The sequence below is a fragment of the Rhipicephalus sanguineus genome, chromosome 8 (assembly GCF_013339695.2).
Source record: "Rhipicephalus sanguineus isolate Rsan-2018 chromosome 8, BIME_Rsan_1.4, whole genome shotgun sequence".
Classification (NCBI taxonomy): domain Eukaryota; kingdom Metazoa; phylum Arthropoda; class Arachnida; order Ixodida; family Ixodidae; genus Rhipicephalus; species Rhipicephalus sanguineus.
The window spans coordinates 32,978,543-33,050,631 of NC_051183.1; the positions used below are offsets into that span (position 1 = coordinate 32,978,543).

Here is a 72,089-nt window from a genome sequence, read left to right on the forward strand (position 1 = left end):
AAGGCAGATTGGTGCCGTCAAACCTGGAGAACGACAATTGCAGGACGGGATTTTTGCCCACGGTGGTCTTGACGTAAACTGTGGCAACGAATTTGATCTTTCTGCCTAGTTTTGCGTTACTGATGGTAACATTCACGATCTGTACGCTGGCGTTCTTGACACCTAAAAAAGCAGGATGAGAACGTCCCAGTGACACTGTGTGAACACTGAGAAGAGACGTTCTACACATCAGGTACATGACGACTCAACCGGCATTCATATTCATAACGGTACTCAGCGCAAAACACTGGACAAGGGACAAGACAACGAATACACATCACTCGCCTCTTGTCTCTCTTGTACCTTGCGTATTGTTTTGCGCTCACTGCCATTTGAAATTATCTATTCAAACTGGCCGAAATTTACATAATATCAAGAGTTTATTAGGTTAAAATTTTGAGGAAATATTGCGCGCTTATGCACTTATTTCGCAAATTGCCGTTGTATAATCTGCGTAAGTGGCCCCGAAAAAAGAAAATCTATTGCCTCAGAAATTACAGTGCACGCATAAACTGAGGGCAAAGGACTGTCACGGTAATCGAAAATACAATGCTAAACTGCAGAGCGCAAATTAGGTACGGCACATGGAAGAACGCACACAGCTCCAATGTCCCGTACTGAATTTGCACTCTGCAATTTAGCATTGTGAACCAATGAACCCATCAACAAGTTCTCTTACAAAAACATAATGCCCCATATTCTGGACGTAATGTTGCGCTGACGTGTTCAAAAACCAGGGCCTGTATTTGAAGAAGGTGTTATGCTAAAGCTACCTGTAAGAACAAATTCTACTTAATTCTGATGTTGGACGAAAGTGGTCTGCCAATGGCATTGATCAGTTACGAAATCGAACCTTTGGAAACTAGGCCCGAAGAACTGTTTTAGCAAAAGGTGAACTCGTTCTTGCAAGTGAGCATCACATAAATAATGGAAAGGCACTAAAGTTTATAGAACAGTAATTTACATAGATATATCCAATCAAGGAGAAAGCTGGTTCACCTTGAGCAAGTCGTTTCTCCAACTGCTTACTTGCAAGAAGCTTTCTGTTTTTCTGTTGCACGACTTTACTAATAGACGGCGAATAATAAAATTGCAGGCTCGGCTCTATTTTGTTGAGTAACTTCTAAATTACACGATATCAGATGTACGTCCTCGCAGCATTCTCAGCAGAGATTTTAGTCATAATGAATCACTCATAACGAGAACATCAAGTACCTCTTGTACAAACTGAGCGTACAGTGAACTGAGTTTGCGGATAAACACGCGAAGCGTGTTTAACGATGATTGAAGCGCTGTGATCACTGATTAGTCTTCTTGAGTCAGCTAGTCTGTCAAGGCCTCAGAGTTCAATTTGGCCGTTGTGCACTTTGGAACAAGCGTATGACCGGCGTTGTAAGCCATTCTGAAGGCATCAACTATCCAAATGCTCATAATCAAACTTTCACAAGAAGAGGTAAAAGCCGAATTGCAGACTGAAGTCCTTAAAGACGAAATGTCTGCTTTCAGAGTGTGAAAAGGTCTTACCTGAGCACTGCGCCAAACGAGGGTTTTGCGTGCTGCTTGCGGCCGCGATGTGGATAATAACCAGAAGGCCAACGCAACTTGTCAGGGCATGCATCTCGACTACCTCGTGGATCTACCCGAACCGCTAGGACAGTGAAAACCGCTGTGTATTTTAAAGGACTGAATTCCGGATGCTCAGAGCGTTCAATCACGTCATAATTCACCCTTTTCCGAGCGATCATGATTGTTTATGACGACGTTTATCCTGTATAGCCATAACTAGAAACATCGCCTACGATGAAGACTTCGCGACGTTGACCTGATAGAAACAAAGCAAAAAAAAATCAATAACCAGACCTTCAGTGTACCTTTCAACTTGGAGATGGAAATGCTGCTCACAAGACAGTGGTAGTATTTTTGCAAAACGCCCATTCTAGGGTCCTTTTAGTTTTCGTGAACCCGACGGTGATTTATAGTACGCGCTTTTTCGTTAAGTTTGCTTTTCCTTGCTCCTCATTTCTCGACGCATACGTGTCGTTGATCTCGTCAGGAATACATAAATTGAGAGCGGAGCAGTATTCTGTTTTGCGATCACATAATAAGTGAATTATTACGGAGCTTAAAACGCTACGCGGGAAGTAAATGTTTCTTTGCTCTATTTTACATGATATTGCTGGAACTGAGAGAAATACAAGTCTGCGTTGCGGAAAAAGTGGTGATATATCGATCAATGAAACCGGAAAACCCTTCCGCAGGACGAGGCTTACTGTAATAATCTTGACTTTTGATACACGTGCTTGAATTCCTCCAGGATGCCGTTTTGAGTCAACTAAAAGCCCGTTACTGCCCAGTGGCCATTCAGAATTTACAAAATGGCAAACTCTGCAATTCGCAATGCCCATAGACTGTCGCGCCACCGAGCGGAATCGAGGAGCGTCCTCTCGAGGAGGGTTAGTAGACGACAAAATGGCGGCACTATGCAGTCGCTCCCTTGTTCGGCTGTGCTAGGCTCAGTGTTAACGCGTTGGTAAGAAAGGAACACTACGACTTTGCATGTTCCCTGCGTCAGTGAACAAACCGGGCCCTCCGTGACACGAGAAATCTGATTCGTTCTTGCGAAAAGCGAAGTTTTCGTGAAAATACGTGGCAACTCGCGCTTTCAATGCTAGCCCACACTGTACACATACTATCAGCTTCGCGAGGCTTACTGCAGCCACGTAGGTAAGTTAAATGTTATCGTCTGACATATTCAGTTGAAGCTCATCCTGTTTTACTTGTATATATAATTGGTCAGTGTTTCTTGTAGTGCATGAGTCCCATAACACTGTACGCGGGAGGGAGGTCGCGCGGGCTCGCGATGTGCTCATGTATAAGTGAGCGATCTCAAGTTGGCGATACATTAAAATAGGGCCTCTATCCTTTGTCAGCAAAGCGCTGTTAGGAATCGTGCGAGCGATGTTTCAATCATTCGAGGACGCGTCTGCTCGACGCCTTTCGTGGAGCGAACGCTTTCCATCCACGCCGTCCTTCGCCAGTGTGTTGGTGGTGTTGGGTTTCATAGCCACCGCTGCGCCGCTTGTTTTTGTACGTTTGTTGATAGGTGGCAGCACACTGCAAGCGATTTGCTTGTTGACCTGTTAGAGCAAAACGTTCTCCGCGCCCAGACGTCTCTCTAATTGTAAACGTGGTCACGCGGAGTGGTCGAAGTCGTTGGGCGGAGGAAATTCTTCAGATTGCTTTCAGCAGTGATGTTGAAAGAAACCATCTTGACGACGAGGATTTTTCACTGGACGTAGAAGACTGTGAAAGCACCGAGAGATAGCGACGATGAACCACCAGCTGCTAACTCACGACGAGCGAGTTGCACTTCACGTCCCCTCGTGCGTTATTGCTCTTTCACGCTCGTAACTCGTAAGTCACTTTGGTTGTATTTAATGTGTAATATCCTTGAGCGAGATCAAAATAAAAGCATAGTTCCTCTTGTGCATTGCATGTATCACAATTATTGTGGATATTATGGAGCGCCGCATGCCGCCAACACGCTCGAGCTCGACCAGCGAAGCGAAATGGTTAGAGCGATGGAGCGTGCAGTCACGGCCACAATTCACGCCTCTCGGCGAACTTCTTCGACGTTGCGAAAAGCACACGTGTGCATTCTTTTCGATATTCATGTTTCGATCGTGCTGATCGAACCTGCAACATGCGAGTGAAGTACACACGGCTAGAGTCTCAGCATGGCTGTGACACAAGCGCTACTGAATGGCATGTTAAATGCTTGTGTTCCGTTGAAGACGTAACTCCGCGTTTCCGACTGCGCAAGTAATGACGAAGGAGTATTATCGCAGAACACTTTTATGTTTGCAAGCCATCATCACGCGCAGCAGCGATGGCGCTACTCGCTGGCGGCCTACTACTGCGGCAAATCCGTCAGGCAGGCTCGGTACGTACTACCTCGGAGTGCCGTTCAGCTCATACGTCAATTCTAGTTCATACAGGTTTATGTAGCACGCACAGGATTTCGCAAAGCATCGTTATGCACGGTAACGGAGCTGAAATATAACCTTTCACTTCGCAGCAAATAATTAGGTGGCGAGTACTTAGCACTTTCCATGGTTTGGGAAAGTATTTTAGTCCATTTCAGCGCAGCTCATAACTTCATCCGGTGAAAGTGGCATGGTCCGTACGTCAGCACGTCCTATCTGTTCCTATGCTAACAATCGGGTTGACCCTCCTCCTGGCGCCATCTTGAAAAGCACGGCGCGCCACCTATAGTTCGTGGGCATTGCCAATACCACATCACTGGCATTTTCCAGAAAATCTTCTGTTATTGCCGTTTCTGGGCGGCTGCCATATATCCCGCTCAATGCTTATGAGCTCCGTTACGGCAAGTGCGAAACAGCAAACTATAGTAATCTTTACAATACTGAAAGGTGCTATTTTGTCTCACGGGCCACAAGACCTAGTTTTGGGAATATAAGCATAGGTGCACGACACAGAGCTCTAACACCGTATACGGTACGAAGAACTTTATTTAAAGATCCGGAGAAGTGCCACCCCTTAGGCTAGGTCTAACTGTCTAACACCGTATGCGACGAGAAAATAGGTAGTTTATAACTGTTGTAACTATGGTGACTCTACTTAGTGCATAGAGAAATAAATAAAGCGAGAGATTGGAAGCGACGGGTACAAAAGTTTATTTAATGCGCTTGTGGTACAGTCTACTACCACAGCTACTCGCCTCGCTAATCAGAGGAGTGAAACTGCTACTCGCTATTTTTTACTCACTTGAAATCTCGGCAAAGACGAATAGCCTTTTGTCTCAAGGTATGATTTCATCTGGCCTCTTGAAGGTAATAATCTTAGCTATGCGACTCCCGAGCATCTCTTCCTCATACGTAAAATTGTACTTTTGCTGGGTATCCACTGTGCACAACAAAATTCACCCCGTAACTTCAGTGTAACTTCGGGACATAGAATTTGAAATTTTACGCTTTTAATTTCTAACGATACAGCGCTACATACATGCCACTTCCATACACAATCATTGAGTGTATATGGTTTTAGGGGCGTAGCTCCTCTTAGTCTAACCTTGTCACGTCTCCGTTGTCCGGCGTATCTCCCGGCAGCCGGCAGTAAACGGCAGTATCTGTCCGGTGGTGGTGGTGTGCGGCGTGACCACCCTTACTGCGCATGCGCATACCCTATCCACACACCTCCTCTCCACTCCCCCTCACCATTCCCCATGTCCTCTACCCCCTCCCCTTTCCCTCTCCCCTACCCCTCCCCTCAACCCCTCCCCCTCTCCCATACCCCTCTCCACTTCCCCCTCCCCTTCCCCTCTCCCATAACCAGTCTTAAAAACGGAGGGGGCGTGCACACATGAAGGCTCCCTAAAGACGATGCGCTGCGACAGTACGTGATATGTATCACCCTCTCCTCTCCTCCGCTTCCCCCTCTTTCTCCTCGCTGATCAACAAACTTCAGTTGTGCTCATTACATCGGTGTTCTTATTATCCTATGAGCAGAGGAGGTATAGCTTTGAGGGAATAGCACGGTCTACTTCTAATGCGATGGTAATTACATGGACACTCGGAGTCCGTTTTTGCCGTCGCCGTCATGTTCCGTAAAAAGTCCGATTAGACAACATTGCCCCGGGACTGGTGGCGCTAGGATTTATTACGGATGGCACCCACGACAAGCGAGTACGTTCGTAGGCGCAGGGAGAGAGGCAACTTATGCGTTAACAGCGAAACTGTTCTTGGTTGAACCTTTCATGTCTGGGATCCGTGGTAACGCTTGTGAGCATTATAAACGGATATGCGTCACAGGCATTGGGTAACTCTCACTACTCACCACTGGACCACTAAAAATGAAGGCAACAGTTAGCCCAAAAAACCAGCATCTGCCACAGAAATCTGTGCGGACTGTCAGAAAACTATCGTCCTCATAAACGCCTATGTGCCACAGAAATTCGGTGAATCCCACTACACACAACTTCAACTAAAAAGGAAGAAGACAATAGTTAGTCCAACAAATGGCGTGCGCGTTGCCACAGTCACACCACTGTCGCGTGAAACTTTGTACCTATAAAAGGTGGTGGCTATACTACCACCTCAAAGTTTAAAAAGGGTGTTTACAAAGAGCAGTGACACAGTATACCGGAGGCCCCGCCACGGTGGTCTAGTAGTTATGGCACTCGACTGCTGACCCGAAGGTCGCAGGATCGAATCCCGGCCGCGGAGGCTGCATTTTCGATGGAGGCGAAAATGTTTGAGGCCCGTGTACTTAGATTTAGGTGCACGTTAAAGAACCCCAGGTGGTCGAAATTTCCGGAGCCTTCCACTACGGCGTCTCTCATAATCATATCGTGGTTTTGGGACGTTAAACCCCACGTATTATTATTACAGTATATCGGGATATCTTAAGCGAAGGCTTCTTTGCAAAGCTGTGTAAAGAGTGGTATGATCAAGATGCAATAAAACTATACTACCACCTCAAAGCTTAACGAGGAGTGTTTAATAAAAAGCACTGATACAACATATCTGAAAGACTTGCGGATCACAGAAATGCGTTAGGCTGACGAATGGAACACCACCTGCTTCGCTGTTTGATCGGTGTCCGCGAAGCTAAGATGGTTTAATTCTTTTATTGCGATAGCAATTATGTGGACACTCCCGACGGGTTTTTGCCGTCCGCCGTCGCCTTCATGTCCCGTATGAAGTCTAAATTGAGAACAACCCCCGCGCATTGTATGTTGCACAGCGGGTAGAAGCGCGCGAGCGGGGGCGACGAACGCGGCTGAAGCAGCGATCAAACGAACCGGCCCTCTTTGTCGCGCTGAGGGCGCATGCGAAAGCATCACCGCGCTCGGGAGGCCTGCCGTCGAAGCAGAGAGGAAGCGCCCCGCCCGTCTTGAACGCGCATGAAAAGACGTGAGGGGGGGGGGGGTCACTCGAGCAGAAACATTGAACTTTGATTCTATGGGGCGCGGTCGCGATCGCTGGCGCGCGCTATCTCGGCAGCCATCAACGGGCGCCTCGTATACCCTTTTTCCGTGCTGCGCTCTCAGCGTAAAGCCACTGTGCGGAAAGAGGATTTCTCCCTGGAGCGGCCGTATTCTCTGACAACGGCGTTTTGTAGAGTTACGCGAGATCGGATCCAAATGAGTTTGCTGCCAGCCTCACTTCGTATAACATTACAATTTGTTGCTACCGCATTCATTACTTCGCCCTTGCGGTGAAACTACGACATTTTTACTATGTTTGGTCTTATCAGAGGGGGGGGGGGGCGTACAAGGGGTGTTAGGGGAACATTACTGGGGGAGGTGATCTGGCACCATCCTGTTTGCCGTGCGTCCTATGGTTTATGTGCGAGTGAAAGCACGAGAGCGCTGCCGCTGGTCGCGGCTCAAGCATAGATGAAACGCGTGGGCCGTCCCCGTCGCGTGAAGGCGCATGAAGGGATGCCGGCGTGCGGGGGGGGGGGGGAGGGGGGGAGGGGTATAGCTGACTTTGTAGAGATGCGATGTAGCAGGGAAACTTCTGGCCTGGTTAGTCTTTTCGTCACACAGCGATGATGAGGGGGCAGCCATAAAGAGTAGAAATTGCTGCTAACACCTTGTCTTGGAAGACGTCGAAGGCCTTTAGGAGCCATATTTTTTACCTAAGTTTTAAGGCACACCGAGCAATTCTGTCAGCGGCCTGATTACCCACCAATGCCACGGAAGACATAGGAACGTTACATTAAGCGACATACTTTGTACTTTTCTGAAAACATCTAGAGATCTCTGTGTGCTTTTTCCAAAAGAAACACTTGCTGGAACAGCTGCTGGGCGGGTTTACTGTCCGACAGTGCTACAACTTGTTCCATTCCACAGGACTCCTAAGTGAACATCGTTGTCTACTAGAAAATATGTAAATCTTGCGGGAAAGAATTCGTAGTCGACACCTAAAATAGTGATACTCATCCTGGAGAGCTTCTTGCCAGAATAGTACTAGAAGCGAGATGTCACGTGATATAAAATCGTGGAAGCATCGCCATCAGAACGCCTGCGGCACGGTGCACAAACAGCATGCGCTTTAGTGCAGTTTATTGAACCAGAAACATCTGGCAATTGGTGAAAAACGTTACTACAGCTTTTATGACGGAGGTTAGGTTTGCAAAAGCAACAATTTGAGTACATCTGCAGAATGTAGCGTTTCTATAAGCACCAGGATGATTGCGCGCACGTGGCTCGGAAGCTTGCATGTGTGTGCTGTTTTTCGTCACCGTCGAGGGACATCATTTGAAGGTACTTCGACATAAAGATTTCCACTTGGTGAACTGTCGGGAAGGTCTATTTTTTGCGCGTATTTATATTTATTTTTTATTTAGTAGTACTGTCAATCTAATCAGAGATCTTTACAGGAGTGGGTTTAAAGAGTCTACAGAGTATACAATAGTTATATAGAGTCTACACAAGAATACAATAGAGTGCACACAAGTATACAATAATTGTTAGATAGGGTTACAAAATAATGCTAAGCAATCCTAATTAAGCTATGGTATTATGTAGTGTAAGATAGGTAACGCATGATCGCTTTGTCTTTGTTACATATGAACGCTGCAAAACATTATAAAAAGATAATAGAAAATGCAAGCACATGAAATATAAATTTGACAACAAACTTCCGCCATGTTTCATCCGAAATTTGAAATATACAGGCCAGAGGGACAATGTTAAACACAATAGTGGTAGCGTCGCTAATGCGTTGCTGACAGCACGGTTTGGCCAGCAAGTTCAACAAATATGTTAACAGTGGGCTGCGCGACCACCGTCTAGGCTAAAGCTTTCCGCTCCCGAACAGCCCACGGAAAGAACGAAAAAATAAACGTATTGTTGGCGCAAAAGTATTCTTGGAGTGTAAGGTTATGCTTACTACGGGTTTCTCTGGAAGTGTCAAAGGAAATGTAGCTGTTTGAACCCACTTCAATTTCGTTATGCAATATGAGGTACAAAAATTTGAGTCGGGACAGCTCCGCATGACTGTCTGGAGTGTGAAGGCCGATCTCCGACAGCATCTGCGTAGGAAGTTGAAGCGCCTATATGTCTTACAGATAAAACGCGCGGCTTTGCGCAGGACAGCCTCAATAGTAGCTACGTGATTTTCGGCAGACTGGAACCATGCCACACTCGCATATTCTAAGATAGGGCGTATACTCGTCACATAGGCCAAAAGCTTGGCTTCCCTTGTAGAGTTTCGCAAGATCCGCTTTAAAAACATTACCTTCGCATTGCTTTGCTTGTGACGTGTTCTACATGTGCCGACCATCCTAAATGTGACGATATGACGACGCCCAAGTACTTGTACTGAGTGACAGTATTAAACGCTGATGCTATCATAGCCGTACTCAAAAGTAAGTTTGGATTTATTTCTTTTTTAGTTACTGTCATTGGAACTGTTTTATCGAAACTGATGGCCATTTGCCAGATCTCACACCATTCTGCTAATAAAGCAAAATCCTTGTTAAGACTAATTTGATATTGCTGGCTTTGTACTTCTCTATGCATGACTAAATAATCTGCAAATAACCTAATCTTGGGTTGAAGGTGACAAGTTATATCATTTATGAACAAAAAGAACAGTACAGAGGCCAAAACGAAACCATGTGCGTATATTATGTAAACTTAAGAAAGGCTGTCGCTATAGTCTGTTTGATATCACCCGTGAAGAGCAGCCGAATATTACCATCACATGGTCCGAGCGATTAAAACACTAACAGACGAGGCTTATGTATGACTGGTTGTAGTGAAAATTGCGTCACTGTATTTTGCAAAAAGATACCTCACATGTGAGCAGCAGCGGAACGGGAGAACGGTACCTACTACATCAGATATCAACAAGTTAGACGACCAGCCCCTGTCAGAGGAAAGAATCGCCATCATCCAGACATAAAGGGGCGCTGCAGTACTTTTCCAAGTAATCGTCTAATTGCTTCATTAAGAGAGCTTATTGTCTCACGAATCGACTGCAGCAACAATTCTTAGAATCATTCAAGTACGAGAGCGCATTTACAGGGATTTGTCGCACGCTTTAAGCGCTTTCTCTCTCTTTTCGTACCAGCGAGCGCGCTGAAAGCTACGCAGGGAGGGGGATGAGAAGGGCGGCCAGAAGATGTGTCGTTGCATTTCCTTGCGTTTTTTGTTCGAACGCGTGGTTTTCAGTGTGATCGCGAACGCGCGCGCTGGAACGTGGCGGCATCACGCGGCAGCCACGGTAACTACGCAGCTCGCATGCTGACATCAGCCAACGGCCGTAGACTTGGGCATAAGGCGCAGTGATTGGGTATATAGCATCATTTGTAGAGTGAAGAGGGAATGATTTCGAGCTGACTTTGAGAATTCATTGCAAATTCCAGGCCGCGTGCTGTGCTATAATGTTTGGTTCGTATCTTTTCAGGAGCCTCGACTACCGATCGGCAGCGTTTTCTGACCATGCTGAAAAAGTGTTGCAGGGTCCCTTTAACGTCGCAGAAGTAGGCTGTACAAGCGCTACTGGACTTTCTGGGATCTACTGGCCTGTCTGAACGACTCTGAGTCAAACGTTCTCGTTTATGTGTATGTGGTCGTGTATTTTTCCTATTTATTTTTATATATACCTCTCTCTTTCCAATCGCGATTTCCCCACTCCACAAGAGTAGCATAAAAGATGCTAGCATCTGGTCACCCCCCCCCCCCCCGCTTTACTCTTCTCTTTTTCCATCTCTCCCTCAAGACAGTTCTTTGAATCATCTAATCTATTGGCTATAGTGCATTAAACTTGTGGATAAGGTACTACTGTCTGTATTTTCCGTCTCTCGGGGACCGGACGTTTGAATGAAGCATATAAAGTGTGAGACCATCCACATCAAAGTTCTGCTCCACGACTTTCGCTAAATTATTCGCTTTGATTTGATTCTTCGATTAAACGGACATCGTGCGGACACGGCAAATAATTTGTGTCAGTGTCTGCTTTTGTGTCACTCTTTCTTTCTCTGTGCTCGCTTTCCAGTAAGCTTCGACCATTTTTACACTCGAAGAAAGCCACTAAAACGTGGAAATAGAGAAAAAAAATGGTTGGTTGATCCCTCCGTCATAGGAATCGGTATAACACGAAAGTGAAAAGTGTCGTCACAGAAGTAGTTTATTGTTTATAGTGCATTGGTATATGAGAGCTTGTACAACGTCTACTGTTATTTGGCGGATATAGCATCGCTTGATGTGGACGCATCGCACTTGAGTTGACGCCTAGTGGCACGTCTCCGTACCGACGACAAACGCCCATGATCATGATTTAACCCTTGCGGTAGCTGAAGTTCTTAACATATACGTGGACTCCGCATATGGTGAATCCCGCGCAAAAAAAATGGCATCAACAAGCTCATAATAAACACTAATGCTCGATATGCCCTCCTTCAAAGCGTCGTGAAATGCGAAGAAAAACGCTACGCGCGTCGTGTCTTCCCTCTAGCGTGGCCGTTACTTCTCACAGGGCGAGCAGGGAGCGCGGTGCGACAGCCAGGCGAGCGTCGGAGAGCTATCTGTCGATATGGATGGATGCTATGAGCGAGGCTTGCGCTAAAACCGCCACCTCACAGTGTGTTAAAGCACTGACGAAATTAAACTTGTATTGGAAACGCGCCGAATGGGATGGCCGTTGCAACGGTGTGTTTTTTTTTTCTTTTTGTTTTTTTCAAGCCTGGTGGCACAGATGTCACCGCCCCGTTATAAAGGGGACGCTCATAACATCCATCCATCCAAGGTCCCTCTGAGAGGCAAGTGTGAAAGATAAAAGGCGCGTTCACGTCGCCTCCGCAATGTGTTTGGCGGTAGCTCAGTGGGCTAAACGCCCGCCAGCCGACGTCGCGGAACGAGAGGTCATGGGTTCGATTCCCGTCAACGGAACTATTTCTTATAAGTTTTTTTCTTTGCAATCTGATGGCATTCATTTTGCTGACGTACTTCCGTGACGGAAATACGTCATGAAAGTCCTGGTGGACCCCGGCATAAAGCACTTTCGTGTTAAAAAAAAATCACGCGAAGCTTGCACTAAGCTGCGCAAAGCTTGAAACAGCCAGAATGGACGATTCTGAAGACTAATCTGGTTGCTTCTAGGTTGTTTCTAGGCTTTAGCTATAGGTGATGCAGGTTCTCCCTAGGTTTCTTCCAAGTAGTAGCTAGGCATTAGCTAGGTGATGCTAGGTTGTTTCTACGGTGATTCTCAGCGCTGAGAGGTTCGAGTTAAACAACAGACAGTCACAGACACGACGTGGATGTCCAAACTCCAGAGACAGAACCTCGCGCCGAGACCAAGCGTTCGCACTTCTCACAGATCTACGGGCACGTCATTGGCGTAGGCCTTCCATCGCTTCGGGGTCTTTTCGCAGCCGCCGTTGCCTTTCCCGTTACCTAGTATTCTCTCGTTGTACGTGATTGGGGTCTTCGGCTCGCCGCCGTCGCTTCGCAACCATTCGTTGTTGGGCTAACTGTTGTCTTTATTTTTAGTGGACCTGTGGTGAGTCGGAGAATTCACCCAATTTCCATGGCACATACCCGTTTGTGATGATTATAGTTTTGTGGTTCGTCGGGCAAAGAGCGATTTGCTAAACAGCTTCTGTGTTAAAACAAACTGTTGTACCAGTTTGTGTCACTACATAGACGCCACTTGGCTTGCGCTGTCTGAATATATATTTACACACTCTTCCCTAGGTACCACAAGGATCGTGAAGAGCAACCACTATACGAAAGTTTGCTGCGTTTAGCGGCCCCATTTTCTGTCAGCTTGAAATTATTACAGAAAAAGTTATAAGTTCTTTACGAGCCCATGTCGATATACTTATGTTTTTGGACTTTTGATATTACTTTTGAAACGTCTGTCTGAAGATGGCGATGAATATTAAAGGAGTCCTGACACAAAAATTTTCGCCCCGCGCTTTTTTGCTGCAATGTGTTGCTGGGGGCCTGTTAGTCATAACACGGCACATCGTTTGCTGCAGCGCGCGACAGATAATTAATGACAAGCTCCTCATTACCGACACAGCCTCAGTTTCGGTTTAACAGAGCTCCAAAAACGGCAAGCCGCCGTGTGCAACTATCACCACCTAGCGAGTGAAACGCTCGGTCACGTGAGCACGCAGAACAATGACGCATTTCCGCGCGGTCTGTCGTCGTCGGGCTCATCGTCGTCTGATGGCGACAATTTTCTTGTGGCGGGGATCGAAGAAATTTTCGACGTGGCGAATCACTTCGTGTTTGACCCGCTGGCGAGGAGCGATTCGTCGGGAAGCGCGTCAAAACAGAAATGGCGGCTACGACGTCATCGTAACTTGTACCGGCTGCAACGGTTACGTAGGGGAAGTAGGGGGGTCACCTCGGGTCACCTCCGAGGGTGTCAATGCACTAGGTGCGGCCTATAATGCTGGATCGCGCTCGCGAACTTCAAAATTCATATAAAATACCTTCCAAGCATTATTCGCTGCCGATATTTTGCAGATGGTACACGCACGTACACGGGAATCGATCCAGCAGGCTATCTCTGCCGCGAAAGTTTGTGTCAGTACCCCTTTAAGTGAGCATCAGCGCAGTGTGAGCCCCTATTAATAGGTGAACAACAACAATGACAACTCACAGAAGTGATCATTTCGCTGAGTGATCAGGCATTAATTTGTGATCAATGGCGACTTCACTCGTGCGAGTTGGTGCAATTTCACTCGCACGAGTGAAGTTGCCAGACTCCGGAGGAGACACCGCTACGAGAAATATACAAGGCAGATAAACTAATTGCATGCGTAGTTTATTTGCATGCGAATACTGCTAACGCTGAACAGAGATATTAAGTGAGTAAATATTCAAAGCCGTATCACGACATTTTATTACTGCGGATAAGTCTTCTCTAGTCGAGAGCAATAGTGATTGGAAATGACGCACACTCCAGAATTTGGTCCTCGTCTACCAACTTGACGGTGACAACGAGGTGGCCATCCTGAAAAAGAGCAAGACTTCATGAAAACTCTTGAAGCGACCGAGCTAATTCTTGACTTAGGTGTATTGTAGTGGGACTCGCACGTCGGCGTTCGTGCGCCTTGGTGTATTCCTTGGGTTAAGTTTGCATTTCGCGCTGCTGCCGAAGGGGATCTCAGAGGCCACGTGTAAGGAAGTGCGTGGTTGAGATCTGCTCCAGCAGGTGCCGCAACGATCCAATCTACTCACAAAAAAGAAGTCTGGTCTTTCAATTAACTCCTTCAATTAATTTTCGTTAATTATCCTGACAGATAATTGGACCTTAAATAAGCTTGTGGTCCAATATCATATGCACCCAATACAACTATTTAATTGGAACAGAGCTTAGTTACCAAATACACTCGTCGTCAATCTGTAGTCAGTACAACTGAAGAAGTCCGGAGCAGCTCCGCCCAGATGACGGAAGCGCGGCAACCGATCGCCTCCGCGAAACAAGAAACAGTCCCGCTCATGCACTCGTCAATGTTCTCCGAAGGCGGGGTAACCGTCCGTCCGGATCATGACGTCATCCTGGCGTGTGAGCCCATTGGTGCAGGTTTGCGTGCGTCCGCCTTTGAGGAAGAAATGCCGCGGACTTCTAAAGTTGTATCCGACTATAGTTATAACATACTCATGGGAATGGACACCATGCACTTACTGCAACGTTATGGTAATGTTTATGTGAATTAAGGGGCCCCATGTCACTCACACCAGTTTATAGCCGTTAACCACGGCGCCGTCCCGTCTTAAGCGCTGTTTAGTTCTTCATCTACTAAGCACGAACCAGCCAAATCAAGCACACTGCACATCTAACGTTAATTACAGAATTGTGTGCAGTTATGGTGCATATGCACGCAGGAATAGATGCGCGGGAACGATGGTAAAATATTAGCTTTGAAATGCACTTACTCCTACACACGACCTTGCCTCAGGGCTGTCAGGAAGCTTGAACGCGATGTGGGCAGTGTACAAGCCAGGTTCGACCGGGCATTGATTGCCCCACTCTGAGGTTAGAATCTTTTCTGCCAGAGTATCGCCACCGCATGTTTTGAGTTGCCTGGACAGATGCAAACACAGAAAAGGAGGTATTAAACAATCAGGTAACTGAGCCAAGCAACACGAAACGAACCACCGTGGTACCTTAAGTCAGGTGTCGCGCTGCTAAGATCAAGGGAGTGGTTTCGATGCCACGGCACGGGAGCCACATTTTTGCAATTGCAAAAAAAAAGCACTTGTACTTAGATTTAGGGGCACGTTAAAAAACCCAGGTGGTCAAAAGAAAGCCTCAGAACAAGCGCTGCCAAGTGTTTTCAGTGACGTTCGCTATGTTTCACTTAAGAAACACGGCAGCCTCCCCCCCACCTCTTTCGTGACTGAAGCAAGGAGCTAGCTGACACTGGTGCCTCAGTTATGTCTAAAGAAGGGACCGAATTGGTGTCGACACGTCTGGTTTTACTATCGTAAATAAAGTTCATGCTTTACTTCAAATAATTATGTTGGTGGCGTTTACTTGCGAACTTATTGCCTTTGGTCCAACATGACAGCTTTATATGAAGTGTTCACGTTTAGGCTCACTTTGGTATGGCACTGTAGACGCATGGAAGTGGCGTCCCGCTCGAAGTGGCGACTGATATCTCGGCCACGGGCTCGAGTGTTGTTGTTTTGTAGACGCGAGATTTGACGTCGATTCTCACCAGGTGTCCCAGTCTGGCATTTTTTATAGTGACTTCCTCTGCCTGGACAATCGAGTTGTCCGTCACTACGAGAAGAATGAAAGAAGCACGATTGGTGTGGTTTGTGAACATTAGTGCGAAAAATTATGTAGCACAAACGATCAACGATCTATAAACGCATGCTCTGTCGCACCAACGAACGGGGCAACTGATAATCAACTGATATATATATATATATATATATATATATATATATATATATATATATATATATATATATATATCCTACGCAGACTTCACATACATAGAATCACACGTTATGCTTATGAGATCTTATGTTAACCGATTCCAGCGTTTTGTGGAAGCATGTCTTTGAAGAAGCTTCTAACAAGCCATGATACCCTGACATAGTTGCGTAGAGCAGCTACAGCTGCTCTACGTAGCTTAGAATTCTCAAGTTCTACGTAGCTTGTAGCTTCGAATATGTAGCCACACTTTTTCTGCATGATAGGAGTAACTAGTTCACAAAGCCTGAGAAAATCAATAACATTATGACTGATTTCGCATATAACAAAATTATTCCAGCATCTTGTCAGGAGACATGCGAAATGGCATAAATATATTTAGAAGCATAAGCTGTGGAGCAGCGCATGCGGAATGGCTGGACATTCCAGAGTGTGGAAAGTGTGGAGCATCTGAAGGTAAGAAGAAGAAAAAAAAAAGTAAGGCAAATGTGTAAACGTGCCTGTGAGGTCTTCTTGCCATAACAAAGACGCACACAAGGCAAGAACGAGAGAGACAGAAACGTGACAGCAATGACGGAATTAAAGTGTGTAACAGAAAGCGCTAGCCGGGCTAAGAAAAAGTTCTGACAAACACATACCATCGCACTTAGAGTTGGTCTCTGGATAAAGCTTGCTGCTACGGTCAAGAAGGCTAGATGAACAAGACACACGAAGACAGCCATTGTTGATGCGCTGCGGGAGAACGCTAAAGCGTTTGCGCGTGACGCGGTTCACAGCTTTATACAGAAAGATAACATATATACCAAGGTTGGTGAACGAGAAACTAGTTCAAAGACCTTACACCATCTGTTTAACAAAGTTCCGACAGCAATCGTCGGTTTCCTAGCAGTATTCACTTTTACTGGGCGTTTCTGCCCTGATGATAAGTGTATGTTGTGCACAATAAATTGCAACGGCGTTCAACAAACGTTGAACAGTGCAGACAACTGGAGCGTTATTTGTGTATAGGAGTGACAGTCATGCAGCTGTGACAGGAAACTGTCTGTCACAGGCTAGACGTCGCCTTTTCGTACTTGTGAAACCTTTTTGCTCGGCTCCAGCTGTGACGGCGAAATGTTTGCCAAGAACGCCGTTAGCTTCAATCATACGGAAGTACAGAGGTATACTAGTCTTTATTACTTCCTGCACATCGGTTTATTTATCCGCTACCTTAATGCCGATTTATTTATGCTTTCCGGGTATACGTGTTGATATTTTAAATAAATGTTTGATCAAGTATCGGACGAACGGTAAAATTGTTATTATGCGTCCAGTTCGGCATATCTATGTGAATGTTTAATAATAATATAGCCGTAGCTTTGTCGAAGATGGTTTCTTTGCTGTATCATCCTGAACGGAGAGGTTTTGGACAACACACAAATGGATTCCGGGTGCGTTTAAAAGAAGGTTCGGCCGCTGTCCAGCGATAAGTCAAGCGTAATTGACAGTGGACCAAGAGACATCAGTCACAAGATGGCGACAAACGCTTCCCATTTACAAACTCTAGCAGGCAGCGTTGCTACCATCGATGGCGATAGCACAAACGTCGAGACGCGCGCGCTTCGCGACAACCTCGCCGAAGATTCAAGTGTGCAATATTTGTGTGAACCTTTGCAAATTGTGAAGGTTGTGCAGATCTGTACGCTAATTCGTACGATGCAAAATATGTTTTACTGGGAGTCATTTGCGATTGCCGATATAATTGTTCGCATCAAATGGTATTCGAGACGTTAAAACAGATGCTATATCTCGTAAAATATCGCTCACTTTGCTGCGAATAACGAGTCATTCGTTGAAACACCGTAAATTGAAGCTCTCGTATTTTTCACACCACATTTAGGAGGATAACGAGAGCAACAGAAGAAGAGAAAATTCTCAAGAGCAGCAGATGAAGCTTGGTGAAGCCATGCATGATAAATCGTGCAGGACGAAAATTCTGGACATTAGCTTCTCAAGTCTCGCGATCATCTTAGTGACGAATGAAACGAGACTTCTTGTGTGCAATGAGATATTTGATTCAGCAAGTGTGTTTATGGAATTTGTTTTCCACTGACCTCGAAAGCGAGTTGCACTATATGCGCTGGAACATACGTTTGCAGGTTAATCACTGGAATCTGTAATTTACCTAGCTGTATTACTTACGCGGTACACATTGTGCTCAATAATGGAACACATGCAGAAGATATGTCCCGAGGAAGGTACATATAAACACTCGCGGCAAAAAGCGAGTGATATCCTAGAAGAGCGCTAATCGCACCGGAACCTTTTAACTTCCAATCGATGTTCAGTTGGCAAGACCATGTGCGAATTATTGCAATATACCAAATTGGCTCTGCGGAAGCCCTCAAGGTGGCGGAAGGCTTGAGAAAGGGGAATTTACAACCACCCGTTTGTAGCTCGAAGGCACAAGGAAGTGCATACGGATTTGTCAATTTCTGTTTCTTATTGTAAGTAAAATTGACACCCAGGCAAATAAGTTGAGACGGAAACAGTCATGCAAGAAAAAATTTGATTGGACGATTTGTTCCCTATAGAAAGGAGCTTGTGTAAGTTTCTGGACGACAATATTTGTCGAAATTTCCAGAAAGCTACCTCGGGAGAACTCCCAAGTAATACTTAATAAAAAGAAGCTACATAGGAAAGTGCATATTCAGTGCAATGTTGCAAACAGGACATGTTCTGCAAAACACATTGAAATGTTAAAACTATTGTCTGCTTCAGAGCTAAATGCCGGCGAAGCCGTTGAAATAAGCACAGGCTACAACTGTTGCGTTGCGAATGATGCCTTCAGTTGAGGTTGGGCAAGGACACGCAGCTGAAAATGTAGCCTTCATCCTTGATCTTGAGTGTTGCTACAAGGTGGCCGTCTTGAAAAAAGAAAGTGTGTATGGGACTTAATTTTTTGTGCTCTATTTACACTTTTTGCACTCTATTTACACTATTGCACTTTTTAATGAAATGAACTAATAGTAAATAAAATGGGCCCGAAAATCAGATAAAGAATTCTAATGATTTCTTGCACGGGTATCTTCGGAACAATATACTGTCTCTGGTGACACTTTGATGAGCGAAAATAACCACTCGCTAGAAACACTTGGTACCCTAGGAGCATTTGGAAACGCAGCCAACACAGCCATCATGACACGCTGTGCGTATTCATTTTATAAAACACAGCATGCGGAAGCCATAAAATTTTGCTTTTCAGCTGCGCTCTCAAGTACGACGTTTACACAATCGATCATGAGCTTCCGTTTCAGGATTTATCACTTGTGCGAGCAATGGTCGCCTCTCCCAGTGCCATACCCCACGATAATGTACAGAGGCTAAGCCGGGCCAACATGATTTCATACGCTATACTTCATGCTCACGGCAAGTTTATCATCTATGTTAAAACGATAGAAAACATTGTGTTCCACAAATTTCAGGCACAAAGTTATAAGTAGACCTAAAGGATTTCTCGAAAAGAAAGCTAAGCAATTCAGGAAAAACTTTCCATTTGTATTGCTTCTTGGTACTAATGAGTGCATAACATTTTTTTTTTTTGCTTTCATGAAACCCTAGTGTGCATTTCGGGCTTCCACATGTCATTATCAGTGAGTGCTTGGACTGGTTCATTCGTCCTCACTCTGCAATATACTAGCCCCCTGATTAGTGCAGATAGAGGTACGATGATTTTATAAAAACGTTGGTCATGGGTTTGAATCCTGGGCAAAGAGTAACCATCTCTTTAACTTTCCATATACTTTCTGAGCAGATCCCTTGAATTTCTTGTCGCTCCACGAAACAAATCCATGAGTAAAAACTTTCCTCTTTCACAAGATTAGCACGTTTAGTTTAAGAAACTTAGGTTAAACTATATTAAGAGCGATATACATGCAGTAACAGCCATTATAACCTCTGCCGGAGAAAGAACTGGCGCACAAGGATATTTGTTCTGCATATGCACCGTTTAGTATGGGGAACGCTTTACGACATACGTTCCACTTACTCAGCAAAGCCTAGGTGGAACCGCCATTAACATCGCACTAAATTCAACTCACTCCAGCGCATGTCCTAGCTGTTATTCCGTCGGGCGCACACACGGAAAGGCTGGCATTGTATACTCCGGGCTTCAACGGGCAGCGGCTATTCCAAGCAGCGCTGAGCTGCTTCTCCTCCGCCGTATATACGGCCATTGCAAAGATTCAGTTGCCTGCAACAAATCGTTCCGGTAGGTGAGGACAAAGCATGACTTGGTGCAACGTTCTTTCTAAGGCACTAGCAGGCACTTGACAGTAATATTTATGAATTGTGAAGCTGTTTCCATTAGGATATTCGCCAAATGCAAAAATGGGCACGTAGAAATTTTTACAAAGCCGGTAGTTACAACCGTTCCTCGTAGTGAGCCTGTTACCACTCTACACTGAAACGCAAAGTTGTTTTGTGCACGTTGGTCTTACAGTATAAGGGAAAAGACTGACGACCTACAAGCTGCAGGAATTCGTGGTGGCACTCCATGAAACTTCGATTATTTTACTTTTAACGTCATTGAGGGCATGTTTACATAAATAGCACCACTCTTTTATGTTCATTCTGCATGCTTGGGCAAGTTGATTCATACTTAGAAATGACAAAATAGCGCAATAAGATGGAGAAGGACGCACTGAATCGCTCCAGGAATGATTTCGACATGAAACAGTGATTCAAATGATCATCTAGATATCAGCAGGTTTTCGCTACAGCCGTGAACGCAAATGACTAGGTGTTGTCACTTACATTGACAAGTCTTCGGGTATTGCGCGCAAACATCCCCACACTGTTTTAATGCGCTTGGGCTATGTATAGTCAGATGGTGAACTTCTAAGTCAATAATCCCTAAACTTCAGCGCATTTGTACGCGCTTATGTGACGTATCGCTGTGTATGTGTCCAAATTCGCGCTTCCTTATTCGCCGTGAAGAAATACCAGCTCTAGAAAACAGGCATTGTGTCTGTTCTGATTAGCTAGATGCTTAAGAACTTTTTCTGCGTTGCTTGCGTCGTAACCAATATTAAGATAAGTGTTCAAAGTAGGAAGTAAATGAGAAGCTGAATGTACAGTACTCACAAGTTCAAACGCGACATCAAATGTTTTAGTATAACGACTAGTATGCGAAATTGCTCGAGATAACCATGTCATGTCGCGACAAATCTGGTCTCCAAAGATTGGCTCTGATCTACGCGTTCGAGTTGAAATTACGCCGGTATGACCAGGACTGAAGACTGCGGAAACAGAGGTATATGCGTTAGTTAGCCCTCAATTGTCGCGTTTCAATCCGTGAGTACTGTACCACTGGGAAACCTGGCCATCTCTGATAAAACAGCACCTAATAATGATAAGCGCTGCAATTTCTTTCAAATATATTAATATTCACAGGCTTACTTTGGTACCACAGTGTACGCGCAGGGCAGCGGCTGTCCACTGGAAGTGCTCACGGACATTTCGAGAACGCGATTGGTTCCGAATGTCTTGTTGACAATGAGTTGAGTGTCCAACCGCACCGTCTGACCCAGCTGGACGTTCCTGATGGTGACATCCGAAATCTGGATGCTCGAGCGATCGGTGACTGGGATCGTGCGAGGAAAACCGAAAACAGGCCAGTAAAACTTTCCGTCATCGCAAACGAAGTAGCGAGACAAGACGCGTCCCTGCCGATGGCCCGTTTGAATACGTCGAGGAGTGCTATTACGAATGAAAAAAAAAAAGAAATGGCGCCTACGGAAAAGTAAGAGTTATGCCCGTGAATGCATAAGAGAACCTGTGAGCTTTGAAATTATAATGCGGTAGTTTGGTCTGCCAGTTATACGACTGCACTGGTGTCATTTGCGACTTCTTTGCTGAGACATTCCCGTGGGAATATATGCATGACTGTGGAGACGTTAGTATGCAAGTCAAATCGATTTAACAGATACATCAACATGAGGACATACGCAATTCCTTGCGTGTGCCCTCATGGCATAATGATTTTTGTGCTTTCTAGAGGTTACACAACACTGTTTATTTACTGTAAAATTGGCATTCATTAAAAAAAAGCCCTCTTTGTAAGTGATGCCATATCCGCTAATAGCACTTGAACATTTTCTGACTATATGCTCCGCCCAACTAATGACTGATTCCCTTAAGTGGGTAGGTGCAAATCATCCCAGGAGCATCGTCATCATGAATATTGTTGTATAAGGCACCACCATTGTTATATAAGGTGGTGCCGCTGATTCAAGGAATAAATTTGGCAATAACTCTGTTTATTTCTTTTTTTTTTTCCGCGAAAGGGGATATCGTATATAAGGCGTCACTGCCGACTACGGCGCCATGAGATGGCGCGTGCTCGGCAGCCGCCTAAGCGAAGAGGATGAAGATGGAACAAAGAACGAGGTGTTTCCATTAGTGTGTCTTAACTGGCATCCACGGCGCAACGACGATTAAGCCTCTCTCTCGCCACACAGTGCATCGTCCGTGTCGCCAAGACAACCCGAAGAGCTAAGCTGACGTTGACTCGTCCACTGTGACACTACGCATCGGCGTTGTCTCCAAGTGCGTGTGGAGCCCTGCTCAACTTGTTGCTGAGAAACGGTCAGTCACCGCCATAGGTCGGCATACTCACTAATGAGCTGACTCACTCAGACTCACTCAGATTCAGATCGGGCCGTGAGTCTGAGGTTGAGTCCCGGTGAGTAATATATTTTTTGTGAGTTTGAGTCCGAGTGAGTCCGGTTGAGAAATGTTTTGGTGAGTCTGAGTCCGAGTGAGCCCTAGAGCAAAATATATTTCTTGAGTGAGACTGAGTGAGCTCCAGTTTTATTGCCGAGCTATGGTCACCGCATCTGGCTGTGTCATTCGACGTATGAGTTTACTTGTGTCATTGATCACAAGAAATATCTGTTTGCCATCGCTCTGTATGCGGACGTTTTAATAGGCCAGTTTGGGGTTGCTCGCTGTTGCAGTACGATACACATCGTTGAAGCGTGTTTCTCGTTTCGCCAGCCACCCATAGTCACGTTAGAGCTTAGTTCGGTGCAGAAGTGCGTGCACGCAGGTTCGCGTCCTTGTATGTCGCAGACATGTCTGGATGGCTGTTGCTGCGTGCAGAAGAGTGTTCATGTAAGTTCGCTGAAATACCATTGCTTCTGCGTTTTCTTAGCGCCGGAATAGCAGGCGCTGCAGCCTACTTCTCTTTCTTTTCACGTCGATGTTTGTGCATTTGGCGACCCCTTGGTGCTTTCTGCGCTCGTACAGTCTAATACTCAACTCATTCCCGCCGTGATCTCTTTTTGTGGGGCTTGTGAAATTTATTCCTTCCGTTAGTATGTTTTGGGTTTAATGTATTCTGATGTCTGCCGATAAATTATATAATTTGTTTTCTTTTTCTGAAATGTGTGGATACCTACCACGAGAAAGGTTCAGTTTTTGTTCAATTCAGAATCCGCTTTCAAGGCCGTCCGCATTAGAAGAATTCGCAATTAAAGCCCGCACCCGACAAAACTGGCCTGTTTGCCTAGATTTTGAGCTCACGCAATTGATTAGTTCAGGTCGTGCCACTGTCGCTAAATGTCAGGATTGCGAAACCTTAAAACGCACGATCTTGTCACTTGCAGGCGTTACTCGCTGCACTGTATTAGTACTATGGAGCTGATAGGCGATTTCGGAGATCCCGACGACCTCACGCTCGCCGAAGATCACATCATCCTCAAACTGGAAACTGCTTTACCGCCTGAAGCGAAGCTCCCTGAAGGGCTCGCATTCGGCGACGTCGACGGCCTGCTCCTGATCGCGAACCAGAGATCTCTGGTTTCCGCAATGGGAAGCGCGTTGCTACGAGAGGCGAGAGTCTCGAAGGCCCTGTTTTGCGGCTGCGCGCCCTTCGATTCCTGCGAACTCTTCGCCAACGTTGCCAGCGAGCTCCTTCGCGATGCCCAGGAGGTGCACATCGTGCACAACAGGAACATGGTGTACAAGCTGATCCGTATGTTCCCGAGCGCCAAGGTCATCGCCCTGCCGCACGATCTTTCCCGCCATTACCCGGAATTCGACGAGCCGCGCAGTGACCTTACTGGGCCGCTCGTCGAACGAAGCCAGCTGAGACAACTGGTGGGCAGCTCGGGCGAACAGCGCACGGAGTGCCTCTCTCTCAGTCACGAGACGACACTGGAGCTCATCCGCAATTGCCCTTACGTAAGTAACATCCTTGTACACGTGTACGGCATAGACCTCCCGTCGGCTCCGATGTCTAGATTAGATTTAGAACTAGTATTTGGTATCTAGTATCCGATATCGACTTGCAAACGTCTTTTCAAACAATAATTCGGGGCACGCCCCTGCGACAAGTTCAAGGCGATGTAGCCACTCGTTTCATGCTTTTTTGTGCAATGCACTTAGAAACTGAAGGCGAACGGCGTGCATTTGTGGTCACGCAGTTCCAAGCGAAACAGCCGCCGAGCTTCTGAGGGTTTCGCCGCCAGGGGCGCTCCCACGCATGGATGGATGGATGGATGCTATGAGCGACCCCTTTATAACGGGGCGGTGACATGTCTGCCACCAGGCTCGAAGGATAAAAAAAAAGAAAAAAAAACTTCCTTGTTTCATGTTGTCCTGCAGCAGCCAATAGGAAGGCGCCGGCTGGCGGAGGGTCTTTCTTTCGCGCCATAGACGCCGCTGAGGAGGCTAGCCGAGAACGACAGCGGGCATTCGCCCGAGAATGGCAGTGTCCGACGAACAGAGGATCCCGCCGTCAGGGCTAAGCTAGCAGAGGAAGAATGACTACGTCGATTGCTCTACCCCACTTTAAGAAAACGTGACACAGCAGCGAAACGGCAGCAACGTAAGAAAATCCCAAGGTGACAGAGTAACACAAGCGAAACGCCGGTATCGAGCCGATCCCGATGTGCTGGCACGAAGAAATGCTGCGAAATGAGAAACACGGGGACAGGGCGTGCGTTGCACTTCCCCAGCATTCACTTAAGAGGGGAGCTGCTCTACAATTTTTTTTCAGGTTTATCGCTGACTGTGTCCTTCCTGTGAGGGCGTGGTCGGCTGCAGCGCCATTCCTTCTTCGACCATCGATTATAAGTTCAGTCTCTCATCTACATGATCTTTTTATATTCTTTAGATTTCAATACCTAATGGGGGAAAGGGCAAGCACACCCTTGCCTCCATCCTGCCCTGTAGCTGCCATGTCTGCTAAGCGCTGTGAAAGTTATATCAGCGGTTCAAACATCCGCAAGCGCATTGTAGCGTATCTTAATGGTGACTCACCACTTTATAGTAAAAAAGCTTTTCAATATACGGATAGAATTAGAGGACGAGTAAACTGGTGCGGTATCTCGCTTGATTGTCCGGTTTTAATTGAGCCAGAGATTGAGAGAGAGTCTTATTAGGGCGCTTTACTGAATAGTGCCAGCATTCTTGACAACACGCCAAGCCCAGCGGTGCTGGTGATTGCATAGATAATTTAAGCGGTGTACCCAGGACTACACGTGAAAACAGTCCCCATTTGCAGACGAGGTTCCAGCCCGCCACGGTGGTCTAGTGGTTATAGTGTTGGATTGCTGATTCGAACGTCGCTGTATCGTACCTCGGACGTGGCGGCTGCATTTTCGATGGAGGCGAAAATGCTCGAGGCCAGTGTACTTATATTCAGGTGCACGTTAAAGAACCTCACGTGGTCGAAATTTCCGGAGCCCTCCACTACGGCTTCCCTCGTAATCATACTGCGTTTTGGGACGTTAAACCCTGCAATTATATATTAGGAAACAATATTCCCAAAGAAAGGCTAAGAGTGCTGTAGAGCGATTGACGAAACTCTGACGTTAATCCATGTTCCGAGCATACGACGCAGCTGCAGGTGTAATAACGGAATAAGTACAGTGTATTCAACTACGCCTGTTTTTCGCGATCGTGCTCAGCCTCAGGGATATGGTTGGATTGTAGTGTGAATGAGGTGCGTTTTCAGGATGGAGTGCGAGCCGTCTACGAGTGCAAACGGCAGTGGCGATTTTGTCTGCCTAATGTACAAGACGTTTCTTCAGTCGAAACTTTCTGGTTTCACACCTGTGATGCCGGAGGACGAAAGATGGAAACAGAAAGGGACAAGTCAGGGAGGTCAAGCAGAAAAACTTACGGTTAGCTACCCTACACTGTGGGATTAGGGGAGGGCAATAGAAATATGAGAGAGAGAGAGAGAGAGAGGAGGGAAGAGAGGAAAAAAAAAGGGAGTGAATTCACTGCAGCGTACGGGACTGCACCACAAGTCAGAGGCGTTCGGACAAGCCCGCCGTCCTCAAAAAGCCAAGAGTGCCATCACTGCCTTGTGGGCCAACGAGAGATGGGGGGGGGGGGGGGGCGGTGCTCTAGTAGCACCTGCACAGAAAGTGGCCGATCGTCCAGTCATCCAAGTGTGTTAGCAAGTGTGTTCGCCACTTCTCCAGTGTTAGCAAGTACATTTCTCTCCAAGAACGCAAGCCCTGTTCCGAATGAACATGCCGAATTAACAGGAAGCAAGACAAGGCAGAGTCGTGATGTTGAAACAGTGACAATACAGTATATAGCTTCATGTGGAGGAGAACAAGACCAGTCTGATCACCTTAATTGTGGCCACTGTGAGCACAATTGTAGAGTCCGCGTCGAAAGTGCGGACATAATAGGTGCGAGAATACTCTTAATTTATCAGCAGTTTGTGACTGTGCTCTGTAGAAATGCACAGTAGATGTTAGCGCGATTTAGAGCATGCTGGAAATCTTAGTTCAGCGCTGCCTGCCGAAGTAAATGGAATATTCAGCCCTTTCTTGTTTCTCGTGGTCCCTGAATGTTTTACGCTGGCTGTACGGATTCTGACAGTATATTTTAGTCAAAGCATATTTGGCGCAATATTTAGTTGGCCCGAGTAGCACTCGTGTACTCATCGTGTCACCATTAGCCGTCACCGACTCTGAAATACAATAAGAAAAATATTTGTTACCGATCTACCTACCTATTTTATTCCGTCTTATATATGGCGTTAAGCCGTTTGCTACCAAGTTTTTTGGCCCAAAACGATACATATATACCAATCTTTTTATTCGCCTATTCTATTCTATGCCTCTTGAAAGAACTAAGAAAAAACCTATTTAAAGGCGCTTTATTCGCAAGACGAAAGCACAATAATTTTTGAAAATACGAAAATTATTGGCTTCACTGCAGCGAACGACTCAAAGTGCCCTAACTCTCTTGTCTTCTGTGTAGAAAATATTTCTTTGTAACTGCTTTGGAATAATACTTTACCATATAGCTGAGAAATAGGTTGTGAGCCCATGGCTAAATAACGGGTACGCGTAAATGTTCCCTGTTTAAATAACAATTTTGAAGTGTAAAACTTGGCGCATTGTGCAGGGTTAAGACTGTTCTTGCATTCAGGGGCCTTTGAAATCTCAGGCATATTTTTTTTTCCCCTGCCGTAGACTCGATGAACTGACATTGAAGATGTTGCCAATGGTAACGTTGATTTTCTTATCCCACGGTTTAGGTGTGCCGCATCAACTCACGGTGGGTCGTGAGTTGTTTTACGAAGCCGCACAGCTTGCTCACGTCCGCGGATCGTTGTAAGGCCAAGAATTTCACCCACGTCAACCTCATCGATCAGGACCTCGTGCTGACCACCAGGGGGCTAGGTATGTCGGCAGCGACAGCTGACATTGCAGTTGCTGCAACGACGTTTCCGTCTGTGGAAACATTGGAGGTAAGAAGTTAAAACTCTGAATTATCGCGAAGAATGCACTATTCAATTGCAAAAAAAAAACAACTTTTCGAGGGCGCGAAATGCCCAGGTAGTGTCTACGATTTCACGTGTTGTACTGAAGGCTATCGCGGACGTTGTGGTACCTATGTAAATTTCTGCTTGCCGCCAGGTGTATGCGCATACTTCTAATAATAATAATATCTGGGTTTTAACGTCCCAAAACCACGATATGATTATGAGAGACGCCGTAGTGGAGGGCTGCGGAAATTTCGACCACCTGGGGTTCTTTAACGTGCACCTAAATCTAAGTACACGGGCCTCAAACATTTTCGCCTCCATCGAAAATGCAGCCGCCGCGGCCGGGATTCGATCCCGCGACCTTCGGGTCAGCAGTCGAGCGCCATAACCACTAGACCACCGTGGCGGGGCGCATACTTCTAAGGGATCACTTAAATGCGCTAATAAAAATGCTTACAGCCCTTCCGACTGTTTGTAAAAAGGTTGCAAAAAGGTAAGACCAGCTAAGCCGGGGAAGAGTTCAGACGGCTAGGCGCTGCGCATGCGTTTGATTTCACTTATCCTATCGTTGGTGGTATTGGCTCGACGGCGATGCGCACAGTCGCGCTTCTGGGCGCGCTGACGGTCCCCGGACTGGCACTGCTCTTCTTTAGAAGGTACAACAGGCGTCAGACCCATGGAGAGTCCAAACAACAACTGAGCACGTCGCCAGCGCGACCTCTTACGTCACGATGCAACGGACAAACGCGATTGGTTGACGAGACGTATTGGAGAATGACGTACCGTGTGCTATGACGTATTAAAACGGCTACGCCCATTGCAGAGCGTGCCGCGGACGCCCTTATGCGGCTGTCAGTGTGAGCTAAGTCGGGTGTAAACATGATGATAGACACGCGCGCGAAACTTCAGATATGAAACGAACTCAGACATGATATTCAAGGCGTCTGCCATGGTGTGCGTCTGCGTGCTCCGAAATAACGCGGGGGTTCTGTCGGATCGGTTTCCACCCTAAATCTTCCCTACATGTACTCCTTGATATTAGCACTTAACTTCGCTGCAAGAGAAATGGGACAGAGCCCACCTCCAGTGGCTGTGGATATTATGCGATAGTGTATTTCGTGATATGCGTCATGCTGTCTGCGCGATCAGCTCAATTTGCCATAACGCTGGTCGCAGGATCAGCACGTCTACTTCAGTGAGGCGACATTTCGGTGATAACGTAACGTGGCGGCTTAGACGTCACACACTCCGTCCACAGAATGTCGTGTTTCTTGTTGGGCATGGTACTTGAGTGGCGTGTAGTGCGTAAACATTACAGAAATGCATCTTGCTTAAGTTAAGAAGGAAATTTTGAGGGCTTGTTTTCTTTGTGTGACGCAACCTTAATGAAACAGCAGAAAATGAAGCTAAGGAACGTATAGGGAACGTTAATTGTAGTTTTAAGTGTATTGTGTTAATTGTGATACAGATGTGAAGAAAGTAACGTGGATGAAAAGACAACTTGCCGCCGGCAGGGACCGAACCTGCAACCATCGGAAAACGCGACCGATGCTCTACCAATTAAGCTACGACGGCGGTCGTCCCCGCGTCCACTTTATTTATGTGCGCACAATCTCTGGGTGTGTTAGTCAGTGCCGCTAGTAGCCATGACGGCGAGTGTGGAACGCTCTTTCTTTGCCAGCTGGTGCCACGCAGCACGTGATTCTTTGTTGTGATCATTGTGATAGATGGACGCAAAGATTGCATGAGGTTCAACGGTGCAGTGAACGATAGTAAACAATAGTATGCATTTCAGTTACTTCCACAGAGTTTTAACAGGTGCCAAGCTATTGCTGAAATTTTTTACCAGTGACATTATTCGTGCGAACCTTGCAGGTGTGCCTGGGCTCGCAGGAAGCGCTCGGGAAGATCTCGGCATTCCGTAACCTCCGCAATCTGGCGGTGGCATTCACTGCAGGCTTTATCGTCCGCGACATGAGTACTGAACTAGAGCAGCTGCTTGCGAAGTTGCCGGGACTCGAAGCGCTGGAACTCGAGAACTGCGGCGGCATACGGCTCCCCGCGATCTCCAGGCTATGCACTCGTCTCAAGATTCTGAGGCTCGTAAACTGCGTGGGATCTTTGAGTGACGTCCCTGTGGACGCTGACGCGTTCGCTGATCTGGAGTGTCTGGAGTTGGACATGCAGATCCTGAAGGCCGTTTTCAACTCATTATTAGATGCCACCAAGAATAAGCTTCGAAACGCACATTTCCGCGACGAGGCTTTGTGCCTGGCATTTCTGCAGCACTGCGTCGAAAGTGGCCGACGCCTACCGTTCCTGAATCTTGAACGGCTGACGTTGAACACGAAAGAGTCACTGAGTGCGTTGGGCCTTCAGCCGGAGGACCTACACGACGTGCTGCATGCACTGCCTGCTCTTCGGTGCGTGGAAACAAACAGCTACGATCTGCGGCTGTTTTTCGAGAACAGTTTCCCGCGTGGGAGGGTGTCCCTGTCCTGGATCGGATGCGTCTACTGTGCCGTGCACAGGCCCGCTTATTAGAAGGTAGCGACGTCCTGGTGACCAAAGAATGCGACGTAGGGGCGTCCAAGAGCCAGTGCTACGTACTTGTCTTGTGACCAGACTTCTGCGTGTGATGACATTCTAGAACGTGCGTTGCAGAGCCAACGGCAGGTGTCATTCAGCTAGCAGCGGTCATGACCGTTCTCCGCGATCCTGATGACCGAATTGTCGGCTATATATATTTACGTCTTCTCGCACGTTCTGCCAATTTTCAGAAAGCAGCAGTTACAACCATTCACCCTCCCTTAATGTTCCTGGAAGTAGGAGCTCTTTTAACAAGTCAATTTTGTTTATCGTGTCGGCGTTTATGTGCTTTTACTAAGTGAACACCTAACCTCTCCTTACAAGCATATATAAGTCGATACTCATTTGGCTTGTGTTCTGCGAGTTGGTTTTCCTTAATAAATGACACTAACTCTTATGCGCTGCGCATAGTCGCGTTTTCATTTCATATCTTGTTTCCATTGTTCCTCATTTACATCGGTTTATGCATATTTTTAAACACTACTACAAACAGTGCGATATCGATCATAATTCTTTACATAGTCTTTGTCCCATATGTGGTTTATGACTGCAGTTCCTTCGCAGCTATTGGAGCAGAGCGGCCATTAAGTGTAGTGCGTCATTTGGAGTTTTCGTCGTCCCCACCATTAGGTATACGTTGTAGTATCTGTGTGCGTAACATTGGCCACTTGAAACTCGCCTAGAATGCACGCCTACTGCAAGTGCAGTTGTAGAATGCCCTCTAAGCCATACTACGTAATATTAGGAATAAGTGGAGTACCCACAACGCGTCCGTTTGACATGCAGATTCTGAAGGCCTCAATATCAAGGAATGAACATTGCCCTTTGTTTGATATTAAAGACAATGCACTGGCATCTCATGGCACGTCGAATAAATGTGGCAGCTGCACGATTTTACTGTTCGACGCTTTATTTAACTTCTTAGTTGCCCTTGCAAGAGCTTTAATTCCTTGGCAACGATGCCAAATACCAACGCAATGTACAGGCATTTATTAACACCCCGCGTCTCAGTATCGTTTTTTAACGCGACAGGGTTAAAAACCTCGTTTCGCAGGAATTTCGCAGCCCGCTTCGGCGGCGGCGCGTTGGTTGTGAGCAAAAAATCGGCGTTGTTCTTGAGTGAAAAATCGAGATCGACGAAAATCAGTAAAGAATCAACTCCAGTAGATCCAACGCACCGTGACAGTGGATTCCATGCGAAGCAGTCGGTGAGTAGCAGCCCATGCCGGATTTTACAGCGAAAGCTGTTATGAGATCATTTCACCGGCCGTTTTTGGCGCCGTAGTTGTCCGCCGCCGCCGCCGCCGCCGCCGGTGTCCGTAACCAGTATCGCTCGAAATAAGAAAAAAAAACGAAATAAGAAAAAGTTCCAGGATGGAACGAGGTTCGAACCTGGGCCCTCTGCGTGGGAGCCCAGTATTCAACCTCTGAGCCATGCCGGTGCTTGAAACTGGTTTGCAAAAAGGTCCTATACAGGCTTCATGTCGGGAAGGAACCACATTAGCATATGCAATGTAGCGTGGTAGAAGAGTAAAATAAGCACCATGCGTCGCACAACGCGAATTCTGTAACCAGGCGTCACACAATGCGAATTGCACAACGAGTAGGTTGTTGAATGCTTCCAACCCATTACAAAGGACTCTGCCATAATTCTTCGTCGTCATCAGGCACAGCATCAACAAAGCGCGCATAATGCCTTACATGGTTTAGCAGGTACCAACTCTCTCCGTAGAATGACGAAAAATGGCACAGTGCCTGCTGCCCTACTTCTCAAAAATTACAATGATTTAAAGCCTAGTGGGTTCCTCGCAAGCGCACTTGTATTGGTTGCCAAGGAAGCCCATAAGCGCATGATCCACTTCTTCGGGGTCTCAGTAAAATTACAATGATTTATAGCGTAGTGGGTTCCTCGCAAGTGCACTTGTATTGGTTGCCAAGGAAGCCCATAAGCGCATGATCCATTTCCTCGGAGTCTCAGTAATGTTCTTCGCCCCCCCCCCCCCCGTGTCTCTCCCACGTCAACGTATGTTATACAGCATGACGGGAGAGGGAAATAGCGACCGGGCGTCACCCAATGAAAATTACATAACTGGTGGGCCGTTTAAAGATTCCAACCCATTACAAAGGGCTGAGCCATAATTCTTCATCGTCATCAGTCGTCGCGTCAACAAAGTGCACATAATGCCTTACAGACGTGTAGCTTGTGCCTCGCTTCTCCGCAGAATGACGAATAATGGCTTAGTAGGTGTTAGGTACTTGTATTGTGGCCCCAAGAGAGCTTAACGGGCTCTAGAAACGCCGCTCTTCCAGCTTTCGCTGTGACTGTGCTGCTGTTTCAGCGCAGGCCTGGCGTTTTTTTGCTTCCAGTCAAGCGTTGCAATGTAAATCGATAGCTGTGGGTAAATTTAGCAGTTGTGCGCGTATCGTTGGCTTGCCCGGCACGTCGACAACAATGACGTGCAAAGGGTAGCTCGTGGTCCGACGTAACATCGGCATTAACGCAATGTCAGTTTTATCGCAATGAAGTGCACGCTACGGCGCGATGATGTGCATATCATTAGTAGTTTTCTTTGGCGCATTTGAGCAACGCTTGTAATAATAATATCTGGGGTTTTACGTCACAAAACCACGATATGATTATGAGAGACGCCGTAGTGGAGGGTTCCGGAAATTTCGACCACCTGGGGTTCTTTAACGTGCACCTAAATCTAAGTACACAGGCCTCAAACATTTCCGCCTCCATTAAAAATGCAGCAGCCTCTCGAGCAACGCTTGATTAACTAGCAGATTCACGGGTGTCAATATGTGATGTTTATTATACTGATATGAAAACGGATAGCTGATACTGCAACCACAACTGAGGTTGCCCCAGCGCGATGTTTGTGTAGGGACTGTTTTCAGAAATCCACACTATATTCGCCGGCCATGTCGTATAGAGTTCCGGGCACCAAGAATATCGGAGCACCAGAGCAGCACAGGAGCAGTGACGCGAAAGCCAGCCACATTGTCGACATCCGCATCGCCATCGGAAATCGTAGCAGGCGTTGAATTGCGTGCGATATATCTAAATGACGCATGTTGTCGTTCACGCATTTCCGTGCACAAAGGAAAATTCCTACAAACCCAACTATACGAATAAAAAGTTCAATGATCATTATCATAAACAAATCCTAATACCACTTTTCTTCCGCCGTAGTAGGCCTTAGTCCAGGCCCACTGCATGAGATCACAAGCTACTCGTATATTGGGGCTATACGTAAAATGGGGCAAAAAGCTGTCCACGACAAAGTTCACAGAACACTAGGGGTGTGCGAATATCGAAATTTTCGAACATGAAAAGAATATGAATGAGGCAAAAAAACTCTCTCCGAGAATCCCATCGTAGTTTGGTTAGGTGTACATCGTCAACACTTGCGAAGCGAGAGGGTGCAATTGCTAGTATCACCGTGTTAGTTCTATGTAAATAGATTAATGAAACTGCATTTCATTAGGTACCAGTACTTGAAAAATACCTGTCATTGCACTCATTGCAAAGAATAACGCACGACAGTTAAATGCTTCAATTGTGCAGAAGACAAGCACTCTAAGAACGGATCTCAAAGTAGAACATCACGCTTTACCTGTAGTACAATTAAAAAGCGGGACATATTAGATAAGCTTTGTCATAAAAATAAGCCGCCCCGTCGGTACGGCTGTTACGGTGCTCGGCTGATGACGCAAACCAGTAAGTGCAAAAACTACAACTCACCGTAACTGTCCATAATCTGCGTGACATCGTACTTGTGGCCAGCTTTGACCAAACGTATAGTACATACTGCGCGGTCAAGAATTCGCAGCACTGTCCTTAAGCGTGGGAGTTTTAGCTTGCCCTTGACGCTTAGTTTTCGTCAGGTGGTGCTCCCTTTTATATGTAGCGCCTATGTACAGAGAGTGAGCTTACCTTTAGAAGATAAAATATGATAAGGAAGGAAATATCTAAAGCTTAGGGGATACATGGAGGCGTACAGTCAATATGTTGGTGTTTACACTGCCAGAGCCATGAATCATTTGATCTTTGGATGGCGTGGCTAGATGGAAGTATGTGTTTATTGGTAATCGTTCAGGTGGAAGGAGGGTTATTTTAGCCTAAGAAATACGCGTACGATCTCGTCTATAACGTTAACATCACCCGCTGCGCTCACGTCCTCTCTGTTTTCTGTTCACGAAAAGACAACACAGAGAGTTGACGCAGCTGCCACATATTGATATTCATGACCGCGTACGTCTGGCAGGTCGCGCTAAACAAAGGGTGACGTTGGGAACCACGAATGAGCCGGAAAGGCAGTGATCTTTTTTTTTTTTGAATAGCGATAGCGTTAAAGAGCCTGCACCGCAGAAAATGCGATGTCGGTGTCGTGGTCGGCGGCAGTGGTTGTGAGCGAAATATTGACGTTGTCCATGGGCGAAATATCCCGATGGGTGAAAAGAAGAACAAACTCAGGCTCCGGTTCGGAATGAGCACTGGTGGTCTGCGTAACAGTCAAATAGTCTACAACAGAGCCACGTCAGTCCTTGAAACTGCTGAGGCCAGGACCACGGGTGGAAAGGTGGTTTCAATGAGCACCGCGTAGCTCTTGGCTAATTGAACATGGCTGCACATACACTTGAGGTACCCTTCCATGCGCGGCCACAAGACGTAACTACGACCTCACCCTCGTGTAAGTCGCCCAGAATTGCAATCTACAACTTAGCGTAAATGACTACTGGTGTTGCCAACAAAATGCATCTTTGATGCCATGTCTGCTGACTGCACCTGGCGAAGTAATGTTTCAATCTGTCATCGCAGCCAAATGTTGGCCAGCTATGCTTATGCACTTTTTTACTTGCACAAGTTCGCTATCATGCTCCGTCGTAGGCGCGATGTCTTTATACTGGTAGAGAGGCCAATCGCGCTGAATAAAAAGTGTCTTCACTTTCCCGCGTTGCATCCTTCGCACATGGGAGCGGGAAACATGAGCGAAAGTCATCTTCGGGTGTTATCGGCTTACTTATGATAAAGAATGCCGTATCTGTGTGCCCTCAACGATATAGCCCAACGCTGTATTCGCGCAGCCGCGACTGCTGGTATCCCAGTTAACTCTAAAATTTGCTGTAAAAGCTTATGATCCGCGATTAGCAGGAATTCTCGGCCTTAAATGTAGCAGGGAAATGTTTTATGCCATTAAATTGCGGTCAAAGTATATACTTCAAGGCGGCTGCGTTGCTCCTCCGACTCGGAGAGTGCGCCAATAAAAAAGAACTGGTCTAGAACTGGCGTCCTCGAAAATGTGGGAAAGTACTGCACCTACTTCGTAGTGCGATGCGTCAGAAGCCAGCTTTGATGGTCTATTCGGGTCGTAATCGGCCAGCATTTGCGGCGATGACCATATTCTTTGAATTTTTCGAATGCTGCGCGGCAGCAGTCGCCCGAGCCACAAAGAAGCGTCATTCTTAAAAACCTCAGCAACTGCTCACATATTGGGCAAGAACTTTCCATAATATTTCAGGACATCTAAGAAGGACAACGGTCTGCTTGGTTGTCGGTGCGGCAACCTTTGTCACTTCTTGAATTTTTTCTGGTGAGCCAGATATTCCTTATGATCTGATTGTGCACCCCAGGTAGCAGAGCTCGTTTTGAGAAGAAAAAAACAATGGCTGATCCCCCTTTCATAGGAATCGGTATAACACGAAAGTGAAACGTGTCTTCACAGGGATAGTTCAGCGTTTATTGTGCATTGTTTAGCCTTAAGGGCGAAGGAATGAATGCTATAGCAACAAATTGTAATGTGCGCGCCGTCGTGCGGCCGCCGATAATGTCATCAGTAAGGTATACGGCGAGGGCGTCCACCGATACCATATATGGAAATAAAGCGCTGGATGAACTGGGTCCTGTCCGCAGCGGCTGTTGTGGAGCGCGCCCGTGCGCTGCCTTCCACAGTCTCCCGGTTAGCGAGACAGTCGCGCTTTAAATTGTTTCTCTCAAAGTATCACAAAATAAAAACACTTAAACAGCTGCTCCTAGAATTCGCATTAGGCAGTATCTTAATCGTCGGTGAACTTTTTCCCCCCATGACTAAAATTTAATGAAGATAAAATAAACTCTCTTGAGGCCATTTAGCTTCGTGTCCATTATTATCTGAAAAGTATTCCGAAAGGTAGACTGCTAGGTATAAACAGTAGTTTCTGCGTATTAAAATTCAAGTAGTACTTGCCCTGTTCCGACATGAGTACTTGCTTGTGTGCCCTGTTCAGATCGATGTTTGTGTAATACATTACCCCAGTCAATCCCTCCAATAAATAATCTATTTTAGGTAGCGGGTATTGTGCGTGGCATAAATTGAGGGGTTTATCGTCTCGTATAGTCAACACATAGGCTCATGCTGCCATCTTTCTTTATCGCGCCGCGGCGGGGCTCCGCTTATTCTCGGGCGCGAGAATTCTGAGTTCAACCAGTATTGCTATCTCGGCTTCTAGCCATAACTGCAATGTAAATGAGACATTCCCTCCTTTGAGGCATTTAGGGCGGGGTCCGGTTTCGAAAACAGCCCGGTCTTTTCATAGTGTGAGAGCACCTAGCTCATGCTCTACGTTTCAGGCGTCAAATCCAGCTTTTTCGTCGTCTGGGAAGACATGTTGAACGCTTACCTTGAGACCTGGTTCCGGCCCCATGTTCTGTTCCAGTCTAGGGGTACTGGGCGCTGACACTCTCGTCTTAGCAACGGAGGTTCTGTTGGTCGACATGGTAGAGTGGTAGTTTTGCCGGCTCTCTAACGTGCATCCTGATGACCGCCACACAACAGGTAGGACTGGTGCTCGGTATAGGTGCGCAGGGTGACGTAAGTTGGTCTGCAGCTGGCTCAAGGAAGCTGCTGCTTGAACTGCCTCTGGCATGAAGAACACGCCAGCTCCCGTAGTTGCGTAGGCAGAAATTTCTTTCAGGGGGAGGGGGGAGAGCACGTCCTTGACCTGACGTGGGGGCCGAGCAGGCAAGTGTGGTCGAGTGTCATGTTGTGCTTTGTGTCCCATGGCAGAAAGAAATTTCGGGAGGGGCACGCGCTCGGTGCACGCCCTCCCAAGAAAATGGGAATGCGGCTTGACGCCACTGGTTCGTTAATGTCGATAGACGGCTCCTGCGTCACAAATTTTAGCGTTTTGAGAGTCAGATCTTACAGCGAAGATTTATATGGCCAGGCTCTGGACCAAAAGTGCGCGCGTCGACAGGTCGTGTAGAAAAAATCGCGTTGACAGAATTGAATCCACGGTAGCCTATGAGCCGGCGCTGCCTCCGCTTCTCACCTGCCGGCATTATCGACAGCGTTATTGGCAGCTATGTATAAGTTAAACGCTGGAACCACGAGCTCTGGCATGCACGGCCGGCGTGTATGCCAATAAAAAGTATTTTAAGATAGCCCACACACGAGCATTCCACACTGACAATCAACCGCGCATGCTCAAATTTGGGTTCTTTGAAACCAGGTGTTAGCGGTAGGCGTCGCTTGTGCAGTCCGAAGCGCGCCGTTATGACTTTTTAGACAAGTGCGCCGGGATGCTATTCTGGACAATGTCAAATTCCGCCATCTGGTTAAATTTCGTAATGTCGGCATTTTAAGCCATTCGGAAGGGCCGCCACTTCAGGCCAATCAAACTTGACCAATGGCGGAATTCGACAACATGGCGCTGACGATAGGCGCTAACACTCCTAGGTGCACAAAGTGGACGGGGGGATGACCGCCGCCGTAGCTCAGTGGTAGAGCATCGGACGCGTTATTTGAAGGCCGCAGGTTCGGTCCCTGCGGGCGGCAAGTTATCTTTTCGTCCACTTTACTTTTTTTTCACATTTATATCCCAATTAATACAAATAACATCCTTTATACTTTCCTTGGCATAATTGCCTCTTAGTTCTCATTAACATCATCTCTTTTCTCCACTTAAAATTTTGAATGACTTTCCACAATCACTTAAACAACTAACCTCCTCGAACACATTTAAGCAAGAATTAAAGCTTTGAGAGGGCAGCTCTTAGGCGCCCGGTCCTGCATTGAGCGCCGTCGCCGTGGCCTTCGGTGGCGTAAGCGACAGACATGAAAAAGTAACCGATAGGCATAAAAAATAAAATGGGAAAAAGATGCTCAGGATCGAATGGAAGTTCAAGCCGGGCCCTCTGCGTGGCAGTCGAGTATTCCATAACAAAGCCACGCTTGTGCTTGAAACTCATTTGCAAAAAGAGCACAGGCGTCATGCCGGGCAAGGAATCACATTAATTAACTTTTCTAATATAGCGTGGCAGAAGAGCAAAATAAAAATCAGCACACAGTGCTGACTGCGCAACGAGTGTGGTTCAATGCTTTCAACCCACTGCAATGTGCTCAGCCATAATTCTACGTCGTCATCAGCCACATGCAGAATCGACAAATTGCCCCTAATACCTTACAGATGTGTAGCGGGTACCTCGCTTATCCGCAGAAAGACGAATAATGGCGTAGTGGGTGCTGTCCTACTTCACAAAAATTATGATTTATGACGTGGTCGATACCTTGTGAAGAGCCAAAACTCCAAACACAGTTGGCCTTGCCCCAACAAGAAGCCGCGCTCAGAATTCGCATTAGGCAGCATCGTAATCGTCGGAGAATTTTTTGTGCTTTCTAAATAGTTTCTTCACGATAGCTTCGATAGCATGTGTTTGAATACTTTTTTCTTTTGTCGATGATTTGTGCTGCTTTTTTGATGTTACAGATGATTTGTTTTGCTTTTTGATGTTTTCGATGCGTCTTTTTCTCTGGATTTGTACTTTATTTTTTTTTTTGTTCTTGCTGTGCACCATCTCTTTATTTTTTAACAGAGGGCCTCGTTTGCAGTCATTGACTTTAGGACCCTCGTCTGCACAATTGTTTGTGCCAATCATTGTAACTTGAATTATAAAATTAACTTGAACTTAATCAGTCGCCACGAAGACATGCACGATATATAGATGTTTTCGTGCGCATTGATTCACAAGTCGATGCACCGTAACGAAACCACCATTTGGGCAAGTTGGTATCGATTCATCTTGAAAGTAAAGAAGGGGAGGCCCAAAATAAAAGAAACACATGCGCCTGTGTTGTCGGTCTCCTCTTTATGACCTTGTTTTATTACTCCCCTTCACAACTTTCAAGATGCACCGTAATACTGCTGGAATATTAACGTGATTGCGTTAAAGAGCCCGTTTCACAGAAATCCCGGTGTATCCCTTGTGTCCGTGTCGTTCGTTGTGAGCGGCAAATTTGTCCGCGAGCGAAAATTCGAAATTGATGTAAATAATGAAAGTGATGTCTCTGAGCCGGAATTTCACTCAGGCCTTCTGCGTTGAAAGTAGGTGTTCTACCACAGAGCTACGCCAGCGGTCGAATCTGTTCCGAAAAAAGAAAGTCAGGACTATGCTGGTGTCACGTCGTGCGAGGAGTCGCGCTAACACATGTATAGTTGCGTGGCAGAAGCGCAGCGTCGCACCAGGCCTCAACACATCTGAATTTCATAAAGACTGGGTGGTTTGAAGCTTCCGCCAATTACAAAGCGCTCAGCCGTAATTCATTTTCATCAGCCACAACATTAACAAAGCGCACATAATGCCCTAAAGACGCGCACTGGGTGCCTGGGTATTTCGGAAAATGATAAAATATGGTGTAGCGGGCACTTCGCAACGGTACTTGAAGTAGGCATTCAGGATAGCTTAAAAGTGCGAAGACTTCCTGCCTAGCTACACGTTTGAGGTGTCGATCGAAAAATGAAGTCGGATTAGCGAATGAGAGGGCGCTGGAAACTGAGCCCGATTACGCAATCACGTTCTACTCTTGTAGGCGACGCTCAAGCGTCCTCCAAGTCTTTGGCTCCTTAGCTTATTCGATAAAAACAGTTTATTAGACGAGTTAAACTTGGTGAAACTTTACGCGTATTGTTGAAGGAAATTCTCCCTCCATTCTATCCTGTTCACGTGGACGTACGAGGAAGCTGTAAGACAAGAGCCAGCAAAAATTATGTACGGCAACGAATGATGTGATATATTTATTCTCCGCTAGTTGCGAGTAATTCTAGTGATGCTCGCCTTGTCGTCGCTGGGCCATGGTGCGGTGGGATAAGCGACGACTTTTGACACGTTTTCGGCAAAGGGCGAATCCAGCCATGATATCCGCAGTGGTAATGAAATACTCGTGTAAGATTTGTTTACGTGGATTAAATTATATTGGCGCGCTGCCGGTGTATAATGTACCAGTTTCTTTAGCGCCCTGACTAACCAATCATTTTCTATACGCGCTGCAATCTCTACGAAGTAGTAGTTATGGGGAACGCCAACAAAGTTCCTCAGGTCGAGCTTATTTACCAGCACAGCGCTGCCTCGAGGAAATTCACAACAGCGTCTGTAATGGTTGATGAAGACCAATGAGCTCTTAGCAGGCTCCATACGGTATCCTTTGCGGTGAATTCGGATGATGTGAACACCTGGCTCAGAGACCGTCCTGGAGCGAGCGATGTATTTCGAGAAGCCTACGCCGAGCATTTCTTCAAAGTGGTAAGTAAACAATCTCGTCTGAAGGGGCAGACGGTCTACATCAAAGTATCGCATGTTTAGGGGGTACTCCACGCAAAAGTACCTAGCCGGTATCAGTACACTTCCCAAACCGTGACGTTTGCGCTCCATCTTCTCGACAAGGATTCCGATCGTTGAATGTTTTCGTGGAATAATCAGCTCGTCGACGTCAACGTGGATGTAGTATTCCGTTTTTGCCATAGATCGAAAGATGCAGTCGTAGAGACCTGGCATCTGACCGTGAGCGTGTACTTGGGGAATGTCAGCTATGAGCTTGAACGGGACAAGGGTAACCTCTACTCCGTTGTACTGCAGCCAAGCCAACAGAAGCTTCATATCAAGGGGCATGTCAAGGTCGTAAAAGTAGAACTTGGTCACTCCCATAAGCTTGTAATGAATGATGAATTCTACGATCTTCCAGAGGCTCACGGAAGATCCGTAAGTTGGCCTGACGCATACGGCGCAGCACTTCTCGTCCGCTCTTACTGGCACACGATGCAGCTGGAGCCACTGCACAGAGTCGCCGGCTGAACCTCGCACCGCAGCTGCCACTTTCATATCTTCAGCCGCTGTACCTTTCTTGCTTGGCGGTGGGCAAACAATCAGGGCGTTCTTAAAGTCTGGATTCAGCCAAGTCCACACTTCTCGGATACGGGCTTTACGCTGTATTGTCCCGTTGGATGTCCGAATGAGGCACACCAGAGGTGGGCGTTGTATCTCTGTTTCGTCTGCGCTCGACTCGTTTCTACGCACGAGGCTTACGATGTAGATAGCGTGCTTTGGCTTGGATGTGAGGAACGCCGTGAAGGCGTGGATGTTGTTTGTGACGGCGTGCCAAGACTCTTGCTCTGTTTTCGGTGCGCCTAGAGGAGAACGGCTCAGGGCTTGGGCGAGCTTTTCATCCCACAAGCTGTAGAGTCTCTGCGTCCGAAGCTCGTTCAAGGTTGGACAGGATGTCCCTGTGGGTGACGATAGAGCTTTGAGTCAGCAACAGTTTACAAGAGAAAGGTTTATGGGACGTATTTTAGTACAGATTGCCGATTGGCTATGAAGGTAGCGTAATATTTTGTTACAATTACCTATCTACAAAGTACGTTGCTTAGTAGGACACGCGAATGGTTGTTAATTTATGAAAAACGTAAGGAAAAAACAATAATGCTTTTTCTCCTCTCGAAAGTTTGCCCCTAGAACAACCATTGCCGCTCAGTTTTAAACTCGGAGATGAAATGCTAGCAGCTGCCCTGCCTTCTACCGTTGCGGCTGTGTACATTCTCATTTAGCTATCACCACTTGAAAAAAATATTTGAACAACACTGTTGATGTTTCGTGGAAAATCTACATATCAATCAAAAATCGTAATTTTTGTTGTACTGTACTGTATTTCCCCACGCAATGAAGCTTAAGATTGAGGAGCAGGCCTTGTTTTAAGTAATTTTCGCGTGACCCACACACCTGCCCTGTATATTCTCACGTGGTCGTGACTGTGAAGAATACGGCACTCGCGCCTTTGAAGACGAAACTCTTTTTCGGTGACCTTGTGCCCAGGAAACGAAAATCAGAGTGCAAGCAATGCGCGCCGGCCACTGATAGCGGTGATCACAGCGTCGGTAATCTGCCAAGCGTAGGAACTTAAACATGTGTCATCGAAGATTCCAGCGTAATCACTGGTGACCGCGTAAGTTCCAGAATAAATTGTAATGCTCACGTTGTGCGCCTAATCTATCGGAATATTTTAACATAATGTGGAAGGTTTTACCAAATGTGGAATAATTTCTGAACAACGTCAGTCTCGCCTTCGAGGTATTCCGCAAGGCCATTGAGCCCCGGGTCAGACTGCTATCTTTCAGCGAAGTCGTCGGCTGTCATGGTTCTCAAGAAGCGGACATCGTCACGGTCGACCTGCGGAGGCGGGTCGACGGGGGCGCGATACAGGCAGTCGGCGTTAGGGTGCTTTCGTCCGGACTTGTAAACAACGTTGATGTCGAATTCTTGAAGTCTGAGACTCCATCCTGCGAGGCGACCTGAAGGGTCCTTCAAGTTATCTAGGCAACACAGGGCGTGGTTGTTGTTCACAATTGTAAAGGTATGGGCGAAACTTTGATGTAGCCCGGATAATGGCAACTTACTCCTTTTCTTCAGTGCAATAGTTGGCTTTCGCCTTCGATAGCGACCAGCTAGCATAACTGATAACCCTTTCTAGTCCGTCCGTTCTATGCACAAGGATGGCGCCGAGTTCTACGCTGCTTGCGTCGGTGTGGATTTTCATATTGGCGTATTCGTCGAAATGCGCTAGTATCTGAGGCGTCTGCAGGCGCCTTTTTGAGTTTGTGAAATGCTTCAACTTGCGCCGTTTCCCACTTGAATTCGACGTCGGTCTCACTGAGTGGCAATAATGGCTCGGCGAGCCGTGAAAATGTTTTGACGAAGCCGAGAAATCTGCGGACGACGTTCGTGTTGGTGGGTGGCGGAAAGGAAGCGATATGAAGCCCAAAACAAGAGCTCCTCCTCATAAGAGAAGCACTACTTTTATGACTTCATGATGAGTCCGGAGATCTTTATTACTTTAAGTACTGCTTCAAGACGGCAGAAGTGCTCGTCGAAGTTTGAGGAATACACGACGACGTCGTCCAAGTACACGAGGCAAGTTTGGAACTTCAAGCCTGCAAGTATACTGTCTCCGTAACGCGTTGGAAAGGCGCAGGTGCCGAGCAAAGGCTATAGGGCATGACTTTCAAATCAAACAAGGCGTCCGTTCGTTATAAAGGCTGTCTCCTCTCGGTCTGTCTCGTTGACTTCGATATGCCAGTAGCCGGTCTTGAGGTCCATCGACGCAAATACTTCGCGTTCTGGATTCGACCCAGGCCATCGTCTATCCGTGGGTGTGGATAGACGTCCTTCATTGTGATATTGTTCAGGCGACGAATATCGACGCAGAAACGTAGGGCCCCATCATTCTTCATTAGCACCACGGCAGACGCCCACGAACTATTGGACGGCTGGATGACGTCGTCGCGTAGCATTTCGTCGACTTGTTTCTTTACGACCGCGCGTTCTGGCTTACAAACTCTGACGTATTGGTCGGGCACTTTCTTCCGTTATGTGAATCGATATTTTGAGACTGCGGCGTGTCGGATTCTTCATGACAACGATAAGCACCCATTGAATTGCAGGAACAGGACTTTCATCTGCTCTTGCTTGTGCTTCGGAAGGCTCGGATAGACGTCGAAATCTGGTTGGGAACATCAATTCGTCGAATCAGGTTCGATGGCATAGAACAGCGTGAAAGCTTTGCTGACCCTCGATCCATGCCTACAATGACGTTCATGAAACGATGATGTAAGACCACAAATCTCGCCGAATAAATCCGTTCGGCAATCGCAATTACCGCCATGTAGATTCTCGTCGGCGTTATTAGGTGGCCTGCAGCTGTCCGGATTTCGGTTCCTTCCCAAGCGCTGTTTACTTTAATCCGCTTAGTGGTGAACCTACGACTCACGACGGAGAAGTCGGCTCCGGTGTTGACCAGAGTGGTGATGTTGTGGTCATCAATAAGCACGTCGAGGTCGGTGGTTCATCGTCTTGCGTTACGGTTAGGTCGTGGCGTCGGTTCACGGCTGCGTCGACTTGCTCCGATGCTGCTGCGTCGTGTCGTCTCCCCTCCTGAAGGCTCCGTCTGCTACGCGGGAGCTCATGTATGTTAATTCCGTGATCATCGTCGTCGGCAGCATATGATCTTCCGGATTTCGTCGTAAAGCGACCGCACCTCCATCGGTTGCTGCCCTTAGTTTTCCGAGTAAGTACTGGTAGATCCGGGGTTGGGACGGTGTACTACCGGCGATGCGGTGAGATTTAGCGGCCGAGCGACGGTGAACGGGATGGTAGACGTCAATGGCACTGTGCTCCGGCGATGCAGTTGGCGATGTCACGAAATCATTAACCTGGATGCGAACGAGGCGCGTGCACTGGCAAACCACGCAGTCCCACCTCACGGTACTGGCCGTGGTGGCACGTGTGGCCGGCTTCTCCGCAGTGGTAGCAGAGTGGCCGGTGGCCGGGGGCACGCCAAACGGTAGTCTTTCTAGCTGCGGAGCGCCGGTCGACAGGTGGGCGGGATGGTGGTGGTGGTGTCGTCGGTATCTAGCAACGGAACTGCAGCGGTGCGGCGTCTTGACGTGGGCGTGGAGGTGATCACGACGACGCAGTTTAGCAGCATAGCTAATACCTTGCGGCTGCAGCTGTGCTGGCTGAGGAACACCAAGTGACTGCGAGATTTCCTCGCACACTACTTCCGTAGACGTCACCCCAGGCTACGGAAAAGAGAGCTTCTACAGCTCCTCTCGCACGATGGCTAGGATGGTTTCGCGTAGGTTTTCGGATTTGTTAAGAAGGCTGATTGGGCGAGTTGGTGATTCATGATACTTAGAAATACGAGCGCGTAACTTATACAGGACTTAGGAAGACAAGAACAAGCTCAGGGACTTAGGCAGACAAGGACAAGTCCCTGTATAAGTTACGCGCTCGTATTTCTAAGTTTCGGAGCCGAGGGCTTGAACAGCTGCACTCTCTGGAATCAAACGACGATTTTACCGTCGGGTGCACATTTCTATGGACTTCTGAATCGTTGCTGCCTCCGAGAGGAATTTCTCGACGGTCTTGGGCGGTTTCCGCGAGAGTCCCGCGAAGAGCTCCTGCTTTACCCCTCGCATGAGGAAACCAACTTTCTTCTTCTCAGGCACGTATGTGTCGGCGTGAGGGAAAAGTCTGGCAATTTCTATTTCTTCCATGTACATCATGACGTTTTCGTTTGGGAGCAGTACCCGCGTCTCCAGCAAAGCCGCAGCGCTTTCCTTACGTATTACGCCCGTGAAGGTGCTCGGGAATGCGATTCAGAAGAGATCACAGGTTCGAAGTGCAGGCTCCAGATTCTCGAGCCGCGTCCTCGCGGTGTCTTCTAGGTATAAGTAGACGTGATGCAGTTTCTGTTCACTTTTCCAGTTGTTGAAGGTTGCGACGCGGTCGTGTGTTTCTAGCCAGCTTTCCGAGTCTTCAAGGAACGATTCGCCGAAGGCTGGTGGCTCTCCTGGGTTGCTGTATCACACTGTAGTCAGGGACACCGTGGTCGGCATCGTGGCACTTGCCTTTGACACCGTGACTGTCTTATTGGATAGGGGTCCTTACACCAGTTGCAAAGCTAGCAGCCTGCGGCTAGCTCGTCGCCGCAGGAGGGCTTCGGTGTCTTCTTGTTCATGCTGTGGCCGTGGTTACCGGCTTTCCATGGACGTCCGGAACATAAACGAAGGGCCACCTCCACCAGATGTCACGTGGTCGTGAATGTGATAAAGACGGCACTAGAGCAATTAAAGACGAAACTCTTTATTTCGGCGAACCTTTGCTCAGGAAACAAAACGTCAAAGTACAAGAAACGCTGCACACTGATAGTGGCTGCGCCAGTTCCGCAATAAACTTGTATATTCACGTTGTGCACGTAATATTATCTAAAAGTTCTAAAATAATGTGGAAGGTTCCCAGCAATTCGGGCGCGGTTTGTGCAAGAGGGGGCTGGTTACATAAGAAATCGAAAAAAGCCATGATTTAATATTTTGCTGATGATTGATGGGGGCAGTTCGTCCTAGCCTTAGTATTTCTCTACGTACGTTATAGTGTTGCAAATTCTGATAGCACAATGTGCTACGGGACAAAATTTTTACCTGTACGCGGCAATCTTGGATGTAAGAATAAAGTGAAGATATAAAGGGATCTTCGAAGCATATATAAATTAACTGTAAATAGCTACTACGCATAAAGTGTGGACAACCCTACGAATGATTCTTCATCCACGGAATGGAAAAGCTGGTCGTATTTCCTTCTTATTTACACTACCTAGCAGCTCATCGTTCGGTGCCTAACTTTGCTAATATCTCACTTGTTTATGTTTCAGCGCGCTGTATATTTAAACCAACACCGTAAACATTAGAATTCCAAAGTGTCCATTACATTTATTTTCACGTTTGTCGGCCCCAACAGTCAATACGGCTGCGCAGATATGAAAGCATTCGCGAAACTGATCTGTAAATAGAAAAGCACAGTCACTGGTACCCTGTACGTACAATTCAAATCGGTTCCATTGTTAGCGGGTGGAACATTCGGTGGAGCAGATCCTTTCAGCCGTCCTGAAATGCGCACCCCTGACGCCGGCCATGTCGTATAGGATCCGTAACAGATCAGGAACACGGTAGTACCACAGCAGCACAGGAACAGTGACTTGAAAGCCAACCGCATCGTCCATTTGCCTTTCGCCAATGGCAATCGTGACAGGCAGCGTACTGCATGCAATAATTTGCAACGAGTCATGTTTTTACGCATTTAACAGCGTAAAGAGAAATCCGTAGAAACTCATGGATGATTAATGCTATTTATCATGAAAATATGCTAACAGTATTTTGATTCCGCAGAGGGTTGTCCTCAGTTTTATCCTACGACATAATATTCCGACCTACGCGTATTTCGAAGCAAATACTCCAAACTTTTGCTTAGGATAATATTCTCTACAATAATAATTGTCAGGGTTTTACTTTCCAAAACCATGATTTGATTATGAGAGACGCCGCACAGCAGGGCCCCGGATATTTCGACCACGTGAGGTTGTTTAACGCGCACTTATACCTGAGCACACGGTATGATATTACTTTACAGAACACTTATATCTTTCATGCATGCATTGCAGGTGAAGTGGTGATGACAGCAATGAGAGGAGAGGCCGTTAAAGTCTTTGGGCGTTGCGGTAAAAAAATTATGGCAAGAGTACATCCATTTGGCAGCGGAGAATTTATTTATTAGCCTCTGTACAGCCTTATGCGAGAACCATGCGCGTTTGCGCTGGACGAAGAGAAGAAGGATCTCTCTCTCCGCTCGGGCTCTGAGCTGAAACGGTCAGCGCTGCAACCGCTACTGTAAATATATAGTGTAAATAGTCTACAGACTACAGTCTACTGAGTCGTCATTCACGTAGCAATATTTTTTACCTTTGTAGGAATTCTCGCCGCCAGCAGATAACTGATGGGTGTAATTTTAGTGCAAGATACAATGTAATTTAGTGAATGAAGGAAGAGAATTTTTAAGAGCTCGCGTCTTTGTTTGACCCAACCTTACTGACAACCAGCTGATAATTAAGCCAAGGAAGGTATAGCGGACGTTCATTGCACCGTTTTAAGTGCATTGTAACAATTGTGATGTATGTGAAGAAAGCAAAGTGGACGAAAAGACAACTTGCCGCTGACAGGGACCGAACCGGCGACCTCCGGTAATTTATTGTAACACTCCGAAATAATCAGGGTTTCGGGACATGTACATGTCGCGCCATCTCTCGGCGGCCGCCGGGTGCCCCGACGTAACTGAACGGGAAGCTCACAAAGAAAATCTCATCTCATGGTCGAAATATGATATTGAAAACTACTCTGTTTCAGATACTAGGGCACCACTCGAACATTTTAGGAATATTTCTAATAACTTGCCACAAAGCGTCTGCCTTCCATATGAAGGCCATATGGAAGGCCATATGAAGGCCATGTGAAGGCCATATGAAGGCCATATGAAGGCCATATGAAGATTTTACCACACAGCCTATGAGAGATGCCTTCATTTAGAGCCATCTTGGCCTTTTTGGATTTTGTAAAAGCTCAGAGAATAGGTTTCGAAAATGACTCCCGATTTTAGATTGGGTGAGAAGGACTGTTTTAATTGAGATGTTACTTTTTTGTGTAGCTAAACCCATGTAACTTCCTCGGTTATTTTTGTCGGTCTTATTGTTGTTTCCAACGCCCACATCTGCTCCTGCGTTGTGTCGGGTTTTGTCAGAACAGCTGACAAAAAGGTTTTAATGCAGTGCTCAGGAGCGTGTGCGGGAGAGCGAGAGGAAGGGGGTGCTTCAATGCATCAATGACTCCGCCCCGCCATTGGTGCGGCGCACCACTTTAGCTTCTGTTATCATCATCATCAGCCTGACTACGCCCACTGCAGGGCAAAAGGCCTCTCCCATGTTCCGCCAATCAACCCGGTCCTGTGTTTGCTGCTTCCCCGTTATACCCGCAAACTTAATCTGATCTGCCCGCCTAACTTTCTGTCTCCCTGTCGCGCATATGCCTTATCTTGGAATCCACTCAGTTACCCTTAATGACCAGCCGCTATCGTATACCTACGCGCTGCGTGCCCTGCCATGTCCATTTCTTCTTGATTTCGACTATGATGTCCTTAAAACCCGTTTGTTCCCTGACCCACTCTGCTCTCTTCTTGCCCCTTAAGGTTACACCTGTCATTTTGCTTTCCATTGCTCGCTGCGTCGTCCTCGATTTAAGTAGAACCATCTTTGTAAATTTCCAGTCTTCTGCTCCGTAGGTAAGTACTAAGTACCGGTGAGATGCAGCTGTTATATACTCTCCTTTTGGCGAATAGAGGTAAACTACCAATTAGGATTTGGGAATGCTTGCCGAATGTGTTCCATCCCATCCTTATTCTTCTAGCTACTTCAGTCTCATGGTTCAGCTCCATAGGCGTGCGCAGGGTTCCCCTTCAGGGGGGAGGGGGTGAAGGTTCGTCGCAGCGGCCCCCCTGCCTCCCAATGATATCAATCTATGGCGCTGACATTGCGCCCCCTCTCCCCCGAGTCGCAGCGCCCGCCCTTCCCTATTATGTCAATGTGTGGGGATGACTTTGCGGCCCTCTTAGGTGGATAAGGGAAACGTCTGCCCCCCTGCCCCCCCCCCCCTCCCGTGCGCATGCCTATGTTCAGCTCCATGGTTACTACCCTTCCTGTATTCCCTCGCAACTTCCAGTGCCTTGCTACATATCGCAAAGCGCTGTTCTCCTCCGAGACTATTGCAGATTACTTTAGTTTTCTGCATATTAATTTTCAGACCTACCCTTCTGCTTTTCTTGTCCAATTTAGTAACCATGAGTTGCAATTTGTCCTGTGGTTTACTCATCGATGTAATGTCATCACCGAATCGCAGGTAACTTAACTCGTATCCCTAACTCTTCCCAGCCTAGGGCTTTGAACACCTCCTTTACGCACGCGGTGAATAGCATTGGGGAGATCGTGTCTCCCTGCCTTGAACAATATTAGCCTCTGTAGTGTCATATAATTTTAGATGTGCTTCTCAGCCAATCTAAAACCGGTTTTTTAAACATCTTCTTTGATCTTTGCAATATAAGTTTAAAGATGCCATAATGGATCTAAATTGAGGCAGATCTCAATAGGCTGCGTGGTAATACTTTCAAATGGCCGGGAAAGGTAGGTGAATTGTGCCACGTCATTAAAATTGCGCCTAAAATGTAGTGGTTCCCCAGTATCTGACCCCGAGAGTCGTTTTCAATGAGATATTTTGTGTGTGCTTCCCATTCAGTTACGACAGGGCGCCCAGGCGCCGCCGACAGATGGCGCGACATGTACATGTCCCGAAATCCTGGGGAGGAGAAATGAGATATATCTATGTGAAAAATGATGTTCCCTTCCTTGGCTTTGTTTTATGATCTTAACGTTTGTGCTGCCGAAGTCTATAGCTACGTCCCAGTCAGTGCAATATTACATGTTATTGAATAGCCACAATCGGCCTTTGACATCGTAATTGTGACCAGCGTTTGACAAAACGGATAGCGCGTACTGTAAGGTCGTGGATTTGCGGCGCTGCCCCTAAGACTAAGATAGTCGACTTACCCATGACGCCTGATGGTCGCTGGCTGGGCCTCCCTTAAAATTGTCCTTCGTCGCAGCCGCAGAACAGAGATCGACACCCGTGTTGTTGTTATAGTTCTTCTTCTTCTTCTCTGAACATGGCACACACCCTAGTGGTTGGTTGGTTCGTTGGTTCCCGGAAGAATGGCACATCCCACCATGGCGGATCGGCCACGAAACGTGCGACAGTAGAACTTGTGAAAAAAAGGGAGAATTCCCAATGCAGGGTATTGTCCAAGTAGTGTGCCCTGATCGAATATTTCTTCTTCTTTATTGCATGTTCACAAGCAGCGAAGCTGATTATTATCATCATCATGACTCTTTGGTTCTCATATGGCTCGAACCCACAATGGGCGACTTGCGAAAAATTCACCTGAAACATAAAGAATGTCTAGAATATTAAAAAAGTAATTAAACACAAGCAAAAGTAAAGTGAACGGGAATTGTTCATACGAAATGTTAAAACTATTTCGAATATTAAATATTTATTGCGTGTACTTCGTGGTGATTAAACTGACATCTCCGCTCTAACATTAGTGCCGGCGTTACGTAGGACCATGAGGAGGACGCTTTACATGCCAGTGTACTCGGTGTGCCTGGTGAGCACACGATATGCGCACTACTCAATTTACACGAAGACGTCGAGCAACCTCGTAACGCTTGGGTGAAACCGAAAAATCTAGCATAGGCTACGGCTACGCGAATGCTTCGCATGAAATTGATTCCGGCAATGTGTGGAATTTGGCGGATTTCTTTTCTTTTTGTTGAACCACGGTGCGATAAAGAAAAAAAAAAAGGTTGTTGAACTCTCTACAGAGCAACCGGAAGCAGTGAACTATTTCTAAACTCATAGGGATTCTATTCGCACAATTAGATAGTCGCAGCAGATAACTTCCTGCTGGATGTGTTTGGAAATATAAAAACACAAAGGCAGAGTATTTCAATTCACCGCCTTGGAGCTCAAGGATACCCGATGATGGCAATTGCGGTGCGGATATCGACGACCTTGGTGGCCTTTGGTTTAATCGTCTCCTCGGTTACGGTATTCTGCTGTTCCTAAGGTTAAAGATATCTATTACGACATGTTCGGCGGCAATAGAGCCCGCCCAGTTTGGTCATCTTAGATGGACCAACTGCCACGACCGATTCACTGCCTAATTCGTACGCGAGCTTGAATTGTAAATGGAGACTGAATTGTAACTGTAGACAACACTGCATGTTGTTTCATTCACATGGATGCCTTCACTCGTGAATAAACATATTGGCTCGTGTTTTAAAAACAACATGTAATCGACGTTTATAAGTCCTGTCCCAATACATTTGTCGTATGCACTTCTACTGATCCAACCAATGATTGCTCTTATAATGTAAAAGAAATCGAACCTAAAGCTTGGCGAGTTGGTCGCTATTCTTGCTTCAAACGCAATGAGCCCAAATCACAAGGATATGTGCGTGTTTGTTAAATGTCCAGCCAGTTCGACGCTGCGAAACCTTCGGAAAACTATGTTGTTGCCCCTTTCATTCGGTCCCTTGAAGCCTCTCCTATTGTTTTGCCCTGTTACTTCTAATTCATTGATTTGTTGCTGTTTTTTAATTTAAGCTAAGCCAGGTCTTTATTTCCAGTCAACGGATCTGGGCGCCGTGGGTTACCCTAGACTCTTGTCTCAATGGGCTATGTCTTTTCATGTCACCGCCAGTCTACCTTCTGACATTTCAGGGGCAACAGCTACACTCTCAATCCGCTGTTTGAAACACCCGCCTAACGTCTTCATCATCACGTGACCACCATTTGAGACCACTGTTGGAATCGCGCACCTTAAGTAAGCTTCATCACGTGACCCCCTTTTCAGTTCACTCTTTTAATCGCCTCCCTCATATAAACTCGATTCAGGAGACTACCATTTCCTCTCCTCGTACCATCAGATCCACTTCTCTGCGCCTTGATCACGTACGTGGCCTTTCTTAACGTCACCCCGTCAACGATGCCGACGACACAGGATCCGCATGAACAACTTCCCTGAAAATGTCTCTAACAGTTGTGTCCTTTTATTTTATGTGCGCTGCGTTTGAAACCTCAAAGCAAGCGCATGGCATGCACCAAGGATGAGCGCTCAATGACTAACATGAGGCTGTCATCGTTTTGGTGAGTGCGGGTACCAAATCTTCATAACCATCGTTGCAAGGACCATCCAAGCCATGGATGGCTCATAACTCAATGCCATACTTATTATTAGAATAAATACGTCTTTGCAGCAAAGTTGTGTATGTTTAGGGCATGTCTGTAGTCCGCGAACAATAACGTTTATTCCACAGAAAGTGCGCAAACCCCACAACTTACCCCTGGTTCACTAAAAAAGAAGACGTCCGCACATGTGCCACGTAAACTGGGAAAACCTCACTACTAACCACTGGTTTACTAAAGAATGAGTTTCGCCGCAAGGGCGAAGCAATTAATGCGATAGCAAGAACTTGGCATGTTATACGAAGTAAAGCTAGCAGCGAAACACCTTTGGATCCGATCTCACACAACTCTAAAAAACGCCGGTTTAAGCGAATACGACCGCTCCAGGGAGCGAAGGGGTTTTCATGCTGCCTGTCAACTCAACGCGAAATACGCGTTGAGAGAACAGCACGTACACGAGCCGTCTACCGATGACTGTTGAGATAGCGCTCGCGACTGCGTCCTTATGATGAAAGTCCGCAGCTGCTGCTCGAGCGGCGCAGAACTTTTACAATCATCCTAATCGTCATTCACGAGAGCATCGAACAAGCGTAGAGCTACGTAGGTGCGCATATTTCCTTAAAAACGCGTAGTGCATGCTGCACAATTTGGCAAAATGTGGTTTAATAAAGGGAAAGCCTTAGGTGCGTCATCAAACGCGAAAATTGACCGGCGTCCCAGTCGGCGGCGTCAGCGCCAACACGAGTGAGGCAAAAATCATCATCACGTGATGACGTCACCATATGACTTCATGATGACGTCACAGAACACCAAAATTTTTGACGTCATCATGACGCCACTGTGACCGTCGTCACATGACATCATCGCTTGGTCAAATGTGGGCCGATCACAGAGGTAATGCAACCAGGTGAGGCGCCTTCGATCCTGAAGGCAGTGCAAAACCACGTCAAGCGCGGAAAGCTTTCGGTGGGTGGCGGGGATCGACCAATACATCGACTAAGAAGAAAAATTCGGCAGATCCCACTCATTCTGGGAATCGATGTCAGGCGAAGCAGTAGCCGAGTAGTGGCTTATGCCGAATTTTTTAGGGGCGAAGCTCCTTATAGCATCACCTGGTCGGTCGTCGCTCCATGAGGCGTGTCCCCGCTGTTGCGTCTCCAATATCATTCAACAAATGGCGCTGTCCCATAGAGATGCATGCAAACTGCAGTTGGGTGACGATATACTAGATGGCGCTGTCCCATAGAGATAGAAAAAAATTAAATTAAATTTAAAAAACGAAAAAATAATGAAAAAATGAAATAAGAAAATAAAAAATGAAAAATGAAAAAAAAAATAAATAAATAAAAAAGACAAAGAATAAAAAACAACAAAAATAGAAAAGCGAAGAAAAAAGGAAAAGGGGGAAATAATCAAAGCGGCGTATGGCTTTGATTACTGCTGGGCGAAACGACTGAGCATTTCACGGTGTAACCATGATTGCTTCAGGAGGTTCGCCCAAGCTCTTCATCATTCACCCGTGGATATGCTGTAATTTTTTTTTTATTGCTTTCAGTCAAGCGTTGCGAGTTGGACCGAATTTTTTGTGCATTTTGAGTGGTTATGAATAGTTATGGGCAGGCCCGTAGAGAGGAATTTTTTTCGGGGCAGTGGGTAGGGGAGCACTTGCTGAAGACCTAGAGGAAAGCACCAATTTTGAAAAAAAAAAAAAAACCTATATGACGAAGCAAGGCGGGAGGGGCCTCCTAAGGCCCTCCCCACCCCCTTTCCTGGCTACGGCATTGACCGTGGTCTTACCAGGGGCGTGGTCTTACCAGGCACACCGACGCCTAAAGGGTATCCTATGGTCCGACGTGAAGTCGCTACTGACCTTAAAGCACAGATTTCAGTTTAATTGAAATGAACTGCACGCTACGGTGCGATCATGAGCTTATGATAAGAAACGGTTTATGCCGTATTCCTCCGGATTGAGCAATGGTTGACCATAGCTTGGCGATGTCATAGGAGTTCATATGTAGTGTTTATTGTATTTTTTACAAATGGCGATAACGAACACTGCAACCACAGTTGACGTTTCCGCAATATGAAGCCATTATAGGGTCTTTATCGTAACCAGTTTCAAGCACTGGCGCAGCTCTGTGGATAAATATTTGGCTACCATGCAGAATGCCTAGGTTAGATTGCGGCTATCGCTGCGATTTTAAATGCGGCTCAAAATAAACAGCGCAAAAACCGGACGGCCACGGAAAGGAAACACACAGGACAAGCGCTTGTCCTGTGTGTTTCCTTCCCGTGGCCGAACGGTTTTTGCGTTGTTCATTTCAAGTGTGCACAACCAACTAGCCCAGTCAGCTACTTTGTTAATTTAAATGCGAAGCATTTCTTAGCGAACCTAAGGCACTTTGAGGGTTTCTATCTATCTATCTATCTATCTATCTATCTATCTATCTATCTATCTATCTATCTATCTATCTATCTATCTATCTATCTATCTATCTATCTATCTATCTATCTATCTATCTATCTATCTATCTATCTATCTATCTATCTATCTATCTATCTATCTATCTATCTATCTATCCGACTACGTCTCGGTGCTCTCGTGATAGCCTCCTTAGCTTGGTGTAGACCGAAATTGGCATGGGAGGGCAAGAAGTTTTGATGAATTTGACTGTCTGGTCATGACATGAATAACGCGAAAAGCCTGCGGCGTACGTCGTCAAACCATATTCTCCAGACACGCATGGCACATACCCGTATACCACGGGCCACGGTAAGCGGGTATGCGCCACAGGTGATTGACAGTTCATATCTTCCCAGGAACGGCAAGAACAAGACACTAGTAATTTAAATAAGAGAGCGTAAATAAAAACCGCTATCGGCAGCGTTGACCCGACGAATGCAAAGAATAAAAATCAGGATCCGAGCAGGAAAAGAACCCAAGCATTCTGCGCGGCAGTCAGGTATTCTACCACAGAGCCACGCCACGCCCTAAAATTGCATTAGAAAAAGACCGTATGCAGGCGTAAGGTCGGTGCAGCGTCAATTGTGGTTGCAGTGCTGTCTATCTGATTTTCTTACCAAGCAATAAACATTACATATGTACTCCTATGATACATGCTACACGACACATGATGCGCATGTATACATGATACATGCGTCATGCCGGGTCTACGTCATTTGTGGTTCCGGTGATGGCTCCGCTTTCATAGAAGCCTTACAGACATTACATTTATATTCCTATGATTCAGCAAGCTATATTCAAACGTTGCCCGACCCCGGAGGAATACGCTAACGAAAGTTACGTATGCCCTCCGTTTAACGAGCCGTAAAGTACACTTCGTTTCGATAATACTCACGTCTCTACTCCAAAGTGAGTGCTGACGCCAGACCATAAGTTACCCTTTAAACGCCAGTGTAGTCGACGTGCCCGGTAAGGCCACGATGTGCACACAATTACTACGCTTACAAAAACACGTCGATCCATCTCGTAACGCTTGGCTCATAGCGAAGAAAATGCAGCATAGACAACTACTCGCTGATTACTTCGCATGAAACCGATTCCCACAAGGCGTGGGATCTGCCAATTTTTTTCCGTCCCTCTAATATTTTCCCCACCGAGAACGCTACTCAAGCCTGTGCCGCATTTTCTGCGACATAAGCTCTATAACGTGGTCGCGTAGATTTTTGAAAGTTTGTTATCCCCGTTCCTGGGTTGATACAAACTGAGTCACCTGTGGCTCATACCCGCATTTCATGGGCCGTTGTATACGGGAATGTGCCACACGTGACTGACGGAAAGGGTTTCATGACGTAAGCGACTAGTATCTCACGCCATTGATGTAATGACCTGTTCATCGCGTTCGTCATGCATTAATTCCCTTACATGCAAATATGCATATGTGCCAAGCTAAGGAGACGACCACGAGAGCGCCCAGATGTGGGCCACTAGATAGATAAGTACACAGAAACGGTGAAAGTGCGTGCGTTTCGCTAGGAAGTGCTTCGCATTTAAAGAGGACTTGGCTTTCACCTTCGAGTCGTCTTAGGTGAATGCGCAAGGGATCCTGTGTTTTTTTTCTGTAGTGGGTACCTCGCAACTGAGCTTGCAGGCGACCTAAGAGAGCTTACAACGGCCTCAACGAAGACCAGGCCTCCAGCTTACGCTGCGACTGTGCTGGGCGTTATTCGCATGCCTGGCTTTTTTTTTTTCACATTTTGCCGTGTAACGCAAAGCAGCGCTGCCCTACTTGAACAAAAACCTTATAGGAGAGTGGGGTTAACGTATATTACCAGAACCCACAAGTTGCTTGTGTTGATTCCCACTCTGCAGCATCATTTATTCACTTGCCATCGCTCATGTAATAAAGAGTAATTTTGTTATTAGTAGCGCTCTCTGCAAGAAAAGTTTCGCGTAATAATGCTCCCTTATTACCAGCGTATCCGCATGTAGATGAAATTATACTGGCGCACTGAATACCTACTTTAATAGATTCTTTAGTGCCCGCACTAACCCGTCATTTTCTATACGCGCAGAAAGCTCAACAAATGAGTAGTCATCGGGAACGCGGCTGAAGTTCCGCAGGTCAAGCTTCAACTGCACCACAGCGTGGTCTGGAGGGAATTTGCAACAGCGCCTGTAATGGTTCATAAAGACCAATGAACTCTCCGCATCGACCATGCTGTAACCCTTGTGGTGAACCCTGACATTGTGAACACCTGCCACAGAAACCGTCCTGGAGCGAGCGATGTACTTCGAGAAGCCTCCATTCTGGAACTCCATGGAGTGGTAGGTGAACAACCTCGTCTGAAGGGGCAGTTGGTTTACATCAAAGTACTGCATGTTTAGGGGGTACTCCGCACAGTAGTACCTAGCCCGTATCATTAGACTTCCCAAGCTGTAACGTTTACGCTTCACCTTCTCGACCATGAAAGGGATGCTTGAATACTGTCGTGGAATAATCAGCTCGTCGACATCGACGTGGATGTAATATTCCGTCTTGGACATAGATCGAAATATGCAGTCGTAGAGACCTGGAATCTGACCGTGAGCGTGTACTTGGGGAATGTCAGCTATGAGCTTGAACGGGACAAGGGTAACATCTACTCCGTTGTGCTGCAGCCAAGCCAGCAGAAGCTTCAGATCAAGGGACATGCTCAGGTCGTAGAAGTAGAACTTGGTCGCTCCCATAATCTTGTAGTGGACGATAAATTCGACGACCTTCCAGAGGCTCATGGAAGATCCGTAAATTGGTCTGATGCACACGGCGCAACACATCTCTGGGGCTCTTTCTGGCACACGATGCAGCTGGAGCCATCGCAAAGATTGCTCGGCAGAGCCTGCAACCGCGACGGCCACTTTAATATCTTCATCCGCTGCAATTTCGTCGTTTGGCGGTGGGCAAACGATCAGGGCGGTCACAAAGTCTGGATTGAGCCAAGTCCACACTTCTCGAATGCGGGCTTCACGCTGTATTGTCTCGTTGGAAGAAGTCCGAGTGAGGCACACCAGAGGCGGGTGTTGTATCTTTGTTTTGTTTGAGTCCGACTCATGGCTGCGCACGAGGCTTACGATAAAGATAACGTGCTCTGGCGTGGATGTGAGGAAGGCCGTGAATGAGTGGATGTTGTCTGTGACAACGTGCCATGACTCCTGCTCCGTCTTCGGCGCGCCTAGACCGGAACGCCGCAGTGCTTGGGAGAGCCTTTCATCCCACAAGCTGAAGAGGTTCTCCGACCGAAGATCGTTCTTGGTTGGACAGGATGTCCCTGTGGGTAACCATAAAGCTTTGTGTCAGTAACAATTTATAAGAAAAAGGTTTGTGGGACGCATGTTAGTACAAATCGCCGATGGGCTATGGAGGTAACTTAATTTATTAATACCATTACTTGTCTATAAACGACCCTGCTTAGCAAAGCACGCGAATGGTTGTTTTATTATAGAGAAGGTAAAGTGAAAACAGTGTTTGTTTTCCTCTTTACCTTTCGCCCCGAAAACAACCATTGCCATGCAGTTTTAACTCCATGATGAGATGCTACCAACTTCCCTGTTTTTACCCTTCTGGCTGCGCGCACTCCGATTTAGCTATCACGATTTGAATACTTATTTGAGAACCAGTTTTGAAAAATTGCCGTAAATGTATGTAGGAATGAAAAGTCGTTATGTTTAAGCTATGGTGCTACCCTTGCCCTTAAAAAGAAGCTAGAAGCAAGTGTTGTTCGAAGTGATTTTCGTGTGCCCCACAAACACTCCCCTGTCTTGAAGTTTATAACATTAGATATCTGTTAAGAATGTGATTATTTCTTGCAACATTCGCTTTCAAATAAATATCTGATTGTTTCGGCTAGGCTCAAAGTAATATTTTGCTCATTATTGTTAGATGGCGGATATCGTCCTGACGTAAGGAAACCTTCTGTACATGTACTACGTTATGGTACTGCGAATTTTTAAAGCAAGAAGTACTGCGTGGCAGAGTTTGTACCAATATGCGGCACTCTTGGATTTTATAATAGAATGAAAACATTAAGGCACATTCCAAGCAAACATAAATGAACTGTAAATAACTTGTACATACACGAAGTGGAAAACCATGTCAATAACCCTTTATCTACGCAGCGGGAAATCTGGTCGTATTTCCTTCTGATTTCCGCTGCACAGTAGCTAATCGTCTGGCATCTAGTTTTCTCACTGTCGTTCTTGTTCACATTGCAGTAGGCTGTATACCAAAACCAGCACTATAATTAATAGAATCGCTAAGGGCCCAAATAATGTTTACTTTCTCATCAGCCCCAATATTTCATACGGCTACGCAGATACGAAAGTATCCCCGAAACTGATCTCTAAACATAAAAATACGGCTGGTGGCACCCTCTACGTACAATTCATATCGGTTCCATTGATGGCGCTTAGAGCTTGCGGTGAAGCTGATCCTTTCGGTGGTCCGAAAATGGGCACGCCTCTCGCCGCCCATGTGATATAGGTTTCGTGACTGCTCAGGAAGGCAATAGCACCACAGCAGCACAGGAACAGTGACGATAAAGCCAGCTGCATCGTCCGATTTCCTTTCGCCAGTGGAAAACGTGGCGGGTGGTGAACTGCGTTCAATAGGTTGCAATGAGTCACGTTTTTAGGCAATTAACTGCGAAAAGCGAAATCTGTAGAAACTCCTATATGAATTACATTTAGCATGAAGGTATGCTAATAGTATTCTTATTCTCCGAAGGATTGTCCTCAGTTTTAGCTTACGATATAAGGTCCCCAGCCACTCGCATGTCGAGGCCATAAAGCTAATACTTCAATATGTTGTGCATGATATTAGTTAACAGAACACTTGTTATCACTTCCAGGAACGCAGGTAAAGTGGTGATGGCAGCCATGTAGTAGGGAAGGCCGCTCAAATCTCGGGGTTTAACGAGAAAAAAAAAATGTTTTGAGATGGCGACAATACGTGCATTTGGCGGAGGAAGATTTTTTTTTAATGGCCTGTGCAGAGTGTTATGCAAGAAGGTAGAACAATGTGAGGCGCGTTGCGAAGCGAGCTGGTAGTATTTATTACAGATTAATTATAAGCTCTCAAGATAGCGATGTAATAAAGGGTCCAAAGCAGAATATGCTTCAATTATGAAATCCTATAACGTCATATTTATTGTACTTATAGTGTTTTGCGCGCGAAAACCCCGATCTGATGATGAGACGTGCAGTGTAGAGGACTGCGGTGTAAAGTAGGGGCTTCTAAATCTAAGAAAGCGAGTGTTCTTGCATTTTGCCGTCATCGAAATACGGCGGCCGCGGCCGGAAATCGCACAGCGTCCTAGAGCTTAACTCATGTAAGTATGCCGAGTGAACGTACCCTATTGCACGATCCTGTATTGATCCTAGCGCGACGCTGAAATAAGCCTGAAAAGCATTACGTGCTGGCTGTGCGTATTAGAGTTTCAAGCTAAGCGATGTTTTATATATTTGTAGCGTTACGTGTTTAGAAGCACTGCGTAGGTTACGTTTCAAATAATGCGTGACGACAGACCCATGCAAGGACAGGGTGTGTCCAGATAAGATCGAACACGAGGTCCCGGTCACCATTCCCGATTGTGATGAAATTTACTGTAGGCCTAGGCATTACACCCAGAACAATGGTTTCGCAGTTAGTTTGGCGAAAAAAAATTTTGTTCGCCTGAAAAAGAAATATACAAATTTTGGCCGCAAAAAAACGCTTTTCCGCCAATTTCGCGATTTCTGAATTTTGAGCGCACCTAGGGAAAAAACGGTGCACTCCTTCGTCACAATATTTATTCCCCTTAAAGAACAAGTGAAATACAATCTTATTGGTCTATTATTTTCTTTGCTTGTCGAAGCACTTTTGAAGAAAAAAATCACAAACTTGGCAAATCGCACAAAATACCTGTATTTCAGGAATTTATTGCTGAAAGCAAGTAAAAGTGAGGATAATAAAAATCGGTACATATTAACTTTAATACTTTCGCTCTCGTTTAAAATAATTTTCGTGCTTTTATCGCACTCCGTTTTACTTGATAATTGAGCTGAAACGTAAGTGATTTACCAAAAACGCCGAACTTTGAAAGTGATTTTCTCAAAAAGGCTATTTTTATTTTTTTAAAATCCCTCTGATTGAAGTCAAGGACGTCATCTACCATTGTGCAGAAAAAAAACGTTGCATTATTTTTGTTGCTAACAAGTTATAGTGCGTCAAATGTGACCATGCCAGCCTAGCGGCCGCGTCGTTCGTTATGGGCTGAAACTCGGATATAAGTTGCTAAAAATACTTGTACGTGTCATAAGCACAAATCAGCAGCTCCACACCAACAAATGCGCAGCCCGGTGTCATGGTTCAGCAAGCTTTGTCTTGCGATCAGCAGCTTGACAAACCCGCAGCAGCGGCCGCTCGATGCTGCGGGCACTCACATTACATGAGTGCCGCTTCGACTGCGGATAAGCTCCTCTTGCGCGCCAATCTACGCTCAGAGGACAAACGAAAGAAGGAATGCATCACTGTGAAAGTTAAAGGCCGTTAAGTGCCAACAAATGTCATAGTATGCAACGAAAACTCTGCCGGCAATTTCCCAGTGAGCGCCTTCAGTAGTGCGCTCATGTGTTGCGTTCTCTCTTCTGATGGCCTAAAGATAATTAGGTTCATTCTATGAGAAACATATGAAACAAAAGAAAGCCATTGATATCTAAATAAAGCTGTCACACGTGCTTCCGATGGTTGAGCAACTCGAACTGCAGTTGTTCATCTCGTGCCAGAACACTTGTGTCAGCCGGCTCTGAAAAGAAGTGTGTCCAAGTCCTTTGCTTCATTAAAGAACCGCTTTTACAATACTGTATTGTTGTGCCTCCGCAGATAGAATATTCAACGCAAGTCGAGCGTTTATCACGATATTATGCGGCTTCGGGCATAACAGCAAGGGAAAAAATACATCCGTGCTATATTGAAGGCGCTCACTGGGAAATTGACGGCAGAGTTTTCGTTGCATATTATGTCATTTGTTGGCACTTAACGGCCTTTAACTTTCACAGTGATGCATTCAGTCTCTCGTTTGTCCTCTGAGCGTAGTTTGGCGCTCAAGCGGAGCTCATCCGCAGTCGAAGCGGCACGCATGTAATGTGAGTGCCCGCAGCATCAAGCGGCCGCTGCGGCGGGCTTTCAAGCTGCTGATCGCAAGACAAAGCTTGCTGAACCATGACACCGGGGTACGCATTTGTTGGTGTGGAGCTGCTGATTTGTGCTTATGACACGTACAAGTATTTTTAGCAACTTATATCCGAGTTTCAGCCCATAACGAACGACGCGGCCGCTAGGCTGGCATGGTCACATTTGACGCACTATAACTTGGTACCAACAAAAATAATGCAACGTTTTTTTCTGCACAATGGTAGATGACGTCCTGGACTTCAATCAGAGGGATTTAAAAAAAAAATTAAAAATGGCCTTTTTGAGAAAATCATTTTCAAATTTCGGCGTTTTTGTTAAATCACTTACGTTTCAGCCCAATTATGAAGTAAAACGGAGCGCGATAAAAGCACAAAAATTATTTTAAACGAGAGCGAAGGTATCAAAGTTAATACGTACCGATTTTTATTATCCTCACTTTAACTTGCTTGCAGAAACAAATTCCTGAAATACAGGTATTTTGTGCGATTTGCCATGTTTGTGATTCTTTTCTTCAAAAATGCTTCGACAAGCAAGGGAAATAATAGACTAATGAGATTGTATTTCACTTGCTCTTTAAAGGGAATAAATATTGTGACGAAGGAGTGCACCGTTTTTTCCCTAGGTGCGCTCAAAATTCAGAAATCGCGAAATTGGCAGAAAAGCGTTTTTTGCGGGCGAAATTTGTATATTTTTTTTTTCAAGGCGAACAAAATTTTTTTCGCAAAACTAACTGCGAAACCATTGTTCTGGGTGTAATGCCTAGGCCTACAGTAAATTTCATCACAATCGGGAATAATGACCGGGACCTCGTGTTCGATCTTATCTGGACACACCCGACAGCTTAACTCATGTGTGACTGATAATGACTATGTGCGAAACTAAGACAGCGCTGTGCCCCAGAATATTATTAATTAGAAACATTTAGAAGGGATATGACCGCTGGAAATGGCATTTATGTACATTTCTCACGTTTCAGGGCAATTCAGTGATCACAGCGCCCTTTCAAAGCCGTTCTCATGATTCTGTAGTAAAAAGCAATCATTACTACATGTTAGCGACAGATCGCTAGAGTGCGCAATCGTCGCGAAAAAAATGTGGGCCGCTTGAATTAGTGGCGCAAGGCTGGATTAATAGCGGGGCCTGTGGCCGACCTACATTAGCAAAATCTGAATTTGCGTGGTGTTAATTAACAAGACCTTCATTAGTATGATACTAATTAACGTGGTGTCGATTAACAGAGTCCTAGCACGGTAGTAATGAGCAAACCCCTAATTAGCATGGTCTTAATAAGCAATGTTTTCTAATTAGCATCATATCAATTAGCAAGATCTTGCCTCTATTTTTGCCCAATTCTTGTTTGTGTCTTTTATGCTTCTTTTAGTAGCTTTCTGAACAGAACAGAAAGCGAATTTTATGAACAGAAAGTGAATTACAAATGCCCTAACATATCGTGTAACAATGCTAGAGTCATTGATTACGACCAATGCTGGCGCCTTTTAAAATGCCTCAAAACGCCCGCTTAATATCGTAAGAAACTCGCGCCGCATAGCGGGGAAGATCACGTGCGCCCAAGTTTTGGTGACGTTGCGAGCGCGCCTTTTGGATCGGTTGCCCGCGTGGGCGTGCAATGTAACGATGGGTGTGCAGTATCAGTTAAGGTGTGACGCAGCAGGCACGTTTTCCTGGTGAAATTTCGGTGATACAACCGCCTGCCAAGCACCCTTTATACCGTTAAGAGTTTCCCTTCTTAGAAAACAAAAGTACCTACTAAGAATTTAGGAAGCGAAGCCAACGTCAAAAGTAAGCAGTACGGCGGCTAAGAAACGATATATTCAACGCAAATGATCGTCTTCGAAGTCCATCCGCACTGCCCATAATTCTGTTTGCGTCTCCAATACTTGCATTCCGCCGGGCTTTGGGGCCTCAATGGCAGCGTTCCTTCGTTCCGCTGACATTGATGCGCCCTAGCCGGGCTCGCTTTCTTTCACCACCCAACTGCACACACATACGTAGAAACACGCACAAGCTGTCAACGCTAGGCGCGTCCCGTCCCAAGCCAGACCTCCGTGTCGGTGCGTCTCGCACATGTCATAACCTCCGAAGAGCAGCACGATCTGTGATTGCCTAAGACCAACGCCTCGAGGCGCTGGTTTGGCAAACGTTCAATGTATCGCGGAGATGGCACGTTCTGTCTGTTGAGTGCAACCTGGAAGCTTTTATAAACGACCTTCGGAGCTGCCCACGACAAAGACCGCGGCCGTTGCAAAGACATTCTTTGTTACGGTAACTGAAACACCACTGGCTTTAGCAACGTACAACATTTAGGTGTGAAGCACCTTATGCGCTCGGGCTGTCAGCGTCTCTTGTCATCGTGGCCCGTCACGGTAAAGCAAGTGGCAAATAAGACGGCGCGTTCGCTCAGGAAAAGCTCGCGAGAACGCGCGCTCGCCCGCGAGAGAACGCCACGTGCGCTTCTTCGAGTGACAAATACGATGGCGCGTTGGCTCAGTAATATGTTGTTTCCCATGGGGTGTTTCGCCTATATGGCAAAACACCGGCGCTTCGCACCTCCCGAGGTTTCACGTTAGTGGATCTGCTCTTTTTAGATGCGAAGCAGCTCTTTGACTCACGTGTGTAACGCCGTACGTTACGTGTGTCCGTACGAATGCGACGCAACGCGTTCCCCTCGCCGTAGGTGTTGGAGCGTTGCCAAGTGGGATCACGCCACAGCTTTGCATTGACGTCACGCTCCCCTCGCACGCTCCCCTCGCACGCTCCCCTCGCAGGTGCGCGCTGACGTCACTCTCTCCCTCACCCGCAGCATGCTCGCCGTAGCGCCCGCAGCTGCCGGCTGCTCCGCCCGCTCGCAACACCTCTGAACGTGTCACTTCTCTCTCGCTTCACCCGTGGTAGTCAAGGCGAAACGCGCGCCTGCTCCGGTCCAGCGCCCGTGTCTCGACTCTGAAGAAACAACGACTACGAAGTCTTGCCAAACGCTTTAATGAAACTTAAACGAAACCCAACCCGCCTCCCGTGTCTTTGCGTTTGAAACAAACGTTTACTCGAGTAAACGCTACAACGAGTTTAGCTACAAACCGTTCTTCCAGCAAACGCGTCGACGCCCGTTTCAACCGGGTCAACGCCGTGCGCACCGCTGCTGCTTCGCATCCCATCAGGGTTCCCTTCGGGGAGATGGTCCAAGTTTTTTTTTTCACGACATGTTGGCACATAATGCAGTTGAGGTCGTCGCTCCGAATTGTCACACGATTGCGAGTACACGACAAATCATTTGAAGCGGCGTGGCGAAGATACAGGATTTGAGACGCACCAGCCCAGACAATCGTAGTAAAGCCGTTGCAAGGCGTCGCCGCCAGTCGGCACCACGATGACAACAAAGAAATCGTCAACCTAATCATTACTAGCGCGTCGTCACTCAGCGCTAAGGAGACCCGCTGAACGCGTCACAGTACTGTCGATGTCACAGAGTGCTGAACGCCTCTTTAGGCCTTGGTACGCTGTTCGCCGTCGAAATAAAATAAACTCCACATAACGAACGCAATTCATAATACGCAATAAACAAAACAATGCATACCACGCTATCAAGTGCAGGCCCCATCTCGAACTTGAAATTTTATTGCATTGTTTCTTTAAGCAGATCCGTTAATAATAATAATATCTGGGGCTTAACGTCCCAAAACCAAGATATGATTATAAGAGACGCCGTAGTGGAGGGCTCCAGAAATTTCGACCCCCTGGGGTTCTTTACCGTGCACCTAAATCTAAGTACACGGGCCTCAAACATTTTCGCCTCCATCGAAAATGCAGCCGCCGCGGCCGGTATTCGATCCCGCGACCTTCGGGTCAGCAGTCGAGCGCCATAACCACTAGACCACCGTGGCGGGGCCTAAACAGATCAGCTGTTAAAAATGCAAATCTGATATCAAACATGCAATGGAACACCCTTTAAGAACCGGTAGACACCAAAAACTAACCTTGGATGACATCTTATTTTACGCGAAGAAATTCCAAAGTAGTCCAGTTCATACAGATGTACTGCCATCCATTACTCGGAAGTTATCTTATCAGTGTCGGAACATTATATTCAACTGAGGGACGTTATATTCAAATCATAATAAGCGTTGTGGACTGTCGGGTGAGGCGCCATTGGAAAATACCGAAACGAAATGCAATCTCTAAGTGTCAAAAGTGATATTCTCTTCCTTGGCTTTGTTTTGCCGTCTTTCTTAATGTTTGTGCCGCCGAATTTTACAGCTACGTCCCAGTCCGCGCAACATTACAAGCTATTGAACTGGCCATAATCTCTGTGTGACGTCGTTATTGTGACCAACTTTGACAAACCGAATAGAGCGTACTGTACGGCCTAGCATTTGCGGCACTGCCCTTAAAGGGGTACTGACACGAATATTTTCAATTGTCGTTTTTTTTGCGTCAAATGAAAGGTCAAGCCCTCAAGAGCCTAGAAAAGGTAGTGCTAAGCGTGAGTGTGCCCTGAAAAAGTAATTACAATATGTTTTTAAAAGCTAGTTTCGGTTCCTACTGTACCCTGACGTCACAACACTGTATGAGCTTCTCGTCACGTGCTCGCACAATATACAGTGACGTTTCCACGGCCGCTCCGCAACGTGGCTCCGTTGGTGACGTAGAAGCGGCCATTTTGAATGTTTTGGTGACGCACAAGCGGCCATCTTGGAAGTTTTGGTACCTAACGTCATCACAACTAGCCAGACTGCTGCGTGAAGTCACCAGAATTTGTACTGTAGCCTGACGTCAAGCTAGTGTCGATGTCAGTAGGTGCGCCATGGAAAAATTGACTTTAATATCAGATTAAAATATCTTATCAGCATTTGCTGAGCTTCACACTTACTCAGAGCCGTCTCTGCATACAGGAGATTTGTATGGCAGAGTAAACTCTCCTTCGAAAAAAGGTGTCAGTACCCCTTTAAGCCTGAGATAGTCGACTTACCCATGACGCCTAGTGACCGCGGGCTGAGGCTCCTTTCCAATTGTCCTTCGTCGTAGGCACAGAAAAGAGGTCGACACCCTTGCTGCTTGTTCTTGTTGCCCTTGAAGTGTGGCTCACACCCACTGCGGGGGATTGGCCAAGAATTCAGTGATTATATAAAATTTTAGAGTACTTTAGAATAAGGGAGGTTACAGAATAGAAACATAACAAATTTTATATGAAATTTGGTGCTCGCTCCTGACCGAACACCTCTTCCTTTTTTGTTACGTGCTCACTAGCAGCGCCACCCCACAGCGTGGGTGTGCGCCACGGTACAAGGCTCTACTCGTGACCTCCGAGATTAGCCGGCGGCGCGCGCCGCTGGCTAATCTCGGAGGCCATGCTTTCTACGCTCGCTTCATCGATGGTTGTCTTGTGCGAGGCGTGGCATTTCCCGTCAAATCTTTTCCGGGGTAGAATCAAGGGAATCCACTGCAGCACTCGAGGCACCCGGAGGCGTGCAGTCAAAATACCAGGCACGTTGGCTTGGCAGCCACCATGTCATCATGACGGTTGAGGATCTTCGCCATCTTTCTCGCCTTTACAGCTCCGGGAACATTCGCTTACAATCTCAGCGGCAAGCTCACTTTCGAGTCGACTCACTCAGACTCAAATAGAGCCGTGAGTATGAGTGAGGCCGGGTGTGTAATTTTTTTTGTGACTATGAGTCCGAGTGAGTCCGGCTGAGAAAAATTCAACCAGCTCCGCTTCGCGGACACAAAACAATTCAGAAAAATGCTTCCGAAGCGCGAAATCAAACCAGGGACCTCTTGCTCCGCAGCGAGTGGCGCTAACCACTACGCCACGAAACGCAGATCCTCCACGTAGCTAATGGCGAGCGTTATATACACACCCTATACCGCTGGACGGACTCAGAGACGGCCGGCGCTTATAAGCATTTCTTCATTACCAGCGAGATGGCGCTAGGAGCGCGACGGGCGCATTTAAAAGTCGTCGGCGAGCTCGCTCGCTTCTTCTTGTATTTGCGGAGGGAGAACCTTGCCCTTCCGCTGTCTGCTCGCGCGGTTTTCTCGTGGTGAGGGGAAGAGGGATGTTTCAAGCTTTCACCGTGATGTCCGCGCTCATGTTACGGAGCGTGCGAAAGTCACTCGAGTTCAAGAGACGCCGCTAAACGAACAAACAGAAGATGAGCGCGAACTATCAAGTGTCACAGCTCGACACTTGAAGCACGCTAGTTTCCTTCGCTGCTTCGGCCGCCTTTGCAACAGGAGCGCTGTTCAAACTGAGAGTATCCATTGGCGAGCCTCACTTCGTATAGAATTAGTTCTTGCTATCGCGTTCATTGCTTCGGCCTTGCGGCGAAACTGTGACTTTTTTATCTTTTGCAAGTCATTCAGATAAGTTGTATCTCTGCTCTTTCTTAAACACTCTTTGTTAAGCATTCAAGCGGTAGTATAGCCACCACCATTTATAACAAAAAAAGTTCGGCAGATCCCACGTACCGTGGGAGTCGATGTTATGCGAAGCATGCGGCGGGTAGTTGACAGTGGCGTAACTTTTTTTACTGAGCGACACGTTACAAAATGACGCTAAAGATTTGTATAAATTTTGTACGCACACATATATAGGTTGAAGAGCCGCATGTGTGTATATACCCAGTTGTTTACGGTTGGGTAACGCTGCCAATGGCAACGTGGGTATTACCAACACCAGAAGCGGTAAGCTGATATGTAGTGCTTATACGTGGCCCGAGAACGCATGCACGTTTCACGAACCTGTGTGCATGCGTGCAAGAAGTTCTTGACAGTTCTTGAACAAGGGCATCGTCACCGTGATCAGTGAGCACCAGCAGCTGGTCATGACTTGTTATAGGATCCGGTCGTGATCGTGGTGACGAGGGGTCCATGTGTAGTGAAGTATGTGGTATAGTAGAGCTGTTGGAATTCGTTGATGCCTCTGTCATTTCGTCGACACATTGTCTGTCGACAGAGCCGGCGACATGTCGGAACCTGAAGCCACCCTTCGCGTTGGTGAGGTATAGGCCGTCGAGGCTTGTAGGCCTGGATAGTGCTACGTAAACCAACATCAGTGGGTGGTGTTTGTCGTATTCGTAGACTACCTGGGCGTATGTGGCCTATGTGGCCGAGTCTACAAAGCGTCTGTCAATCAATCTGGCATCATCCTCGGTCAGCATGAGGCCATCGCCCAGCCTCGTAAGAAATGAAGAGGACACTGCGTTGTTCTGGTGGACGAAGTGCACTTTACCATGCGGTGATGTGGATATCATATGTAACTTTCGTTATTGTATTCCTTCGGGGTCGAGCAATGCTTCAATATAGCTTGCTGAATTATAGGAATACAAACGTAATGCTTATTAGACTGCTATGAAAGCGGAGCCAACACTGGAACTACAGATATTAATCAGATATAGCGCCTGTATCGTAGGAGTACACATCGTAGGAGTATCATGTAATGTTTATTGCTTTCTTGTCAAATTAGATAGCCAGCACCACAACCACAATTGACGGTGCACCGGTATTACGCCTGCGTAGGCTGCTTTTCCAAACCAAATTATAGACCTGGCGTGGCTCAGTGGTAGAATACCTGATTGCCACGCAGAATGCTTGGGTTCGATTCCTGCTAGGATCCTAATTTTCATTCTTTCCATTCGTTGAGTCAACGCTGCTGATGTTGGTTTTACTTAACTCTCTAGCATTTAAGTTACCAATGTCTGTTCTCGCCGTTCCTGGGTAGATATAAACTGTCAATAACCTGTGGCGCATACCCGTACACCGCGGCCCGTGGTAAACGGGTATGTGCCACACGTGTCTAGTGGAAAGGGTTTGACGACGTACGCGACAGGATTTTAACGTTATTGATGTCATGACCCGGCAATCATATTCGTCAAATCTTCTTACCCTCCCATGCAAATTTTGGTCTACACCAAGTTAAGGAGGCCATCATGACAGCACCCAGACGTAGGCGGCTAGATAGATAGATAGATAGATACGTAGATAGAAACGCTCAAAGTGCCAGAGGTTCGCTAAGAAATGCTTCGCATTTAAAAGTATCACGCGACAGTGGTGTGGCTGCGCTAACTCGCGCACCATTTGGGGAGGTTGTGTGTAGTGGTATTTAACCAATTTATGTGGCACATACGCGTTTATGATGATGATAGTTTTGTGATAGGCCGCACATATTTCTGGGGCGCATGCCCGTTTGTTTGGGCTACCTGTTGCCTTCACTATTAGTGGACCAATGGTGGGTACTGGGATTTACCCAATGTTAGTGGTGCATTCCCGTTTATGATGCCCTCAAGCGTTACCAGGGATCCTGGAAAGGAAAGGCTCGACCAATAACAGCCTCGGTGTAAAAATTTTGGTTAGTCTTAGTCCGAGTGAGCCCTAAGTGCAAGATATACTTGTTGAGTCAGTGAGGTCCACTTTTTTTGCCGAGCTATGCTTACAGCTATTTCCATAGAAACTAGGTTGAGACACACGCAAGCACGCAGATGCGTGTCTACGCGTTTTTATTGCAATAGTAATTATATGGACAGTCTCGGTTGATTTTCACCGTCGCCGTCGCCGCCGTGATGCACCGTATATATATATATATATATATATATATATATATATGTATATATATATATATATATATATATATATATATATATATATATATATATATATATATATATATATATATATATATATTGTAGCGCCTGCAAGACTACGACATCCGCGTGCTGTACCGCAACGGACGTCAGCATGCTGACGCCGACGCCCTGTCGCGCTCTCCCTTGCCTGACGACAGTGCCCACAACTCAGCGTCTCACTTTGTCGTTTCTTCCATCGATATTCACACCATCGCTACCGAGCAGCGCAAGGATCAATGGATTGCCTCACTGATAGACTTGCTGACTGATCCATCGGCCACACCATCCACTCGCTTGTTGCGTCGTCAAGCCCACCATTTCGCCGTTCGCGACGACCTGCTCCACCGACGCAATTACAACGGCGACGGCCGCCAGTGGCTACTAGTAATACCCCGCAGTCTGCGTTTTGACATATGCGAGTCGTTCCACTCTGATCCGCAGTGTGCACACCCTGGGGTATCGAAAACCTACCACCGCATTCGCCAACGTTACTTTTTGCGAGGGATGTACCGCTACGTGGAGAAGTTCGTTCGCTCCTGCATCGATTGTCAGCGCCGCAAAACTTCAACGCACCTGTCGCCAGCAGGTCTGCAACCTCTACCTTGCCCTGACCGACCGTTTGGGCGCGTTGGCATCGATTTATATGGGCCACTTCCCTTGACGTCCGCTGGTAACCGCTGGGCCATCGTCGCTGTAGACCACCTCACGCGATACGCTGAAACTGCTGCCCTCCCTGCGGCTACAGCGAGCGATGTGGCCTCCTTCCTGCTCCACCGATTCATGCTGCGTCACGGTCCACCCCAGGAGCTGCTCAGTGATCGAGGCCGTGTCTTCTTGTCGGAAGTCGTCGAAGCCATTCTCAAAGAGTGCAACGTTGTTCACCGTAAAACTACTGCTTACCACCCGCAGACGAATGGCCTCACCGAACGCTTCAACCGCAAGC

General features: G+C 46.7%; 1 protein-coding gene across 1 annotated transcript; it reads right to left on the reverse strand.

Annotated features, from left to right (window-relative positions):
* Positions 1-13,861: 13,861 nt before the first annotated feature.
* On the reverse strand, positions 13,862-37,218 carry LOC119402666 (uncharacterized). Its single transcript, XM_037669782.1, has 5 exons — positions 37,012-37,218; positions 20,057-20,208; positions 15,635-15,818; positions 14,969-15,116; positions 13,862-14,042 (listed from the first exon to the last, which is right to left on the reverse strand). The coding sequence occupies exons 2-5, from the start codon at positions 20,064-20,066 to the stop codon at positions 13,953-13,955; spliced, it is 432 nt and encodes a 143-aa protein (XP_037525710.1). The 5' UTR covers positions 20,067-20,208; positions 37,012-37,218; the 3' UTR covers positions 13,862-13,952.
* Positions 37,219-72,089: the final 34,871 nt, after the last annotated feature.

Excerpts from the sequence above, each read along its gene's own strand:
- LOC119402666 (XM_037669782.1), bottom strand. Across the intron at positions 15,117-15,634 it reads GTCTACAGTGCCATACCAAA|GCAACTCAAAACATGCGGTG; the intron begins GTGAGCCTAAAC and ends GCATCTGTCCAG. Across the intron at positions 14,043-14,968 it reads AGGCAAGGTCGTGTGTAGGA|GATGGCCACCTCGTTGTCAC; the intron begins GTAAGTGCATTT and ends GCTCTTTTTCAG.